At 34.3% G+C, this 72089-nt stretch overlaps 1 protein-coding gene across 9 annotated transcripts; it reads right to left on the bottom strand.

Annotated features, from left to right (window-relative positions):
* Positions 1-44365: 44365 nt before the first annotated feature.
* LOC110657492 (polyadenylate-binding protein-interacting protein 11) lies at positions 44366-53072 on the bottom strand. Of its 9 annotated transcripts, XR_009151388.1 has the most exons (12): positions 52794-52951; positions 51989-52567; positions 51409-51516; positions 51243-51287; positions 51092-51164; positions 50861-50973; positions 50685-50744; positions 50547-50594; positions 50372-50440; positions 47391-47468; positions 44856-44917; positions 44680-44762 (listed from the first exon to the last, which is right to left on the bottom strand). XR_009151388.1 is itself a non-coding variant. In XM_021814719.2 (11 exons), exons 2-11 carry the CDS (start codon positions 52526-52528, stop codon positions 44705-44707), a joined length of 1176 nt encoding a protein of 391 aa, XP_021670411.2. In that variant the 5' UTR covers positions 52529-52567; positions 52958-53072; the 3' UTR covers positions 44366-44704. The 9 variants fall into 9 exon arrangements, 5 of the variants coding, with proteins under 5 accessions (XP_021670411.2, XP_021670409.2, XP_021670410.2 ...); XM_021814719.2 differs by lacking the exons at positions 47391-47468; positions 52794-52951 and adding an exon at positions 52958-53072 and having other exon boundaries at positions 44366-44762; XM_021814717.2 differs by lacking the exon at positions 47391-47468 and having other exon boundaries at positions 44366-44762; positions 52711-52951.
* Positions 53073-72089: the final 19017 nt, after the last annotated feature.

Genomic DNA, 72089 nt, shown 5'->3' with positions numbered 1-72089 from the left:
TTTCTTGTATTTTCTTTCCTTGTATTTCATTATTTTATGTCTTCTCACTCATATCTAAGTGTAGTTCTAGGCATCCTAGCTGTCCGGACAACACAGTCACCGAACGAGAACGCACTCACCGAACATAGGGTGTTACAGACCGTAAAGCAAAATCGAAGGAACTAGGTCATCCGGCTAGGTCAAATTAGCATACCGAAATCTGGTAAATTACAATAAAATGCAATACACTTGAAAATGAATTTGGTAACATATATCAATACTAAAGGACTATAAAATGTGACATATTGGGAACATTAAACCTAATTCACCTAAAGTGCATCAAAGGTCAACATTATAGGTTGACTAATGAAATGAATTGAAGGGAATAGTATTAAGAAAATTTAGATATTGGATTTTATTAGAAGCAATTTAACTGAGTACTTAAACACTTTAAATTGTGTGTTTCAGTTGAAAAGGATATTGAAAAGCATAAGGAACATTGAGTCAAGGCCTAGAGGCGACTCAAACCAGGTCTGTGCACAATACTTTTTATATTCACTGCTTTATTAGAAACATTATTTTTAGAAATGAGTTATGAATAATTTTTTATTGTTTTGGTTTTGGGAATTTTATTTGAGAATTATTGTGTTGCCTACTTTGTAAATGGGAAATTTGAGATAAAATGTATTTAGTGGTATCGAAGCAAAGTAGGGACAGCGATATGTAATGCCTACGATTCCTGGGAACTCTCACGCATGAACCCAGGAGCTTGTAGGGATGGCGATATGTAATGCCTGCAAGTGCTTTGATAAGTACACTATATTCCTCCTCCATTTATGGGGTGAGTATGACTATATTCCTCCCTCTTTGACTTGCCAGTCTGAGGTACGTATGGATGAGTTCTCATTAGCTAGCTAGCCACCTCCCTCATTGATTTCGATTGTGATGAGCATAAAAATTATTGGATATTGGAATTGACTTTGAATCAAATTGTATTGTAATTTATGCTCACTAAAAGGATTGTGATATTGTTTTATATCTCACTATAGATGCTTGACTAGGTTATTACCCATCTCTCTCATTTGTTGAGAAGACAATGGAGTTAGTTGTGTTTTAATTACCATGGTACGTGCACAGGCTTAGATTCTCCTCTTATTAGAGGTTAGATCTAAGTTTTATGTTATGGCCTTTTCTGAAGATTCATTATTGTGATGTGTACTGTGCACGATGATTCGACCTCCCCGACCATAGGGAGTTAGAATCTGATTCGACCTCCCCGACCATAGGGAGTTAGAATCACCCCGAAGATGGCCCTTTCAAATTAGTCTTGCATAGTTAGTGAGATAAAGAATGGTTTTTGAGATAAATAATGGCTTTTGAGATAAAGAATGGTTTTTGAGATACAGAATGGGTTTTGAGATACAGAATGTTTTTGAATAGTAAAGAATTGTGATTTCAATTATGATTTATGTATAATTGATTTTGTTGGAATTACCTTAAATGGTTAGTTATCATTTGATAAATTGAATTTTGTGATCAAAATCATTTTATACAAATGATTTATATTATTGGCAATGAATATTTTGAGTTTTGGAATTTGATGAGTATCCAGATTTCCAAATTATTTGCTGTAATTTTTGTTAAGGTATATTGTACTATGTTTTAAATTATAGTTGTGCACCAATGAGTTCACCACTCAGCGATAGCTTTATATGCTGTCGTAGGTGAAAAGAGTATAGAGCAATTGAATAAGCTTCTTTGAAGAGACATTCAGATCAGCTCCAACTATACCCATGTACATAGGTTTTGATGTATGCACATAATAATATGTATGTATATTATTTGAGCAGTTGTATAAAAACTCTTGTAAAATATTTTGGTATGTAATTAAAGGTAAATTATTGTAAATGTAAATTTGAGATTTCATTTACTTGAATAGTTTTGTAATATAAATTTTGAGTCTTTTAATAAATAAAATGTTTCTTTATGATGAGATTGGTTTGAAAATGAATTGATTGTTTATTGAGATTTGAATTGTGAGTTGAAATGAAGTTATTGGAGTTGTATTTAAGAAAAAATATTGGGAGTATTTTCTTTTGCAAGATTGAAGAACTGTTTTCTCAAAATACAGCCAGCATGTTACCGAAATTTTGAAAAAAATTTTATAACACCAGATTTTAATTGATGATTTAAATTTCACGAAAATTATTTTAAAATCCCTTGTATATCTAATGAGTTATCGGTAGGCGAAGTACAGTAATTCATTAAGTGTGCTATGGGATCATGTTACATCTTACAGGGGAGTAGGTATGGGGGTGGGGGGCGTGAAGCAAAATATCATCCATTAAAATTATATAAAATGCACAAGGTAATGCCCAGGAAAGATGGTGGAGTCACAATGGTCTCACTTAAGTACCACCTCCTTAGACAGCATTTCCTAGACATGTATTTCATACAATCCTAATAGAATCAAACCACTGGTAAGTACTGTCTTCCCATAACACTACCATGGTACTAAGGATTTATGCCACGAAGGCATAGATAGACAGGAGTCACCACCCGGGTAATAACCGGGACATATTCAGTGTTTCTTCCGAGGGTCATGGATGGCAACTTACTCCTTGCAGAGTTTCCACAACCGTCATTACCATAGCCCAATGTCTAGGTTCGGGATAGTGGGTACGTAAGGGGAAGGTGTTAGGCACCCCTTACGCCTGGTCTAACCTCGTCAATTCGAGTGCCAGTCCTCTACTAAAGTTTCTAGAAGTCTTGTTTATTATTCCTTTATTAAACTTTATCCTAAAAATGCAATTCTAATCCTACACACGCAAGTAATTCACAAAAGGATTGTTGTTTACACACAATTTTCATGCATAAGTAATTCCTATCTATGGGGTTGCTAATTATTTAAATGATATTTACCAGATGACTAAAATTAATTTATTATTGAGAATTTAATTTACAAACAAATTCAATTTCAAATAATCCTACATTTCTATTTAACCTAATTAATTAATTTTCACCAAGTTATCCTAAGGATAATTGAACTAAGTTAATTATGTACATGTGTAATTTATTCTAACATCACATAAGGCCCAAACAATTACAACCTAATAAAGATTTCTAACATGCAAATTTATTTTACAATTACTAAGTATTAAATTAAATTTATTTACATGCCAATGTTAGTTTAATTTACAAACAAGATTAATTTTAATTTACAAAGTATTTATTTAAATTAATTACATGCAAAAGTCAGCTAAATTAAAAATAAAGTTAATTTTAATTTACCAAATAAAAGTTCTATTATTACTACAATTTCATGCCAACGGTTATTCGAGAAGTTTAGAGCTACTTACCTGTTGGTAAATACAGTTGCCATTGGGACAAGCTACCCTTAAAAAAGGGTCTTCTCTTCTAGTATGGCAATGATATCCCTGGCTTACTCCCGTTTAGCTCCATATAAGCTCCACGCAAATGCCCTCTTTGGTACTTACCTTAGGGCTACTTACCAATTTTTGTTTGTAATAAAAAATAAAGAAAACAAAGAAAAATAATAAAAGTACGAGAGACAGAAACTAAACATGTGCAGAGTTGTGTATCCCCTCAAATTAAACATGATTACATGATCTATATGAACATATAAAATAAATTGAAGACAAAGAGCATAGAATTAAAATATTGTGTAGCATTGATCTTGAAAAGAAAACAATAAAAACTGACCTTCCAGAAATCTTGTATGAAAATCTTCTTGAAGAAAAGAAAAAATAAGGAAGAACTCAAAGAGTCTTGAATATCTCTAAATTTTTTATAATTCTGAACTTTCTCTTCCTCTTTCCTCCCATCATCCCCTTCTTCCCTTCTCTAGTAGGGTATTTATAGGGTTTTGGGAGAGAGGTGTGATAGGGTTTAGAGTCTTAGGATGATAAAGTTTAGATGACTTAGACAACTACAATTGCAGAATTCGAATAAGACTGGGATATGGGTAAGGTATTTCAACTAATAGGAAGACAGGAAAAAATGGAAGGCATCAATAGGGAGTGAGGAAGAGGTGTGGTAGGGTTTGGAGTCTTAGGGTGAAGTTTAGGTGACTTAAATAACTACAATTGCAGAATTCGAATAAAACTGGGATATGGGTGAGGTGTTTCAACCAATAGGAAGACAGGAAAAAATGGAAGGCACCAATAGGGAGTGAGGAAGAGAGTGGGGCCAAGGAGGAGAGAGATATTTTGTTATTTTAATTTTTAGAAAATAATTAAATGGGTCCCATTTAAAATTTCTAACTAGGCTTTCTTAGGCCCATGGAGCCCAATTAAACTTAGTTAGATTCATTTAAGAACTACCCATATTAAATTTAAATAAAATAAAATTTTATTTAAATTTAATTAAATTAATTTCCCAAAAACTTTGTTATTATTTTTATTTTTTTAAGATCATGCAACGTAATTAATAATTTAGCTCCATGCCTCCAATTACATCTTACAGTCATATAATTTTTCATCATCGGGTTTCCCATGGCCTCAATGCACATACTCATCACAAAATAAGGGTCTACAGTTTGCCTCCCACTTTGGCGAAAGTTGAAATCAATGCGAAAGCATTGCTCAAGTTTCGTCAAAGTGAAACTCAAATTTCTAATAACTATGAAACATTGGCTATGAGGATCAAATATATCTCGCTCGGTCGACATACTCTATGTTATGAGACTAGCTACGGTCTCATAACAGTAATAATTGTGTCATGTGAAAAAATGAATGTATCTTGCTCTGTCGATACACTCTGCGTCATGAGACTAGCTACGGTCTCGTAACAGTGATAACTATGTCATATGAAAATTGAGTGTATCTTGCTCTGTCGATACACTCTGTGTCATGAGACTAGCTACGGTCTCATGACAATGGCAACTATATGATTTGAAATGTTGTGGATTCGTATTTAGGACCGTAGTCCTAAACTACCTACGTATCCCCCTCATTATCCTAAGGAAGAATTAGACCCACTCGTAGTTCGACACTTGAAACTGTGGTGATGCATGTTCTTCTACGCCTTACACACCTACAGGTGACATGTTGATGCGTGTTCTTCTACGCCTTACACAATTATGCCATATGCCCTAAACAATGTCTAAGGACTTACCAAAAAACATTTGTCATGAAATGTTGTGGGTTCGTATTTAGGACCGTGGTCCTAAACTACCTACGTATCCCCCTCGCTATCCTGAGGAAGAATCAGACCCCCTAATAGTTCGACACTTGAAACTGTGGTGATGCATGTTATGCTACGCCTTACACACCTACAGGTGACATGTTGATGCATGTTCTTCTATGCCTTACACAACTATGTCATGCGCCCTAAACAACGTCTAAGGACTTACCAAAAAATATCTATTTCATGATTTGAAAAAAATTGAGATGACTGGATCTCAAAACTCTTTTGTGATTTTTGTGCTTCTTGTATGCTGCTTCCTATCATGGGCATGCTGATTTTGCTAGAGATTCTAAAAAAAACTTAGTCCTCTGAGGGACCTCTTTTTGCAAAAACTTTCTTTTAGCCTCAAAATTTTTGAGGAAAATTATTCACTGAAAAAGACTTCCTTAAGGTCACAATACAATTTCCCTCTGATTTTTCTTTTTCTTCTCTCCCCCATGCTTCATTATTCTACAGCTATTTCAAAACTTTTCTGCCTTGACTCCTTTATCTTCCATGAACTCAATTCTTTGTGCTCTAACTTTTGCCTGAAATGCTCTTTCGAGTTTTCATTTCAGCGAGCTTGCTCTAACTTTTGCCTAAGCAGCCCTTTCGGGTTTTCCACTTAGCGAGCTCTGTTTTTTCTTTTCTTTTTCTTGTTCTTTTTCTCTTTTTTTTTTTTTTTTTGAAATTAGATAATCACCAGGATATTCATATCAAGCACCTATTCTATCATGCTCATAAGGCAATAGGTTAAATCAAAACAATGCAGTTCAATTAAATAATCTTTTGATGTATCCCTCAAGACACAAACATTCACAATCATAATTAAATAAAACCTATTTCTGGTTAATGCAATAAAAACTTCTTTATTTATTCCGGTACACCATTACTCCCTCTTACATTTAGTTTTGCTAAATTTCTAACCTTTCAAAGTCAGAAATAAGCTTTATAACCTGCTGAATGGCCTTTTCATGTTTTCCATCCATATCTTCTCTCATCTCTCCTTTTGCCTAGACTGCCTTTTGCAGGTTTTCAATCTAGCATTTTTTCTTTTCTTTTCTTTTTTTTCTGTGACCCTTACTTTTGCCTAGACCGCCTTTTGCAGGTTTTCAGCCTAGCGGGCCTATCTCACATAAAATACCATTTGAGCCTATCTAAATTGACTAGTTCTTGAAATTCATTCCCATCCAGGTCTTATATTCTTACAGTGGTAAGATATTTTTGACTATGAATGGACCATCCTAGCTTGGGTTAAACTTTCCTCTTAAATCAAAAGGGACGGGCCAAGCTTGTTTCAAAACTATGTCTCACTCTTTGATCTTTCTTGGCTTCATCTTCTTATTAAAGGCTCTAGCTATCTTCCTCTGATAAGCCTGCATATGATACAAGGCTCACATTCTCTTTTCATCAATCAAAGCTAGTTCTTCATATCTCTTCTAAGCCCACTTATTTTCTAGGATCTTAGCTTTTAACATCACTCTTAAGGATTTGACCTCTTACTTAATGGATAGCACTACTTTAGTCCCATACACTAAAGAGAATGGGGTTGCCCTCGTGGATGTCCTTGTAGTACTAAGATAACCTTAAAGAACATAAAGGAGTTTTTCAGACCAATCCTTATATGTTTCGAACATTTTTTTTTCCAACTAGAACATTTCTATTCATATGGGGACCACACATTTCTGCATGTACTTCTTTCATTATTTGCTCAGCCTATTTTTTTATCACACATAAGAGTTTGTAGAATTGTCCCCCAGCTAAAGTAAGTTGAGTGGCTAATCTATGAATTGTTGCTCTATCTCTTTTGTAGGCTTATTGCAAGTATTCTCTCACTTCTAGAGACCTCCTTATGTCTTCATATCATTTTCCTTCTCCCTCTAGGTCCACATGTGCTACTACTAATCCTTCATAGCATAAAATTTTGCTCCTCATTAGGATAACTAGCTAAGTTAACTTTTGATCACTCTTTTCCTATAGGGACACCAGCGTGGCTTGGGAATCAATCATCTGATTTTAAGCTCGAGGCATGTGCTTCTTGGTACATTGTTAACAAGGCTATAAATTTATCTCTTTCTTCTTGGGTTAAATCTTTAGCTAACTTAATGTCTTTAGGATTATTTGGTGTACCCAAATTAATAGAGATCGATTTTGATGCATTAACAAAAATAGATTCTAAATGATTATGAATGCCATGCATATGCCCATTAGAATAAACATCAAATAAGTAAGCAGAAGGACTGGGAATGTTATTGATCTTTGCCTCAAAACCTTTATCAAGTACATCAGAAATGGAAACATCTGTATCACTACTGTGAGCATTACAAAAGACAAACTCAAACTTAGGAGTGTAACTTTAGGTTCCTGGCTTCCACGCAGTTTTTAGATCAATGGTGCTGATTTTCTGCTCTAATTCTTTCACATGTGATAACCCCTAATCATATGTCAAGGTAATTGCCCACTCTTTCAAGAACTTAGGAGGCTTTGGCTTTTCTTCCTCTTCTGTTGGCTCATAGCCCAAACCATAACTCGTGATCTGTCCCATCATCTCAAGAAAAGTCACCAGACCATTTATACTTTCTCCTAGGCCTGTGCTAAGAAAAAACTCCATCCCTTTCTTCATAGTAGCCACTTTTAGATCCATCAAGTTTTTATAGATCTCAACAACTTGAAAATCAGACACTAGTGGAACTAAACCATCTAGTTGTCATGCAACTACCTCCCCATCAAAATTGGGCCAAACATCTAAAGGACCCTCATCATAGCTAGAATTATCACAAATGTCAACAACCATTATAGACTGAGGTTCATTGAGCTTTTGGATGGGTTGGATAGGTTCACTGGGCTTTTGGATGGGTTGGATAAGTTCATTGGGCTTTTGGATGGGTTGTATAAGTTCATTGGGCTTTTGGATGGGTTGGATAAAGTCAATAATTCTGTTAGGGTTATTTGGGGTGATGGAGATCATGTAGAGACCTGGTGTAGGTGGAAATTTTGACTAGGCATGAGGCTTTTGGGTTGATTTTCTGGGTCAATTATCCTTTTGGCATCAATTTAGTCTTAGATATCACACTTAAATTGAAAGCATAAGTCGGTGTCATGACTGTGGGCTTGGTAGAACCGGCAACATTGGTTGATATCATAGCTAGATGGGAGTGGATTTGGGAATGGTCTGGGTGCTAAGAGCTATAGGAGGTCTTGAACTTTGAGACACTCCAAAACTTCAGATAAGGGTTGGCTGAATTAGAAAAAATCTTCTTGGGTTGTGAGACACTATTTGAACATCAATAACTTTAACGCCACTTAATTGGCCTACCTCGGGGCCTCTTTCTAAAGTTGACCACAATTGTCTCTTCTAGCTCAAACATCTTAGCGTTCAATATTTCATCAAGCACGGCCATAGTTTCTTCCATCTTAAGTAGTGCAGGTGAAATCCTTACTAGTCTCTTCCCTTCCCTAACCCAAGTGACCTGATTGGAAGTCTCTTTGATGTTTTTTGAGGCTATGTTTGCTCAAAAAAAAAAAAAGGATTTAAGGGTTAACCTAAGTGTGCTATGTACATGAATGCAATGCATGAATGGACCATTTTCTTCTTTTTTTTTTTTTTTTTTTCCTTTACTTTTACAAAATGAAAACTGAACCATACCAATAGAACCAAAACTGAACAAAACCAGACCATATAAACCAAACTAAAATCGGACCAAAGACTAAATGATAAACCGAAAAGAATGTCTCCAGAATTAAATCTTTGCCCCCTTATACCTTCAACTCTCACGTGTAGGATAAGGGAAAAAATTCTATCCTAGGCTACGGTACACTAGACGCACCAACAGGAGGTGGTCCAGGACGACCTTTCCTCTATAAACAAATGATTTGTATCCTTAAAGTTTAACCATAAGTAAGCATCCTCTTGCTTAACATGGGTTTTAAAATGGACTTGGGCCTATACACACATTGGGTTTATGCATAGGCCTAGGTTCATCTCAACTACCACTAAAACTTATGGTTTGAACAGCAAGGATACGAATCTAGCACAACAAAAATCTACGGGGTACCTAGGGTTGAAATCTATGGCTCATGGGCTTTATTGGGTAGGAAAAGGGTCACCCATGTGAGAGCTTGTCCATTAAGCACAACGGCCAGAGCTGTGGCTCTTTTATATACTCAAAGGTACGGGCATGGGGTCCTAGCATTCACCAATTCGTCATAACTCGAGTAGAACCATGGTCTCCTTGGCTAGTACTAACGAGGCTAAAAGGGTAAGGGTGATCCGTGTGATAGTGTAGTGCAATGCAATGCAAAAAGTTTAACAAAGGAATAATATTAGACTAATAGAAACATGTTGGAGTAACTATCCATTTAATCCCCAGTGGAGTCGCCAAACTGTAGGGGGTGGGGGCGTGAGGCGAAATATCATCCATTAAAATTATATAAAATGCACCAGGTAATGCCCAGGAAAGATGGTAGAGTCACAATGGTCTCACTTAAGTACCACCTCCTTAGACAGCATTTCCTAGACATGCACTTCATACAATCCTAATAGAATCAAACCACTAGTAAGTACCGTCTTCCCATAACACTACCACGGTACTAAGGATTTATGCCACGAAGGCATAGATGGACAGGAGTCGCCACCCGAGTAATAACCGGGACATATTCAGTGTTTCTTCCGAGGGTCATGGATGGCAACTTACTCCTTGCAGAGTTTCCACAACCGTCATTACCATAGCCCAATGTCTAGGTTCGGGATAGTGGGTACGTAAGGGGAAGGTGTTAGGCACCCCTTACGCCTGGTCTAACCTCGTTAATTCGAGTGCCAGTCCTCTACTAATGTTTCTAGAAGTCTTGTTTATTATTCCTTTATTAAACTTTATCCTAAAAATGCAATTCTAATCCTACGCACGCAAGTAATTCACAAAAGGATTTTTGTTTACACACAATTTTCATGCACAAGTAATTCCTATCTATGGGGTTGCTAATTATTTAAATGATATTTACCAGATGACTAAAATTAATTTATTATTGATAATTTAATTTACAAATAAATTTCAAATAACCCTACATTTCTATTTAACATAATTAATTAATTTTCACCAAGTTACCCTAAGGATAATTAAACTAAGTTAATTATGTACATGTGTAATTTATTCTAATATCACATAAAGCCCAAACAATCACAACCTAATAAAGATTTCTAACATGCAAATTTATTTTACAATTACCAAGTATTAAATTAAATTTATTTACATTCCAATGTTAGTTTAATTTATAAACAAGATTAATTTTAATTTAGAAAGTATTTATTTAAATTAATTACATGCAAAAATCAGTTAAATTAAAAATAAAGTTAATTTTAATTTACCAAATAAAAGTTCTATTATTACTACAAATTCATGCCAATGGTTATTCGATAAGTTTAGAGTTACTTACCTGTTGGTAAATGCAGTTGCCATTGGGGCAAGCTACCCTTAAAAAAGGGTCTTCTCTTCTAGTATGGCAATGATATCCCTGGCTTACTCCCGTTTAGCTCCATATAAGCTCCGCGCAAATGCCCTCTTTGGTACTTACCTTAGGGCTACTTACCAATTTTTGTTTGTAATAAAAAATAAAGAAAACAAAGAAAAATAATAAAAGTACGAGAGACAGAAACTAAACATGTGCAGAGTTGAGTATCCCCTCAAATTAAACATGATTACATGATCTATATGAACATATAAAATAAATTGAAGACAAAGAGCATAGAATTAAAATATTGTGTGGCATGGATCTTGAAAAGAAAACAATAAAAACTGACCTTCCAGAAATCTTGTATGAAAATCTTCTTGAAGAAAAGAAAAAAATAAGGAAGAACTCAAAGAGTCTTGAATATCTCTAAATTTCTTATAACTCTGAACTTTCTCTTCCTCTTTCCTCCCATCATCCCCTTCTTCCCTTCTCTAATAGGGTATTTATAGGGTTTTGGGAGAGAGGTGTGATAGGCTTTAGAGTCTTAGGATGATAAAGTTTAGATGACTTAAACAACTACAATTGCAGAATTCGAATAAGACTGGGATATGGGTGAGGTATTTCAACTAATAGGAAGACAGGAAAAAATGGAAGGCATCAATAGGGAGTGAGGAAGAGGTGTGGTAGGGTTTGGAGTCTTAGGGTGATAAAGTTTAGATGACTTAAATAACTACAATTGCAGAATTCGAATAAAACTGGGATATGGGTGAGGTGTTTCAACCAATAGGAAGACAGGAAAAAATGGAAGGCACCAATAGGGAGTGAGGAAGAGAGTGGGGCCAAGGAGGAGAGAGATATTTTGTTATTTTAATTTTTAGAAAATAATTAAATGGGTCCCATTTAAAATTTCTAACTAGGCTTTCTTAGGCCCATGGAGCCCAATTAAACTTAGTTAGATTCATTTAAGAACTACCCATATTAAATTTAAATAAAATAAAATTTTATTTAAATTTAATTAAATTAATTTCCCAAAAACTTTGTTATTATTTTTATTTTTTTAAGATCATGCAACGTAATTAATAATTCAGCTCCATGCCTCCAATTACATCGTACAGTCATATAATTTTTCATCATCGGGTTTCCCACGGCCTCAATGCACATACTCATCACAAAATAAGGGTCTACAGTAGGGTGTGACAGCCTAATTGAGAAAGAATTCTCCAAAACCCTGTAACACCTTCACCGTAGATAGTCCGTACGTTCTACTGTTTCAATAACTAATGTATGTCCGGATAGCTAAAGTGTCTGGAACTATACTTAAATGATTGTGAGGAGATATAAAATGATGAAATAAATAATAAGAAAATGCAAGAAAAATTAAGGAAAAATAAAAGAGATGAAATGTAACTAGGTTAAATGAGCTTAAACCATAGTGATTGGTGACCATACCGGGAAGTCACTGTGTAGAGAGTTAATGACCCCAGACCCCGAGGAACCCTAGGAAATAATTTTCAGGACCTAATTAAAGGTCTATTGAGGTATAATGACATTGAAAATATCAAAGAAAATTTAGTTAATTGGTGAGGAAAGTGAAATTTAAAGGAATCGTTGGATCAGGGATTAAATTGGTATTACCGAAAAAGTTGGACTATAACCAGAAGAGGGGTATTTTGGTCATTTAATACCTAGAGTTGACTTTTGATCTAAATGTCCATTAAAAATGAGTAGTATTGAATTTTAAAAATCCCATAAAAAATAAAATTACATGTGTAATGTAATTAAAGGAAATATGGGGGGATAATTTGAAAAATCAAAACTTTAATTATTATAATTAGTAAATTAATTTGTTAGTGGACTCTATAAAGCCATTAGAAGACAAATTTACATCCACTAACTTCACTTATCTTCATCATCCTCTCAAATGGCCAAAATTCATTCCCATTTTCCTCCATAGAAGTTCTTACATGCAATCTTTAAAATCCCTTCATTTTCAACCTAAAACCATAAGTTCACTTCACAAAACTTTGTCCTCTCACCATTGTAAGACTATAAGCAGCAAAAGGAAGGAGAAATTTCAAGGTTTTAACAAGCTCAAGAAAGGGAACAAAAAGGTCAGTGCATAATTTTTCTTCCTTGCTTTATTAAAAGTTGAATTGAGGTTTATTTGAGTTGATATGCTAAGAAATTTGAAGAATTTGATGAGTATTTGGGAGCCTTGAATTTGGTAGCCATGGAAACCATGAGAGTGTGATTGTTTCTTACATGAAAATGATGATTAGGGATGTTGATTAAGGTAATTACATGTACTAGAACTTAATTGTATGTGTATGTTCGATGTTGACAAATTTGAGTTAGGGTTTGAGCAATTAATGAAGACCTAGTGTAATTGTCCCAATCCGGTAGCCTAGAGAACATGGAAGATTGATTATTTCATGAATTTAAATGGTGATTTGTGATGTTGATAAATAAGAAAATGAGGGTTATATGTTGATTGATGAAAATACTTGTGCTAGAATTTGATTGAATGCGAATTGTTGACTTTGACTGTAACACCCTCCCTGTACCAACTCCGTACAATATACTGTTCCGGTGACCGGTGTCGATCCGGACAGCTAGAACGTCCGGAAAAATATTTAAACTAAAGTCGGGAATCATAATTAACTCAAATATTAATAAGAAAAATTTAGTAAAAATTTTAGAAATAAAATACAAACAAGTTAAACGAACCGGTGCCCTAGCGATGAGTAACCAGAGGGAAGTTGCGTTTCTCGCAACGAGGAGCCCTAGACCAGGGGAAAAATTCATAAAATAATTTTTGGGACTCCAGAGAATGGTTATTGAGGTTCCCATGGCATTAGAATGCCAAGAAAATACCTAGAAAAATTTTTCAATCAGTACAGACAATTTTGACCCGTTAAGCCAAACGGAGGGCATATTGGTCATTTCGCCTTCAGAGGTGATTTTTGGCCGACTTGTCCAATCGAGTAAATAATTAATATGACATAAAATATGAATAAACATTACTAAAAATTGAATTGAAATCAAGTAGAAAAGAAAAGAAAAGAAAAATGAAAAAAATGGGACTTTTGACATCACATGATGTCATTAAACTTTCTCTCCACCAATGACAATCAAGCAATTTCATTAAAAAGGGAAAATGAGGCAAAATTGAAACAAAAATTCTGTTCTTCTTCCTTCATCAAACGGCAGCCTCTCTCTCCCTCTCTCAACCTCCATTAAACCTCACTTCTCAAGCTTGATTTCTACTTTGTTTCACCACAAAACCCTAACCTCTCTTCATTAAAATTTTACCCCACACCTTAAACAACCTTTTGGCAGCCTAGAAAGTGAAGGAAAGTGAAGTTTAGAGTTGGGAAAAATCTGCCCTATTCAAGGTTAGTGCACTATATACCTAAAACTCTTTAATTTCATGAATAGGAACTTGAATTTAGTAAGAAAATGTAATTTAAATGAACAAAATTCATGTGTATGTGTACATGAATTTCGGCTGCCCTAGTGAAGGAATAGGAAGGAGTGTTTTTGATGAGCTTGAAGTGAACTAGAATCATGTTGGAAGTTTATAAACATAAGAATAATAAGTTGGTATGCTAACTAAGGCATTTTGTAGAAAACATAATGTGAAGCTAGGGTTTTGGGGAGTGAAAATTGATTTGGCTTATGAAATTGTTAGAGAACATTTTAATGGTCAATTAGTGACCATTTGAGGAGATTTGACCATAATATGGACTGAAAAATAGCATGGTAAAGGGAATGACTATGCTGCCTAGGGACAGCAGCAATGGACTGAGATTTCAGTCCAATTACACAGCCATAACTTTGGCTGTGTTAGTCCAATTGGTGTTTGGCCAATTGGACATGAAACTAGGCTTATAATGGCACATTTTTGCTGAAGAAACCATGCCCAAAAGACCAAAGCAAGAGGACCAAAACTTGGCCCCAATCCGGATACCCTGCAACTGATTCTGCAGAATTGACCAAATGAACAGTAACTGTTCATTTGGCCATAACTCACTGTAGATATGGTCAATTGACCTGAAATTTTTACAGCAACAATTTAAGACATAGACAAACAACTTTCATGAAGGAACCTACCCCAAATTATGGCCAGAACCTAACCCAAATGGCAGTGGCAGTCACTGTTCATGTTACTGTAGATATGGTAATTTCTGCAGAATGGTAATCCGGCCAGCTGTGGTTTTTGGACCATATCTGGAGCTACAAAACTCCAAATGGAGTGATTCAAAAAAAGAAATTCAACTAGACAAAATAAGGAACAACTTTCATGTTTGCTATTTCTTCAAATTCTCACTGAAACAGGGCCCAATGGAACAGTAAATTTGGGTCTCAAAAACTGAAATTTTTGCCCTCCTAGATTTAAGTTGAGAAATGGAAATGGCAATCAATTCCAACAAGTTTTAAATACAAAATGTGGTATGTTTGGGGTGTTAAAACTAATACACCTATTTTCTATCCAAAAGTCAACATTTTTGTTGACCAATGAGGTGAATAGTGACACCAAAACTTGAAATTTACAAATTGAAGAATTTAAAAGTTTCAAATGCCCTAGTATACCTAACAAGATTGGTTTGGATAGTTTGGCATGCCAATAGGGTTCAGTTAGCAGTACTGCACATGGCAATATGCCATTCTGTGACTTTATGGCTTTTAGCCATTCTGACCTTGTATTGAGCTTTGGCCTTGTGCCTGATGTTATCACAGCTTGTTAGCTGTTCTGTTGCACACCTGGAGATGCATATGTGACCGATGGTGTGACGGCCCGAGGTACTTGATACCCAAAGTGCGGTTACGCTTATCCGATCCAGTCATCTAGTGTAGGTTACTTGGGCAACTACATGAATGAAAGTGGACAAAGTTAACGAAATGAATGGATATACAAATACAAAACAAACAAAACATGCACATGCTATACATATTTATTTTCTATTATTTCTTGTTATTTTATTATTGCACCACTAAGCATCATTGCTTAGCGCGTTGCTTTTGCCACGCGTAGGTTCTGGAGATACAGATCGTGAGCCCAGTAGATCGCAGACTGGGTGAGTCCATCCTGCAGTTCTGCACAGTGTCCGTGTCACCTCGTCACCTGCAGTGCATTGGTAGGACACTAGATGTCATTTTGTCATTTTGTAATTAAATTTTTATTTTCTCATATGTATTTGGGATTTATGTAATATATTTTGAGATTCATGTAAATAATAAAGGTTTATGGTTATGTATGGAAGTAATTTGAGTATTTAATTGTTGTTTATATATGAGAACCCTGAGAAAGGGATGTTTGAGAAATGAAAAGGTTGTTGAGACCTGAAATTGAAAAATTGTTGAGATCTTGATATTGAGTTTTGTGATGATATTGGAGTTAAGAATGAATGAATTTGTTTATTGGAAGTGTTTTTAACAGGTTCCGAAGAACTGTTTTCTCCATTTTTAGCCGGTACTCTGCCGGATTTTCTATAAAATTTTCGGAACCTCAAATAAATAAAAATTTTGCTAAATGGCTTAAATAAAATATATTTCATAAATTATATGCAAAAGCATGATATAAATTAATTAAGGTATATTAGAGTGTGCCGATACACCGTGTGGCATTACTTACTCAGGTATACTGTACACGGGTAAGGGGTGTCACATTTAGTAGTATCAGAGCACGGTTTAGGCGTTTCTGGTCCTAGATTGAGTCCATACCATGCATTGCATTTGTAAGAGTCGAGGTGACACTAATGCAGATCTGTTTGTTTTTCTTATTTGAATAGGATATGGACCCTTCATCTCAGAGGGCAGTTGAGGAGGAAATGGAGAGTATGCTCCACCTGTAGCAGTTGAGACTGAGGGTAGGGGAGAACCTACTCTGCCAGCTCAAGCAGAGCCTGCTCAGCCTCCACAGGCCATGTTCCAGCAAATGGCCGATTTCTTTAGACAAATGGCCGGGGTAATGCCAGCACCACCACCACCACCACTAGCTCCATAGCAGAAATCACACCTGGAAAGACTAAGAAAGTTTGGGGCAGTGGATTTCTATGGCAAGAGAGAAGATGACTCTGTTGCAGCCGAGAATTGGTTGAACAGAATAGGCAGAGTCCTAAAACAACTCCACTGCACTCCAGAGCAAAACCTGGAAGCTGCCATATCTTTGCTGCAAGACGATGCATATGAGTGGTGGGACACTGTGTCCAGTGAAGTGCAGTAAGTCAGAACTTGGGACTTCTTCCTCTCTGAATTCAAGAAGAAATATGTGGGTACTGTATACCTGGAAGAGAGAAGAAGAGAGTTTATTAACCTGAGGCAGAGACAGCTGTCAGTGGCCGAATATGAGAAGGAATTTTTTCGACTAAGCCGCTATGGAAGGAAGATAGTCCCAAATGAAGCCGAAAGATGTAAGAGATTTGAAGAGGGACTAAATGACAACATCAAGATCCAGCTCACTGCCTTGGAAATCACAGAATTTAGCAAGTTAGTGGAAGCTGCAATAAAGGTTGAAAAAGTAAGAATCAGTGAGCAGACTAGAAGGGAAAGACAGCAGAAGAGGGGCCCAGGTCAGTCTAGTTCAGCTCCTGCATTTGGGAAGAAGTTCAAGGGTCCTCCTGCACAGAGTTCAGCTCACCACGTGGTCGTGGTCGGGGCCCAGCCACGATTCACCCCTAGGAGAGGTCAGTCCACACCATCAGTGGGCAGCTCTCCAGGGATGGGGTTCAGGGGACCAGCCCCAACATCTTCTGCATGTCCACACTGCCTGAAATGGCATAAGGGGGAGTGTTGGAGAGTGACTGGTGCCTGCTTGAGATGTGGGTCGACAGAGCATCAGCTGAGAAACTGTCCACGCAGAACTACTACAACTGCTCCAACACAAGCAGACAGACCTGCTCCTGCACCACAGAGGGGTAGAAAATCTGGCAAGTCAGAGGCTGTAGGACCATCACAGAGGCCAGCATCTGAGCCAGCAGAGAGGCCTGACAGCAGACCACCTGCAAGAGCTTATGCCCTTAGAGCTCAGGAGGAGCAAGATGCCCCGGACGTCATCAGGGGTACGTTCTCCCTCTACACTACACCTGTGCATGCATTGGTGGATCCAGGATCCACTCATTCATATATCTGCATCAATCTACCCGTAGAAAGGGGGATACTAGTAGGGGAGAGTGACCAAGACATTCTGGTCACTAATCCATTGGGCCACAGTGTAGTGGTGAATAAGGTATACAAGGGTTGCCCATTAAGGATTCAAGGGTATGAATTCTTGGCAGACTTGATTGAGTTGCCCTTCCATGAGTTTGACGTGATTTTGGGAATGGACTAGTTGTCACGTCATCAGGCAATAGTTGATTGCAAATTGATGAGAATTTCTTTGAAAACTCCTGAGGGTAATGAAATTACAGTTGTGGGGGAAAGGACAGATTTCTTGTCCAATGTCATCTCAGCCACAGTTGCAAGAAGAATGATGAGAAAAGGCTGTGAAACCTACCTAGCACATGTGGTGGATACTAGGCAGGCTAAGCCAAACTTGAATGATATACCCACAGTAAGAGACTTCCCAGAGGTATTTCCTGAAGAGTTGCCTGGTTTACCACCAGAAAGGGAAGTCGAATTTGCTATTGAGACAACTGCACAAAGACCCATTTCCATTGCTCCTTATGGGATGGCACCCACTGAATTGAGGGAGTTGAAAACTCAGTTGCAAGAGTTGCTTGATAAGGGGTTCATACGCCCCAGTGTGTCACCATGGGGAGCTCTAGTGCTGTTTGTGAAAAAGAAGGATAGGACTTTGAGGCTTTGTATTGATTACCGGCAGTTGAATAAAGTGACTGTGAAGAACAAATATCCGTTGCCTAGAATTGATGATCTGTTTGATCAGCTGAAGGGAGCAGGAGTATTTTCTAAGATTGATCTCAGATCAGGGTATCATCAGTTGAGGGTGAAGGATGTAGCTGTGCCCAAGACTGCATTCAGGACCCGATACGGGCATTATGAGTTTCTGGTGATGCCCTTTGGCCTAACAAATGCACCAGCGGCATTTATGGACCTTATGAACCGTATCTTCCATCCATACTTAGATCGGTTCGTAGTGGTCTTTATTGATGATATTTTGGTGTATTCTAAGACCAGGGAAGAACATGATGAGCATTTGAGGATTGTTCTGCAAACCCTGAGAGAAAAGAAGCTGTATGCTAAGTTGTCCAAGTGTGACTTTTGGCTGAATGAGATAGCATTCCTTGGACACATAGTCTCAGCTGATGGGATTAGGGTGGATCCTAAGAAAATAGAAGCAGTGATGGAATGGAAGCCTCCCAGGAATACAACTGAAGTCAGAAGCTTCTTGGGGCTAGCTGGGTATTACAGAAGATTTGTGAAGGGATTTTCCTTAATAGCTGCTCCAATGACCAAGTTGTTACACAAGAATGTCAAATTTGACTGGAATGACAAGTGTCAGACCAGTTTTGAGAAGTTGAAGGCTATGTCGACAGAGGCACCAGTGTTAACACAGCCAGTGTCAGGAAAGGACTTCGTGGTCTACAGTGATGCTTCTCATAATGGGTTAGGGTGTGTATTGATGCAAGAGGGGAAAGTGGCCGCTTATGCTTCCAAGCAGTTAAGGCCACATGAACAAAATTACCCTACCCATGATCTAGAGCTTGCAGCAATTATCTTCGCACTGAAGATATGGAGGCATTACTTGTATGGTGAAAGGTGCTACATTTACACAGACCACAAAAGTCTGAAATATTTGCCAACTCAGAAGGAGCTCAACCTTAGACAGAGGCAATGGATTGAGTTCCTGAAGGACTATGATTGTGTAATTGACTACCATCCTGGGAAGGCAAATGTAGTTGCTGATGCTTTGAGCAGAAAGTCCATCACAGCTTTGGGATCATTGAATGCCCGTCTAACTTTAATTCGAGATGGAGCTATTTTGGCTGAGTTGCAAGTGAGGCCAAACCTGCTACAGCAGATTTTGGATGGGCAAATGGAATATGGAAAATTAATGGCCATTATGAGCAAAATCCCAGAAGGAAAAGCAACTGATTATGAGGTGAAGGTAAATGGGTGTCTGTATTACAAAGGAAGACTGTGTGTACCAGATGATGGGGAATTGAAGGCAAGTATTCTAAAAGAGGCACACACTAGTGTATATGCTATGCACCCAGGAAGTACAAAGATGTATCATGATCTGAAGCTTCAGTATTGGTGGCCTGGTATGAAGAAAGACATAGCTGACTATGTGACTAAATGCTTGACATGTCAGCAAGTCAAGGCAGAACATCAAGTTCCATCGGGTTTGCTACAGCCTATACGCATACCTGAATGGAAATGGGATCGGGTCACCATGGATTTTGTAAGTGGGCTACCTCTCACCCGGAAGAAACATGATGCAGCATGGGTGATAGTTGATAGATTGACAAAGTCAACACACTTTCTGCCAGTTAGGACTGACTACTCACTGGAGAAGTTAGCAGAATTGTATATCAGTGAGATAGTTAGACTACATGGAATTCCACTTTCCATCATATCTGATCGAGACCCAAGGTTTACATCGAGATTTTGGAAGAAGTTTCATGAGTCCTTGGGTACACAACTCAACTTCAGCACAGCTTTCCATCCTCAGACGGATGGGCAATCAGAAAGAGTAATCCAGGTAAACAATTGAAACCAGTGGAATTTATACAAATATTGAATTGAAATGATAATAATAACATGAAATATATGTCAGGTCCTTGAGGATATGCTGAGGAGTTGTGTCATTGAGTTTGAGGGAAGTTGGGATAGATATTTTCCACTGGCAGAATTTGCATACAACAATAGCTACCAAGCTAGCATACAAATGGCCCCATATGAAGCACTGTATGGGAGAAAATGTAGAACTCCAGTGTGCTGGACTGAATTGGGTGAAGACAAACTGGTGGGGCCAGACTTGGTGAAACAGACTGAGGAAAAGGTAAAACTAATCAAAGCCAATCTCAAGGTTGCCTCAGACAGACCGAAATCCTATGCCGACTTGAAGAGAAAAGAAATAGAATATGTGGTTGGCGACAAAGTGTTCCTCAAGGTGTCACCATGGAAGAAAGTGTTGAGGTTTGGAAGAAAAGGTAAGTTGAGCCCTAGGTTCATTGGCCCATATGAAGTCATTGAACGTGTGGGTCCAGTGGCCTATAGGCTAGCTTTACCACCAGAGTTGGACAAGATCCACAATGTGTTCCACGTATCTATGCTCAGAAGATACCGCTCAGATCCTTCACATGTCATCTCCAGGAAAGAAATTGAAATACGACCGGATTTGACATACGAAGAAGAACCTCTACGGATCTTGGCTCGGGAAGTGAAAGAGTTGAGAAACAAGCAAATTCCATTGGTGAAAGTGCTTTGGAGGCACCACAACACCGAGGAGGCAACTTGGGAAAGTGAAGAGACAATGAGGCAACAGTTCCCTCAACTGTTTGCATCAGGTAAATTTCGAGGACGAAATTTAAATTAGAGGGGAAGAGTTGTAACACCCTCCCTGTACCAACTCCGTACATTCTCTTATTCGGTGACTGTGTCGGTCATCCATACCTAGAACATCCGGAAAAATATTTAAACTAAAATCGGGAATCATAATTAACTCAAATATTAATAAGAAAAATTTAGTAAAAATTTTAAAAATAAAATACAAACAAGTTAAACGAGCCGGTGCCCTAGCGATGGGTAACCAGAGGGAAGTTGCGGTTCTCGCAACGAGGAGCCCTAGACCCGAGGAAAAATTCATAAAATAATTTTTGGGACTCCAGAGAAGGGTTATTGAGGTTCCCATGGCATTAGAATGCCAAGAAAATACCTAGAAAAATTTTTCAATTGGTACAGACAATTTTGACCCGTTAAGCCAAACGGAGGGCATATTGGTCATTTCGCCTTCAGAGGTGATTTTTGGCCGACTTGTCCAGTCGAGTAAATAATTAATATGACATAAAATATGAATAAACATTACTAAAAATTGAATTGAAATCAAGTAGAAAAGAAAAGAAAAGAAAAATGAAAAAAATGGGACTTTTGACATCACATGATGTCATTAAACTTTCTCTCCACCAATGACAATCAAGCAATTTCATTAAAAAGGGAAAATGAGGCAAAATTGAAACAAAAATTCTGTTCTTCTTCCTTCATCAAACGGCAGCCTCTCTCTCCCTCTCTCAACCTCCATTAAACCTCACTTCTCAAGCTTGATTTCTACTTTGTTTCACCACAAAACCCTAACCTCTCTTCATTAAAATTTTACCCCACACCTTAAACAACCTTTTGGCAGCCTAGAAAGTGAAGGAAAGTGAAGTTTAGAGTTGGGAAAAATCTGCCCTATTCAAGGTTAGTGCACTATATACCTAAAACTCTTTAATTTCATGAATAGGAACTTGAATTTAGTAAGAAAATGTAATTTAAATGAACAAAATTCATGTGTATGTGTACATGAATTTCGGCTGCCCTAGTGAAGGAATAGAAAGGAGTGTTTTTGATGAGCTTGAAGTGAACTAGAATCATGTTGGAAGTTTATAAACATAAGAATAATAAGTTGGTATGCTAACTAAGGCATTTTGTAGAAAACATAATGTGAAGCTAGGGTTTTGGGGAGTGAAAATTGATTTGGCTTATGAAATTGTTAGAAAACATTTTAATGGTCAATTAGTGACCATTTGAGGAGATTTGACCATAATATGGACTGAAAAATAGCATGGTAAAGGGAATGACTATGCTGCCTAGGGACAGCAGCAATGGACTGAGATTTCAGTCCAATTACATAGCCATAACTTTGGCTGTGTTAGTCCAATTGGTTTTTGGCCAATTGGACATGAAACTAGGCTTATAATGGCACATTTTTGCTGAAGAAACCATGCCCAAAAGACCAAAGCAAGAGGACCAAAACTTGGCCCCAATCCGGATACCCTGCAACTGATTCTGCAGAATTGACCAAATGAACAGTAACTGTTCATTTGGCCATAACTCACTGTAGATATGGTCAATTGACCTGAAATTTTTACAGCAACAATTTAAGACATAGACAAACAACTTTCATGAAGGAACCTACCCCAAATTATGGCCAAAACCTAACCCAAATGGCAGTGGCAGTCACTGTTCATGTTACTGTAGATATGGTAATTTCTGCAGAATGGTAATCTGGCCAGCTGTGGTTTTTGGACCATATCTGGAGCTACAAAACTCCAAATGGAGTGATTCAAAAAAAAAAATTCAACTAGACAAAATAAGGAACAACTTTCAAGTTTGTTATTTCTTCAAATTCTCACTGCAACAGGGCCCAATGGAACAGTAAATTTGGGTCTCAAAAACTGAAATTTCTGCCCTCCTAGATTTAAGTTGAGAAATGGAAATGGCAATCAATTCCAACAAGTTTTAAATACAAAATGTGGTATGTTTGGGGTGTTAAAACTAATACACCTATTTTCTATCCAAAAGTCAACATTTTTGTTGACCAATGAGGTGAATAGTGACACCAAAACTTGAAATTTACAAATTGAAGAATTTAAAAGTTTCAAATGCCCTAGTATACCTAACAAGATTGGTTTGGATAGTTTGGCATGCCAATAGGGTTCAGTTAGCAGTACTGCACATGGCAATATGCCATTCTGTGACTTTATGGCTTTTAGCCATTCTGACCTTGTATTGAGCTTTGGCCTTGTGCCTGATGTTATCACAGCTTGTTAGTCGCTCATTGCACACCTGGAGATGCATATGTGACCGATGGTGTGACGGCCCGAGGTACTTGATACCCAGTGCCAGTTTACCCGTTTATCCAGTCCAGTCATCTAGTGTAGGTTACTTGGGCAACTACATGAATGAAAGTGGACAAAGTTAACGAAATGAATGGATATACAAATACAAAACAAACAAAACATGCACATGCTATACATATTTATTTTCTATTATTTCTTGTTATTTTATTATTGCACCACTAAGCATCATTGCTTAGCGCGTTGCTTTTGCCACGCGTAGGTTCTGGAGATACAAATCGTGAGCCCAGTAGATCGCAGACTGGGTGAGTCCATCCTGCAGTTCTGCACAGTGTCCGTGTCACCTCGTCACCTGCAGTGCATTGGTAGGACACTAGATGTCATTTTGTCATTTTGTAATTAAATTTTTATTTTCTCATATGTATTTGGGATTTATGTAATGTATTTTGAGATTCATGTAAATAATAAAGATTTATGGTTATGTATGGAAGTAATTTGAGTATTTAATTGTTGTTTATATATGAGAACCCTGAGAAAGGGATGTTTGAGAAATGAAAAGGTTGTTGAGACCTGAAATTGAAAAATTGTTGAGATCTTAATATTGAGTTTTGTGATGATATTGGAGTTTAGAATGAATGAATTTGTTTATTGGAAGTGTTTTTAACAGGTTCCAAAGAACTGTTTTCTCCATTTTTAGCCGGTACTCCGCCGGATTTTCTATAAAATTTTCGGAACCTCAAATAAATAAAAATTTTGCTAAATGGCTTAAATAAAGTATATTTCATAAATTATATGCAAAAGCATGATATAAATTAATTAAGGTATATTAGAGTGTGCCGATACACCGTGTGGCATTACTTACTCAGGTATACTGTACACGGGTAAGGGGTGTCACATTGACCATTTGAATTAGGGTTTGGAATTGATTATTGGAGACTCGTATAATTGCTGGAAATTTAACTCAATTGAGGAATGAATAAATGATATTAGAAGTGCCATGAATGTAAATGTGCAGTTTGGGAGTTGGAGAATGAAAATTAGAAGTGTAATTTTTATGCAGGTTGAGTATTTTTGTAACACCCCCATTTGTATAGCCTGGTATATTTCACTATTCTGGTAACCGGTGTCAGTCTGGATAATTAAGGAGATTAGAACCACATCTAAGACAACTAGATAACCTATAAACACAAATAATTAATAATTGCCAATTAGTTAAGTATAAATAAGAGAAACAGAACATAAGAAGTTAAACGAGCCAAGAGTCACAGCGATGGGTGACCTTCTCGGGAATGACTGCAAAGTTGATTTAAACTTAAATTTCTAACCGTAAAATGTGACGCCGCGGTCCTTAGGACCATTACGAACACAGTGGAAAAGAGAAAATCACGAAAAAGAACAGTTAAGCTAGTCAAATAATTAGGTCAGGGAGCCGGAAGAAATACTAAATTATTTACAAACTGGGATGAATCGGCGAGGGGCAATTTGGTCAATTGACCCCCAGAGCTGACTCCTGACCTAACTATCAAATAAAATTAGAGAAAAGAAAATTTCAGAATCGAGAATTAAATTAAAGAACTAATTAAAAAAAAAGAAAATAGAAAAGTCAAAAGGTGATGACATCATGCATGACCTCATGCATGATGCCATAAAAAAATAATACTTAATATATTTACTTAATTAGATTTTTGGGTCTTCCATAAGGATAAAAACAAAACAAAAGAAAAGAAAAAAAAAATCAACTAAAAGTCATCTTGCTCCCAAACTTGTTGCCTCCCATCTCTCTCTCTCCCTCACCATAGTTAAACCTCCATTAAAGCTTGCTTCAAGCTTTGAAATCACCATTAAACCTCAAATCCTTCCATACTTGCTTCACAAAAACTTGATTTAGTCACTTAAGAAAAAGGTTGGTCATCAAGAAAGAAGAAAAGAAGAGGGAAATTAGAGAATTCAAATTCAAGTGAGGTAAGCACATCAATTTGAAAGTTTGAGATTTAATTGTTGTGTTTTTAGCTTGAATTAGCTTGTAATATGCTTAAAATGAAAAGAAAAAAATTGTGAGGGACCATTACTAAATTTTGGCCAGCATGAGGGGGAGGGTGATTTGCATGATTTGAATGGGTTGAATGGGTATATAAACCTTAGTTAGTTGAATGACTATGGTTAAAGTCATGGAATCAAGTAAATGCAACAAATGACATGAATTAGGGTTTTGGACATTAGGGTTTAAAGACCAAAAATGTGAAAAACTTATAAATGGTGTCTTTGACCTAATGTGAAGTGAGAAATGGTCATTTGTGACCTAATTAAGTGTGTTAGAAGTGTTGGAATTAAAGTCAAATTCGGAGGGAGTGTGGTCATGCTGCTGCAGCATGACCAAGTCAACTTTGAGGGACCAAAAATGAGATTTTACAAGTCCAATTGGTATGAGACCAATTGGGAATGAAAATAGGCACTAAATGACACAATTTTCATTCAGGAAGCATGCCCAAAAAGTGACTAAAACCTAGTGAACAAATTAACCAAAGTTGGAAAATTGCAGGCTGCCCTGCACAAACTGACCAAATGTACAGTGTTTGTTCATTTGGTCATAACTCAAGCTAGGCAGGTCAAAATGACCTGAAATTTTACCAGTGATTAGATGAGATATAGATCTAAAACTTTCATGAGGAACACAAACCCAAATTATGTCATTAACCCAATTAAATTACTGAGAAAATTTGAATCACTGAATCTGCAGAACTGCAGATTTACCATATGAACAGTAAAGTTTTAATGACTATAACTCTCTCTAGAAAACTCCAATTTAGGTGATTCTTGAACCGATAGAAACCTAAGGCATATTAGAACATTTCATATGAAGAAAATTAAACCAAATTATGGACTTAACTTGATCAAATTGCTGAACGAAGTTGGATCAATAATCTACCAAAACTAAAATCTGTAGCATGAATAGTAATCGTAATTTGGATATAACTTGAGCTAAAAAACTCCAATTGGAGTGATTCAAAAAGGATAATAAACTTAAGACAATAGGGAACATTTTCTATGAAGGAAGTTTTGCCAAATTCCAACAGAAAAGTGACCAATGGAACAGTGCAACCTTAGACACCAAAACTGAAAATTTGGCAATTTTGCCTAAAAGACCTAAGTTTTGAGAAAATGACCAAAACAAACAAGTTTGGCGACCAAAATGTGGTATGTGGGTGAAGTTGGAATTCCCATACCAATTAAACCTTAGAAAGTCAACAATTTGACTTGAATAGTGTAGTGAAAAGTAACCCAAAACACAAAAATTTCAAGAATGTCGAGTTTAGCACATTAGAGCTAGGTAAAAGTGAAGTTAAATTTATTTTTGGATTTATGCTAAGTTATGGTACTAAAACACTGTGAAACTATGTGTTTCAGGTGAAAAAGACTTGGAAGGTCTGAGAGACTGAGTCAAGGCCTAGAGGCGACTCACGTTAGGTTTGTGCACAATAAACCTTATTTGAACCTTTTGTCATTGAAAAATTGATTTAGTGTGATTTATGAAAATTTGAAGGTAATTATGAATTGTGTTGCCATCTTGTGAATGAAATTATGACTTTGGAAATTTATTGGATTTCTCACGAATCATTTGAATAAAATGTTTGAAATTGATTTTTGATTCACACTTAGCATGACAGTATCTTATTATTCCTCCTCCATTTAAGGGGTGAGATTGGTTATCTTTCCTCCCTCTCTGGTTTACCAGTTGAGGTTGTAGATCAGATGAGTACTCATTAGCTAGCTAGCCACCTCCCTCATTGATTTCGATTAGTGGGGTTGTAGATTGCTTTGTCGTGGTGTACAACGCGGCATTGATCGGAAATTTTGTGTCATGGCTTAAGTTGTATATGAATTGGCAACACTGTGTTCTTAAATTATTTGACTAAATTGTGTTATTATGAGCTTTGAAAATTTGTGAAATGTGATTGAGAAATATTTAAATTGTGTTTTGGCAATGAATGATTTATGTATTGTATTTCAAATTTTTATTGTGCACCACTAAGTATTTTTATACTCAGCGATAGCTTATTTTGCTGTCGCAGATAAGAGCAAGGAGAAAGCAGCAGAGTGAGCTGCTATCGATATTGAAGACTTCATTGAACTTTTCTGTACGGGTATTGTTTTATACCCTTGTAGTTATTTTGATGTAAATACTGTAATGTCATAAGTATCAATGCAAAGTGAGTAGTTGTATAATAAATTGTAATAATATTATTTTTGGAACTTCTTTTTGTAAATTAAGATTTGTAGTTTGTGAATTTCATACTTTATGCACTGTGAATGAAGTTATTAAATATTTTGAGATGATAAACTTTGATTGGATTGTGGAATTATTTTTGAAGTGGATTGAATTGAGTTGACTTGAAATTATTTGGTGGTTGGGAGTTGTGAAAATTTTTTGGAAGTGTTTTTCTTAGGTATTTGAAGAACTGTTTTCTCCAAATACAAATAAAACTCTATCAAAATTTTTATAAAATTTGCGGTAAAATTAAAATGGACAAAAATTTTCACTAGTTTATAAGCTTTGAATAAATAATTTTAATTCCTGCCAAAATGCTCACCACTTCCAAAATATAAGAAAATTATTTTAAAATCCCTTGTAGGGTCTTAATGAGTTATTGGTAGGTGAAGTTCGATAGTTCATTAGGCAGTCTACGGGATCATGTTATGCCTTACAGAGGGGTAAGGTGTGACAATTTGTTGAGGACTGTGTATGTTTTGAGCCATAAATGAACTTGTGTGATCTTAATTGGTATGAGACTAATTAGAGCTAAAACTAGACCTAAAATGGTCCAATTTTTGTGTAGAAACCATGTCCAAATTCTACCTAAAAGATGACCTAAATTCTGCCCTAATCCGAATTACCAAATTGTGAACCCAGAATTTTGACCAAATGAATAGTGTTCATTCATTTAGCTATAACTCACTCTAGACAGGTCCAAATGACCTAAAATTTATACCATTGAAAAGATTAGACATAGTGCTACAACTTTTGTGAAGACACTAGAGCCCAGAAATGCCATTAACCAAGTCAAATTGCTTGCCCAATTTGGGTTATCAAAACTATCCAGAATCAAAACTGCCCAGAATTGCCTTTGTCTAGGCAACTTGACCAGTTTTGGCAAAGAGGCCATAACTTGGTCCATAGAACTTCAAATGCCCTGAAACTAGTGCCAAATTTTCAATAAGACATAGACCTACAATATTGGTATTTTGAGCAGAACCTAGAAATTAAGAGAATAGGTCAATTGGCTAGGCTAAGTTAGTGCATAAATTCTGAAAATGTGCATAGGTAACCATTGACTCCAGCATAGTCTTTTAAGCATATCTCCCACTAGAAATCTTCAATTGAAATGACTCATACCATTCTGGAAACCTAAGAAATAGATCTTCAACTTTGTTTTAGACATCTTCCTCAACTTATGAATGTAAGAAGCTTAAATATTGGGTCAAAGCTACTGACCTAATTGAAATCCTATTGCAACAAGATACTTGAGTCCAGTCCAATTATATGGCTATAATTAATTCTACAAGACTTGAAAAATTGCAACCAGAAATTCTAAGTAATTATAAGACATAGGGCAATAAATCCTATGAAGAACACTAGGCCTAAATGTTGATACAATCTATCCAAATAATTTGACAAATTATGATACCAAAACTGCCTAGCTAAAGGAACCAGAATTTGCAATTGAATCAGCTATGGTTATTTGATCATAACTTGAGTTATACAAATCTAAAGGACATGATTAAAAAAGAAAAATAAAGACAAGACATAGAAGAATAACTTCCATGAAGGAAGTGGGGCTAAACAGTAGCCACAAATTGCTCAATTTGATATGTAAAGTCAAAACAGTAAAACTGAAACTAAAGAAAGGTTCTTGAATTAAATTATTTTTAGTAAGGACTTATCCCTAATAAGTCACTACATGCAAAATTATATGAAATAAGTATGTGGGACCCACTTTCCCACTATAAGGTGACATGAAATCAGTTGATACATAAAATGTAAATTACTTAAATGGTTTTCTAAACACATAAGTCATAAGAAAACACACTTGGAACCTATGTTTCCATCATATATGAAATAACAATACTATGAATATGTATAGTACATGACATAAAATAATGAGAGTGATAAATACATAAGTTATATGAATATGTACTTGGGACCTATGCTCCCATTATAATGACATGAAAATGGTATAAAGCATAGATAGTACATGAAGTGAAATAACAATATGTTATGAACCCTTAATAATACATAGCATAAAGTAATAAAACTATAAGTGCTTAATAGTACTAATTTTCCCAAAGTATACCTAGACTTATATATATAGTTGGATCAATTAGTATACCAACTAGAGATTTCAAATAACAGTAATGCCTATATGGAAAGTCATGGACTGACAATATATGTTTGATATGATTGTTTTACAAGCTATATGCCTTCCCGCTGGCCTTGTGCTTGACATGACAGATGCCATTGTGCATAATTGTATTTCTGGCTTTAACAGCGTGCCCGCTGGCCTTGTGCCTGACATGACAGATGCCATTGTGCATAATTGTATTTTTGGATTTATGCCTGCCTGCTGGCTTGTGCCTGATAGATAGTTATATACATGATATTATATGCCTGCTCACTGGTCTAGTGCCTGACATGACAGTTGTATACAGGATAGACACCCCCGTGTATCCAACATTATAGTCTGTTATAAGTTACTTGGACACAAATATGAGTAATGAGTCTTTAATTTAATTAAGTACCAAAAAGATCACAGATATGAGTAATAGGCTATAAAAATCAATTGATTATATGAAGAAATCCTAGTAAATTAATATGCTCCTATGGAGCAGCTAAAGTTATGAAACGACTCATAAGTAATAAGCTTTTAAAATTAAATAATTACATGAAGAGACCACTGATATGAAATTAAGAAGACTGAAAAATGGAATAAATTATTAGAAAGGATCCCGACAAGTTTAATTGCTTCTAAAGTTTCGTAAACATGTAATTGACTCAGAGTTCATTAAATATGAATCTCTATATGAAATTATACATGAAATAATTATCCTTGATTATTCAGTTATTTTTATTTTAAATTATGCACCACTAAGCAATATGCTTAGCGCGATGGATTATTTCCTCGCGTAGGTATTGGAGAGATTGACCAGTAGAGTCCAGACAGAGATTTTGAGCAGATCTGCACTAGTATGGGAGTCACTTCAGCAGAGTATTTTTTGTAGGGCCTATGTGCATTTAGATTTTGTATTTTTGATTTTTGTACATAAGTCAAAAATATAATTCATTTTGAGACTGTAATATAAATTGTAAATTATTGTATATGAATTCTATTAATAGAAGTAAATGTGTTTTATTTGAATTGATTATATGACATATGATGTGAATTGATGATATGATGTGATACATGGAAGTTAATGAGATGGATATGACAAGAGGTAAATTGATATAGGTTGAACTTATGATATGAAAATTTTAACAGGTAAACAGTGGAACCCGCCATGCACTAATAAAACAGAGTAGACTCTGTCTGAGTCTTCATGAGAATGAAATGTGATAAAATAAAAAAAAAATTATACGTATGATAATAAAAATAAATGGACATTAAATTAATAATGTACATGACCAGATAAGATAGGATGCTCCAGCACCAAATGTGGCACATCTTGCTCGGCTACACTCTAAACAGGTGAGGAGTGTTACAAACCCTAACTTAATGAATTTTGAGACTTTGTTTCCTAATGGCCAATTAGGTATGTTAGCAATTGAATGGGACCAAAACAAGTGTTTTTGCAATATTATAAAAGGTTTATATATTGCATGAAACTTTTGGTTGAAAAATTTTAAAATTGCTAACCATGCTTCCTAAGGTGCATTTTGATGCATTTTTCTTTCAAAGAGACCATATGCACTAGTATGATTACATTGATAAGAGCAAATTTCATGTATATATTATATATGCGTTACTGATTTGGCCTACTTATCTATATTATATATAAATATATGGAGGGGAAAACATTAACTTTGCTCAAATTGCCCTTCATTCTTAAAATTAATTACAATTATATTTTTATTATTTAAATTAATTTTAAGCTTTGTATAAAATTAAAATTCTTAGTCCTATTTATACTTCACTTCAATTAAATATAAAATTTTACAAGTAATTAACTAAAATAAAAGTTAATAAATAAAAGATAAAAATATAATTTGATTGTATTATAATATTAAGTAAAATACTTTTAGTGTCTAATTTTTCAAATTTATACTTACAATTAATCATTTATTATATATATTTAAAAATATTTTATTAGTTGCATATTATTTTTGTAAGTTAATTTCCATCTAAATTTTTTTTACTTTAATGAAACAATATATTAATATTTATAAAATTATGAATATTAATTAAAATTAAATATTTTAATGACTATAATTTATAAAAATGAAAATAAAAATAATATAAATCATCCAAAGTTTATTAATAATTTTAAAATTTGTTAAATGAAGAATTTTATTTAATTTTAATTAAAGATCAATACTAAAAAAAATCATTAAAGACAATTAAATTTAAACCTGATTAATTTATTTCTATATATATTTATATTATTACAAGTATGATTTCTTAAAAATTATTATTATAAAGCTAGCATTATATACACTACTTATAAAATATTATATCTTGTATTAATAATAAATAAAGGAGTAATATTAATAATATACTAATTAATTAGATTTATATTTATATTATTACGTTATTAATATTTTTCTATTTTTATTCTTTTTAGCATTGAAAATAATAGTGTTCATAGTTCTCATTCTTTTGAATGAAACAATAAAAAATAAGAATTAAAATAAAAAAGATATTATAAGAACAAAATCGTATTGGACTAAATTTATTTTATTGTGTTAATATTGTTCTAATTTTCTATTAATAACTGAATCAAGAATCATATTATACCCAATCATACTAAATATCAAATAAAAAATAATTAAAGTAGAAATTAATTTTATAAAAATATTTTTTTATATTTTTTAGAAGCATAATATAATTTTAATATAATTAAAATTTAAACACGTAATACATATAATGCATTTATAATAATAAATTATATACACTACAATATATATATAAATATGAATGTGGGACCAAATATTTAAACTAATAAAAATACTTATAAATATTAGTAATATAAATTTATAATTTTTTTTCTTTTATAAATTTTTAATTATATATATATATATAGACACTTATAAAATTAATTTTAATTAGAACATCCATGATTAAATTTATATTTATATTTTAATTAATAATGTATTTATAATATATATAATATAATCTATAATTTAAAAAAAATAAAAAAATATTCAATAAATATATTAAATAATTAATATATTAAACAAGTTTTAAAATTTTTTGTATTAAATAATATGATAATATAAAATTTCAAGATACCAATATAATAAAAATAAAAATTTTATAATGATAATACACTAAACTAACAAAAATTCATTTCAAAAATTATTTTATTTTCTAATTTTATAAATAATTTTCTTTCACATTAATCTAGATATTTAATTTCATTATGTAAGTTAATATTATTTTAAATTGAGAAAAATTAAAGTAAAATGCATACAAATCAGAGTTAAAAAGAAAAAAATAAAATAATAGAGTTTTAATGAATTAAATTGAATTAATTAATTTATATTTATTATTAATTTTCTATTTATATTTTTAAACTTATTATTATATTTTTTTATTATATTAAATTTAAATTTATAATTAAGTTAATATTATATGCTAATAATATAACACATAATTTTCATAAAAAAATATCGAATAAAACAATAATTTTAAAATAAATAAATATTTGTATTTATATAATTAATTAAAATAACATTAAAATTAATATTTTAATTTAAATAATTAAATATAATGTTTATAATACTACAAGAATATTATATAATATATATATATATATATAATTAATAGAAAATTATATAAAAAAATTAAATCACGAGTTTTTATAACGAATATAATAGCGTGTAACGCACATTTTGTAAAAAAACTAGTCTTATAAAAATCCATTGTATTTGTGATGATATTCTAATATCAGATAGCATGAGACTCACCATTTCACTTTTATTAACATCTTATACTAATCTAATTTGTAAAAACAAATAGAAGCAACCGAATAGAACATATCCAATATAGTATTCATGACTATGAACCAATATTTACAACACTTATACAAGACAGTTCAGTTGTAACATCCTCACTGTAGCAATTCCGTATATTCTACTGTTTCAATGACCGGTGTCTATCCGGACAGCTAAAATGTCTGGAAAAACATTTAAACTAAAGTGAGGAGCCATAATTAACTAAAAAATTAATAAGAAAAATTTGAAAAAAATTTTAAAAATAAAATACAACCAAGTTAAATGAGCCGGTGCCCTAGTGATGGGTAACCCAGTGGGAAGTTACGGTTCACGCAACTAGGAGCCCTAGACCCAAGGAAAAATTAATAAAATATTTTTTGGGACTCTAGAAAAGGGTCATTGAGGTTCCTATGGCATTAGAATGCCAAGAAAATGCCTAGAAAAATTTTTCAATCGATACAGACAATTTTGGCTCAATAAGCCAAATGGATGGCATTTTGGTCATTTTGTCTTCAGAGATGATTTTTGACCGACTTGTCCAGTTAAGTAAATAATTATTATGACATAAAATGTGAATAAATATTACTAAAAATTGAATTGAAAATGAATAGAAAAGAAAAGAAAAAAAAATGAATTAAATGGGAATTTATGACATCACATGATGTCATTAGTGTGCCTCCACCCAATCACATGGTGACACATGGCTATAACTCATTTAAAATGAATAAATGGGGCAAAAATGAAAGAAAACAATCAGATTCTCTTCCACTTTCTCTTTGGCCGAACCACTCTTCATCCTTTCCTCCATTTTTCTTTTCCTTCCCAAGCTTTAAATCCTTGCAAAATCTCCATAAATTAGTTAGTCCCCAAAACAAAAAGTTCATATTTGCTTATGGTAAGAAGATTAAAAGTGAAAGATTGAAGAAAATTTGAAGTTTGCAAGAAGAAGAAAGAGCCAAGTCAAGGTTAGTGCCATAATTACCTCATTTCTCTTCTTTAAGTGTTATATGCATGTTGAAACAAGCTAGTATGACATGAAAATTGAAGAAAATATGAAGTATGGGAGAAGTTAAATTTTCAGCAGCCATAGGAATAAGATGAAAATTAATGGTTTTGATAGAATTAGTTATGTTTATTAGTGATATTGATGAGTAATTGTGATGAACAAATTGATTGGCATATGTTTACATGATTTGAGAAATGTTGGAGTTAGGGTTTGGGGCACAAAACTTGGACTTTGTTCATGTATTAGTGAATGAAAGTTTAAATGGTCAATTAGTGACCATTTGGCAGTGTATGATCAGGAATTGAAGTGAGTTGTAGCTTGGGATTTGAGTTTGGGTGAGCTGTCTTGGGTGACCTGCAGGTTTGGAAGTGAGTCCAGCCTGCTTGGGCAGCTATAAATGGAGTTTCAGAGGTTCAATTGGTGCAAGGCTAATTGGACATGAAACTAGACACATAATGGCACAACTTTGGTGAAGAAACCCTACCCAGAAAACCAAACCAAGTTAGCTTAAAAATTGCCCTAATCTGGGTGACTTGCATTCTGCCTGGGCAAAATGACTAAATAAACAGTGTTTATTCATTTGGTCATAACTCAGTGTAGAAAGGTCCAATTGACCTGAAATATTACCAGCAGAACGTTGAGACATAGACCTATAACTTTCATGAAGAACACAAATCCAAATTCTAACTATAACCTAGTCAAATTGCCAACCAAACTTAGGTTACCAAATCTTGCAGAACCAGTTTTGCCCAAAATTTTGAATTCTATCCAATCCGGCCAGTTATAGTGTTTAAACCATAACTTGGGCTACAAAACTCCAAATAGAGTGATTGAAGAAAGGAAATGTAACTAGACAAAATAAGGAACAACTTTCATGAAGACAATTTCGCCAAATTCCTACTGTACAAATGACCAATGGAATAGTAAATATGAGGCTTAAAATCTAAAAATTTTGAATAACTAACACTAAGCTTAGAAATGGTATTGACAACCAATACCAACAATTTTAGAATGCAAATGTGGTATGTTGGGAGTATTAGAACTAATGTACCTATTGACTATGCAAAAGTCAATATTTTAGTTGACTAATGAAATAAATAGTAACACCTAAACTTAAATTTCAAGAATTGTACAATTTAAAAGTGTAACATACCCTAGTATACCTAGCAAGATTGGTTTAGATAGGTTGGCATGCCAATAGGGTTCAATTAGCAGTACTGCACATGGTATTATGCCATTCTGTGATTTTATGGCCTTTAGCCATTCTGACATTGTGTTGAGACTTGGCCTTGTGCCTAATGTTATTACAGCTGATTAGTTGTTCTATTACACACCGGGAGATACATATGTAACCGATGGTGTGACGACCTGAGGTACTTGATACCCAGTGCCAGTTTACCCGTTTATCCAGTCCAGTCATCCAGTATAGGTTACTTGGGCAACCAAAAATGAAAGTGAACAAATTTAATGAAATAATGAATAGAACAAGTACATAATAAATAAGATTAACAATAATGATCGAAAAATTGTCTGCATAAGACATCAAAACATGCATTGCATATTTACTTTCTGTTATTTTTTTTACTTTATTATTGGCACCACTAATCATTATTGCTTAGCGCGTTACTTTTTGCCATGCGTAGGTTCTGGAGAGACCGACCGAGAGCCCAGTGACCACAGACTGGGTGAGACCTTCTGCAGATCTGCATAGTATCCGTGTCACCTCACCGACATCAGTGCATTAGTTGGATACTAGGTTTCATTTTGGATATTTTGTAATTAACTTTTATTTTCTCATATGAAAATGAGACTCATGTAATGTATTTTGTTATCAATGTAAATAGTGAAAATTATGTTTATGAATGAAAAAGTGAATATTTATTTATAACTTGTACATGAATATCCTATGAAATGAAATGATGAGAAATGGGAGTATATTTGAGAAATATTGAGATTTTATTGATAAAATGGAGTTTGGGATTGATTAAAAATTTTGGAAGTGTTTTTCATAGGTTCTGAAGAACTATTTTATCCATTTTTAGTCGGCACTCTGCCGGATTTTCTATAAAATTTGCGGAACCTCAAATAAAATTATGATTTCAATAAATGACTTCAATGAATGATATTTCACGAAATTATACTTCATAACTATGAAAGAAATAAATTAGGAAGGATAAAAATGATTGAAATAAAATAGGGTGTTTCGGTACACTGTGTGACATATCTTACTCGGCTATACTGATGCCCATTGGCCTAACAAATGCACTAGTGGCATTCATGGACCTTATGAACCGTATCTTTCATCCATACCTAGATCGGTTTGTAGTGGTCTTTATTGATGATATTTTGGTGTATTCCAAGACCAGGGAAGAAAATGATAAGCATTTGAGGATTGTTCTGCAAACCTTGAGAGAAAAGAAGCTGTATGCTAAGTTGTCCAAGTGTGACTTTTGGTTGAATGAGATTACATTCCTTGGGCACATAGGATATAGCTGATGGGATTAGGGTGGATCACAAGAAAATAGAAGCAGTGATGGAATGGAAGCCTCCCAGAAATACAACTGAGGTCAGAAGTTTCTTGGGGCTAGCTGGGTATTACAAAAGATTTGTGAAGGGATTTTCCTTAATAGCTGCTCCAATGACCAAGTTGTTACACAAGAATGTCATATTTGACTGGAATGACAAGTGTCAGACCAGTTTTGAGAAGTTGAAGGCTATGTTGATAGAGGCACCAGTGTTAACACAGCCAGTATCAGAAAAGGACTTTGTGGTCTACAGTGATGCCTCGCATAATGGGTTAGGGTGTGTATTGATGCAAGAGAGGAAGGTGGTCGCCTATACTTTCAAGCACTTAAGGCCACATGAACAGAATTACCCTACCCATGATCTAGAACTTACAGTAATTATCTTCGCACTGAAGATATGGAGGCACTACTTGTATAGTGAAAAGTGCTACATTTACACAGACCACAAAAGTCTAAAATACTTGCCAAATCAGAAGGAGCTTAACCTCAGACAAAGGCGATGGATTGAGTTCCTGAAGGATTATGATTGTGTAATTGATTACCATCCTGGGAAGGCAAATGTAGTTGCTGATGCTTTGAACAGAAAATCCATCACCGCCCTGAGATCATTGAATGCCCACCTATCTTTGGCTCGAGATGGAGCTATTTTGGCTGAGATACAAGTGAGGCCAAACCTATTATAGCAGATTTTAGATGGGCAGAAGGTAGATGAAAAGTTAATGACTATTGAGTAAAGTCTCAGAAAGGAAAGTAACTGACTATGAGGTGAAAGCAGATGGGTGTCTGTACTACAAAGGAAGAGTATGTGTACCAGATAATGGGGAATTGAAAGCCAATATTCTGAAAGAGGCACACACCAGTGTTTATGCTATGCACCCAGGAAGTACAAAAATGTATCATGATCTGAAGCTTCATTATTGGTGGCCTGGTATGAAGAAGGACATAGCTGACTATGTGACTAAATGCTTGACATGTCAGCAAGTCAAGGCAGAACATCAAGTTCCATTGGGTTTGCTACAGCCTATACGCATACCTGAATGGAAATGTGATTGGTTCACCATGGATTTTGTAAGTGGTCTACCTCTCACCCAGAAGAAGCATGATGCAGTATGGGTGATAGTAGATAGATTGACGAAGTCAGCACACTTTCTACCAGTAAGGACTGACTACTCATTGGAGAAGTTAGTAGAATTGTATATTAGTGAGATAGTTAGACTGCATGGAATTCCACTTTCCATTATATCTGATCGAGACCCAAGATTTATATCGAGATTTTGGAAGAAATTGCATGAATCCTTAGGTACACAACTCCAGTTTAGCACAGCTTTCCAACCTCAGACGGATGGGCAATCAAAAAGAGTAATCCAAGTAAACAATTGAAACCAATTGAACTAATACAAATATTGAACTAAAATGATAATAATAACATGAAATATATGGCAAGTCCTTGAGGATATGCTGAGAAGTTGTGTCATTGAGTTTGAGGGAAGTTGGGATAGATACCTCCCACTGGCAGAATTTGCATACAACAATAGCTACCAAGCTAGTATCCAAATGGACCCGTATGAAGCATTGTATGAGATGAAATGTAGAACTCTAGTGTGCTGGACTGAATTGGGTGAAGATAACTGGTAGGGCCAGACCTAGTGAAACAGACTGAGGAGAAGGTAAAGCTAATCAAAGTCAATCTAAAGTCTGTCTCAGACAGACAAAAATCCTATGCCGACCTGAAGAAAAAAGAAATGGAATATGCGGTTGGTGACAAAGTGCTCCTCAAGGTGTCACCGTGGAAGAAGGTACTGAGGTTTAGAAGAAAAGGTAAGTTAAGCCTTAGGTTCATTAGCCCATATGAAGTCATTGAACGTGTGGGTCCAGTGGCCTACAGGCTAGCTTTACTACCAGAGCTGGACAAGATACACAATGTGTTCCACGTATCTATGCTAAGAAGATACCGCTCAGATCCTTCACATGTCATCTCCATGGAAGAAATTGAAGTACAACCAGATTTGATATATGAACAAGAACCCATACGGATCCTGGCTCGGGAAGTGAAATAGTTGAGGAATAATCAGATTCCACTGATGAAAGTGCTTTGAAGGCACCACAACATCGAGGAGGCAACTTGGGAAAGTGAAGAAACGATGAGGCAACAGTTCCCACAACTGTTTGCATCAAGTAAATTTCGACGACGAAATTTAAATTAGAGGGGAAGAGTTGTAACATCCTCACTGTAGTAATTCTGTACATTTTACTGTTCCAGTGACCGGTGTTGGTCCAAACAGCTATAATGTCTGAAAAAACATTTAAACTAAAGTGAGGAGCCATAATTAACTCAAATATTAATAAGAAAAATTTAGGAAAAATTTTAGAAATAAAATACAACCAAGTTAAATGAGCCAGTGCCCTAGTGATGGGTAACCCAGTGGGAAGTTGCGGTTCTCGCAACTAGGAGCCCTAGACCCGAGGGGAAATTCATAAAATATTTTTTGGGACACCAGAGAAGGGTCATTGAGGTTCTTATGGCATTAGAATGCCAAGAAAATGCTTAGGAAAATTTTTCAATCGGTACAGACAATTTTGGCTCAATAAGCCAAACGGATAACATTTTAATCATTTCGTCTTCAGAGATGATTTTTGACCGACTTGTCCAGTTAAGTAAATAATTATTATGACATAAAATGTGAATAAATATTACTAAAAATTGAATTGAAAATGAATAGACAAGAAAAGAAAAAAAATGAATTAAATGGGAATTTATGACATCACATGATGTCATTAGTGTGCCTCCACCCAATCACATGGTGACACATGGCTATAACTCATTTAAAATGAATAAATAGGGCAGAAAATGAAAGAAAACAATCAGATTCTCTTCCACTTTCTCTTTGGCCGAACCACTCTTCATCCTTTCCTCCATTTTTCTTTTCCTTCCCAAGCTTTAAATCCTTGCAAAATCTCCATAAATTAGTTAGTCCCCAAAACAAAAACTTCATATTTGCTTATGGTAAGAAGATTAAAAGTGAAAGATTGAAGAAAACTTGAAGTTTGCAAGAAGAAGAAAGAGTCAAATCAAGGTTAGTGCCATAATTACCTCATTTCTCTTCTTTAAGTGTTATATGCATGTTGAAACAAGCTAGTATGACATGAAAATTGAAGAAAATATGAAGTATGGGAGAAGTTAAATTTTCGGCAGCCATAGGAATAAGATGAAAATTAATGGTTTTGATGGAATTAGTTATGTTTATTAGTGATATTGATGAGTAATTGTGATGAACAAATTGATTGCCATATGTTTACATGATTTGAGAAATGTTGGAGTTAGGGTTTGGGGCACAAAACTTGGACTTTGTTCATGTGTTAGTGAATGAAAGTTTAAATGGTCAATTAGTGACCATTTGGCTGTGTATGATCAGGAATTGAAGTGAGTTGTAGCTTGGGATTTGAGTTTGGGTGAGCTGTCTTGGGTGAGCTACAGGTCTGGAAGTGAGTCCAGCCTGTTTGGGCAGCTATAAATGGAGTTTTAGAGGTTCAATTGGTGCAAGACCAGTTGGACATGAAACTAGACACATAATGGCACAACTTTGGTGAAGAAACCCTGCCCAGAAAACCAAATCAAGTTAGCTTAAAAATTGCCCTAATCCGGGTAACTTGCATTCTGCCTGGGCAAAATGACCAAATGAATAGTATTTATTCATTTGGTCATAACTCAGTGTAGAAAGGTCCAATTGACCTGAAATTTTATCAGCAGAAAGCTGAGACATAGACCTACAACTTTCATGGAGAACACAAATTCAAATTCTGACCATAACCTAGTCAAATTGCCAACCAAACTTAGGTTACCAAATCTTGTAGAACCAGTTTTGCCCAGAATTTTGGATTCTGTCCAATCTGGCTAGTTATGGTGTTTAGGCCATAACTTGAGCTGCAAAATTCCAAATGGAGTGATTCAAAAAAGACAATGTAACTAGACAAAATAAGGAATAACTTTCATGAAGACAATTTTGCCAAATTCCTACTGTACAAATGACCAATAGAACAGTAAATATGAGGCTTGAAATCTAAAAATTTTGAATAACTAACACTAAGCTTAGAAATGGTATTGGCAACCAATACCAACAATTTTAAAATGTAAAATGTGGTATGTTGGGAGTATTAGAACCAATGTACCTATTTTCTATGCAAAAGTCAACATTTTAGTTGACTAATGAAATGAATAATAATACCTAAACTTAAATTTCAAGAATTGTACAATTTAAAAGTGTAACATGCCCTAGTACACCTAGCAAGATTGGTTTGGATAGGTTGGCATGCCAATATGGTTCAATTAGCAGTACTGCACATGGCATTATGTCATTCTGAAATTTTATGGCCTTTAGCTATTCTGACATTGTGTTGAGACTTGGCCTTGTGCCTAATGTTATTACAGCTCATTAGCTGTTCTGTTGCACAACAAGAGATACATATGTGACCGATGGTATGACGGCCCGAGGTACTTGATACCTAGTACCAGTTTACCCGTTTATCCAGTCCAGTCATCTAGTATAGGTTACTTGAGCAACCAAAAATGAAAGTGAACAAATTTAATGAAATAATGAATAGAACAGGTACATAATAAATAAGATTACCAATAATGATAAAAAAATTATCTGCATAAGACATCAAAACATGCACTGCATATTTACTTTCTGCTATTTCTTTTTATTTTATTATTGGCACCACTAAGCATTATTGCTTAGCGCATTGCTTTTTGCCACGCGTAGGTTCTGGAGAGACCGACTGAGAGCCCAGTAGACCACAGACTGTGTGAGACCTTCTGCAGATCTGCATAGTATCCATGTTACCTCACCGACATCAGTGCATTGGTAGGACACTAGGTTTCATTTTGGGTATTTTGTAATTAACTTTTATTTTCTTATATGAAATTGAGACTCATGTAATGTATTTTGTTATCAATGTAAGTAGTGAAAATTATGTTTATGAATGAAAAAGTGAATATTTATTTATGACTTGTACATGAATATCCTATGAAATGAAATGATGAGAAATGGGAGTATATTTGAGAAATATTGAGATTTTGTTGATGAAATGGAGTTTGGGATTGATTGAAAATTTTGGAAGTGTTTTTCATAGGTTCCGAAAAACTGTTTTATCTATTTTTAGCCGGCACTCTGCCGGATTTTCTATAAAATTTGCGGAATCTCAAATAAAATTATGATCTCAAATAAAATTATGATTTCAATAAATGACTTCAATGAATGATATTTCACGAATTATACTTCATAACTATGAAAAAAAGAAATTAGGAAGGATAAAAATGATTGAAATAAAATAGGGTGTTCCAGTACACTGTGTGACATATCTTACTCGGTTATACTATAAACGGGTAAGGGGTGTCACATCAGTTATTCATATTCTCAATTCTTTGAGAGTGGAGCTTCCAACTAGAAGTTAAAGTGTTGTTCGATTAACCTTAAACATTTTAAGTTAAAAAGAAATATAAAAATTATTTGCTGGGAATTATATATAGATTATACACAACATTAAGTTATTGCCTAGGATATATTACTGACATTATTAATAGTCCTATGATCAAGAGTAATTTAGATTAAAGAATTAACAAGAAGTTAAAGTGTTGTTCGATTAACCTTAAACATTTTAAGTTAAAAAGAAATATAAAAATTATTTGTTGGGAATTATATATAGATTATACACAACATTAAGATATTGCCTAGGATATATTACTGACATTATTAATAGTCCTATAATCAAGAGTAATTTAGATTAAACAATTAACAACTTTTTTTTAACTTAACAACTTGACTATCATTATCATAATCCCAATCATGATGTCAAGTCTCTAAATTTAATCAAAAGACTTTATCATAATAATTAATGAAATAAATATTATAAAGAAAATAATGTATGCGATATAAAATCTCATTGATTTTAACTTGTTCAAAATCATTACATTATATGAGAGTGATTTTTTAGCATACCAAAACTGTATTTTTCCATCATATACAATTTCGATTAATGATTTGCTTAAAGTGCAGGTATGTATATATATACACTTTTGTTTTGTTGTCTGCATACATTCCAGCGTGTGGAATTTCTAGAGGCTTGCAGACAGGCGCAGAATGGACGGGTGGTCTTTTGAGGAATTACACACACGTTTTATTTTGCCCCTTGGATCGATGCACAGTGGGTCACTAACGCCAAAAGATATCACGTGATTCCAATTTCAATGGAAATTGTGGTGATAGATGAAAGGGACGACTAATCTGTGTGAAAAATTCAGTATAAACCCTTTGAAGAGCGTAATGGCAAATGATGGCAAGTGTAGGTTTTCGAGCAAGGATGGGGAATCCATATATAATAAGAGTACTCGGTGCTTGACTCAGCTTGTTTTGTGAAGATTAATCAGAATTCGTCCCTGAAGAAGATGAGCTTGTTATGATGTGGTGTGCCTACAGGGCATATGGTTCTTCACTGGCCTTTGCTAGTAACCAAGACCAGTTAGTTGAAAGTCTCATTGTGTGAATTTTTGGACATGCGTGTGAAAACGACGAAGGTTTGGAAGCTGCGTGGAAGGATGCTAATGTATAGTCTGTCTAGGTTTTTTTTTTTTTTTTGGTATATTTTTTATAAATTTCACTATAGATGTTTAAAGGGAAAAGTTTGACTTTAAATTGGTGGCCCAATTTCCATTTGGGTAAATAGATGAGAAGCGGGAAAAGATCGTGTCCTCAGGGCTTTTTTATTTTTTATTTTTTTAATTTTATTTCAGCTGAATTCTCTTAGAATTCATTTGTAAATCCAATTCGGACACAAACTCTCCCTACTATACTAAATTATCTTTACTCTGTTTTACCAATGATAATGTATTTATTTTGAGTTGTAATCACAATAATGATTACATTTAAGCACGAAAATATAATCTTGGATTAACTTAACGATTTAAAACATTATTCAATGAAACTGAGCCCTCATATAGTAAAATTATTGGCAAAGAGTACCCTTTCCTACAACCCAAACAAAAGAAACCATACCTGGGGAAGCTGGATTCCCCTGCCATCTGCATCCACATTATTCGAAAGTGACAGCTTCAATTTTGTTAGCTAAAGATGCGTAATAAGGCACTTGGTTAGACAGGAACGAAATACCATCAAACAAAAATAGAGACGACAAAAAATAAAGCAGCAAATAATGCACTCATCAACTGATTGATAACCAGCTATCTCAACAAGGTGAAAAAGAAGCTCCATTAATTATCCAACCCTACGAAATAACCAATCACTTGATTATATAAAGGATCTTTTGGGTCAAAATATCAGAAACTGCTCAAAGAGCTTCATCTTTGGGACTGAGTCCAATCCACGTTAACAAGTGAATACATACAGAGCCTCAACGTTCCATCCAACTTTATATATTTGCTACAATAACCAAAAAATGACTCCTACCATAATAAAGATCCCATGCAAAGGAACAAAGGATGAAGGTATATATAAAACAAAGAGAGGAGACGTTCAAAAACATCTTTACATGGGTGTGTATATATATATTTAGATATATAGAAACTGGTGGTAAAAGCAGCGTGGACCCAAGCCACCAGGATGCCTCAATGCATGGGAAGACGAGGAGCACGAGACCTAACTGGTGTCTTTGATGGGCTTATCCTGAATATTTAAGCCAGCAAAGGTTAGACAAAGCATTCATCATTGATCTTAGAATATAAGAATCAAAATTCTCAGGTCAGCTAGCTATCTAACCTTATTGGCAATGATCCAAGAACAACACCACTACAGTTGAGAGCAGCTATTGCACTTTCAGCCTGATGGAGAGTCCATGCAATACAGATTAATTCTTATACAGAACAATAATATATATATATATATATATATATATATATATATATATATATATATAGAGGACTAGGGGTGTACAAGGAAACCAAAAAACCGACAAACCCGAACAAATCGAATGAACCCAAACCGAAATTTGTGGTTTTGTACATTTAAATATTGGTTATGATTTGTAAATAAAGGAAAACCGAGTTTTCGGTTCGGGTTTCGGTTTGATATAATAAAAAAATCATACTAAACCGACCCAACCGAAGTTATATCCTAACTTTGTGTAATATACATTTGAAGTTTTTATACATATTACTAAAACATGACTACTTTGTGTAAATGAGTAGCTATTATTTAATGTGGACTAAGGTTTCAAAGTTTATTGTATTTTCTAAACTACTGCTGCATATTTAAGTTTCCTAGTATTAATTTTTCTTTTTCAAACTTCCAGGTGGATGGAAAGAAGAGAATGGGTTTTCGTATTTTGATATTTTGATGTTTATATCTCTTTATGGTTAGGTTGATCTTAGGAGAATCTTTGGTATGTATGCTTGGAAAATACTATTTTGCTACTCCTTATATTCCTCTTGCATATTGAAGTTGTGGGAGAGAGTTGTGGAGCATCGACTACGTCATGATACTTCTATCTCTCTCAATCAATTTGGTTTCATGCCTGGTCGTTCAACTATGGAAGCGATCTTTCTCATTAGAAGCTTGATGGAGAAATATAGAGATGGGAAGAAAGATCTACACATGGTTTTTATTGATTTGGAGAAGGCTTATGATAGTGTTCCAAGAGAGGTCTTATGGAATGCGTTAGAACAAAAGAGGGTATCTATTAGGTATATACAAGTATTGAAAGATATGTATGAAGGAGCAACTACTATTGTGCGCACAGTGGGAGGGGACACAAGAGATTTTCCGATCTCAATTGGATTACACCAAGGATCAGCCATAAGCCCTTACCTTTTTACATTAGTTTTAGATGAACTGACGAAACATATACAAGAGAATATTCCTTGGTGCATGATGTTTGCGGATGATATTGTTCTGATAGATGAGACACGAGAAGGAGTCAATAGGAAGCTAGAACTTTGGAGAAGTACTCTAGAGTCAAAGGGTTTTAAGTTAAGTAGAGCAAGACAGAATACATGCATTGCAAGTTCAGTGAAGGCCAAACTGGTGATAGGGAAGGAGTTAGTTTGAATGGAGTGGCACTATCCCAAAGTAATCACTTTAAATATCTAGGCTCAGTCCTTCAAGTAGATGGGGGATGTGAGGAGGATGTTAGTCATAGGATTAAAGCCGGATGGTTGAAGTGGAGACGTGCCACGGGAGTTTTATGTGATCGTAAGATTCCCAATAAATTAAAAGGAAAATTTTACCGTACAGCCATACGACCGGCTATGCTATATGGTAGTGAGTGTTGGGCACTGAAAGAGTCCTACGCATCTAAGATAAGAGTTGCAGAGATGAGAATGTTAAGGTGGATGAGTGGCCATACTAGACTAGATAAAGTCCGTAATGAAAGTATTAGAGAAAATGTAGGAGTGGTGCCAATTGAAGATAAGTTGAGAGAAGGGAGATTGAGGTGGTTTGGTCATGTGAAGCGTAGACATACGGAGGCCCCAGTTAGACAAGTAGAGCACATTAGGCTAGAGGATAGAAAGAAAAAAAGGGGTAGACCTAAATTGACTTGGAAGAGAGTAGTACAGCATGACTTAGAAGCATTACACATTTCTGAGGATTTAACCCAAAATCGTTCAGAGTGGAAAAAGCGAATCCATATAGCCGACCCCAAATTTTTGGGATAAAGGCTTAGTTGAGTTGAGTTATATTCCTCTTGCTTTAGAAATTTCCATGGAGAATAGGAATGCTATGGTATATCATGGAACTTAACTATTTATTTTGTTTTTGTCTCTAGTAAATATTTTATATGGTGTGTGAATGAATTTGTAAACACTTATTATCAAGAAATTTAATTTGAAATTGAATATTTCAAAATATGTGTGTGTTAAAACCGAACCCAACCCGATTTATTGTAAAAACCGACAATATTGGTTTTATAATTTGATTTGTTGGTTTCAGTTTTAACACTTTCAAAACTGACTTGGTCGGTTTGGTTTGGATAAATATATTAAACCCGACCAAACCAACGCATGTACACCCCTATATTGGACAAAACATCAAATGGAGAAGCACAAACTGAGCATACGAGTCATTATTATTCTTTTATTTTTTACTTTTTAGAGCATAAAGCACTTGATTAAGCAGATAACTAGATCTGTCATCTATGCTAGACCAACAAGTCAATAAAGAAACAAAGCCAACTTATTGAACAGCAATCAACATAAATGTCTATGCACACTAGTACATAAAACGACAAATCATAGCAACAAAATTTTTCTTCACACAATGTAAGCTGAGCCAAGGTAAATTAGGGCTTTTCATTACCACAGTCATCCAAAAAATTCCAGGGCAAATACTACATCAACTAATAACAACTTCAAATCCTCTGCATAAATCCAGTTACTGCCAAATAACCATTATATTAAAATTAAACATAGAGAATCAATGGAGCATAAACATTAGCAATATTTGTCAAGCATAAAGTTCAGACACCTGCTATGATGATCCTGCTATTTGGATAGTAACACTGAAATTCAAAGTTAAAAGTTGCTAATCTACAAATACTATTAAAGAAGTCAACCTCAAAACTCTAAATTGCTTCCTGCATATGACAAGGATAACAGTATATATGAAGTCTTGTGAGTGGCCAATAATGCTCAAATGTTGAAAATTAAAAAGAGTCCCCAAATTTCTACCTTCTAGAGCCCCAGTTTGGTTAGGCTTGAATCATATTCCTAGCAATAGCAAATCATTTCAGTAGAGTTGAAAAAAGGATAGCAGAAGTTGGTTCTTTCTTTCATTATTGTCTTGGATAACAGATTACCACATACAGAGGGTAATAGTCTTCTCAAAGAAGCTGTAGATTGTGGATTACCATCCATTGCAATTCCCATCAACATAGCGAGGGGCTAACCCAAACAAACGAGTTGCAGTGGAATTCTCCAACTTATAAAACTAGTTTGTACACTATCTTTCCCCATTACCATAAAGCAGTTAAACCAAAGCATTACGTCTCTAAACCTCAAGAAGGTTGTGAGGCCCAGGAAACATTAAAAAGGGAAATAAGTTGCAGTACATAAAAGAATACAAGGTAATAGTGACAAAGAACTAGTAGCTCAGCAGAACGGCGCTGCATTAACAGAAAAGTTCTTAATGAAGTCAACCAATTATATAATGTAAGGTCTAGGATATAAGCAGCCTAGATTACCATGTCTAGATCCAAATGCAAACAGCATTTGCCTTATAATTATATAGTTTATTGGAAAGAGAGGTAGATATATAATGATTTTGTTAAGGGTCAATCAAATGGTAAGATTCCAAAATGTCACACAATAGAATCACACCCCAATGAGATCTAAGCTAATCAGAAAATGTTGGCTCTTGATGCCTTGCATATTAATTTTGGTTAAGATTTTGGATCACAGAGAGACCTATAGAAGGGGTTTAGAAGCTAAATTTATTGTAAGAAGTAAATAAGAACAGAAAAGGAATGAGATAAAAGAGAACAGAGAATCCCCAGCAAGTTCACATATCAGCTGCCTATGCAAATAGGGGATATCATGACAGTTGCATAAGAGTGAAGAATCAACCATACAGCAATACTTACTCTGGAAAGAAGCAGAGTTTAGCAGGGATACAATAGTACAAACTAATTAATTAGGACAAACACTATTAAGCAGTTCTATCTGTGAAGTAGATTCCAAATGAGACCATCAATAGATTGGGTTTGCATAAGGATTGTCTTCATCAGTTATAATTCATACTAAATAAAAAGAGGATTAGAAACGACATTTCTGAAATAATAGCAAGTTCAGAGTGACAAGAATATAAAATACTTGACAGAATGCATTCCAAAACACATTACACAAGAGTAAAATTGTGTATCATGCAATGCAAAAATGTTTCATTGTGAAACAAGATTAAACTTAATTATAACAATTTCATCCCAGGTAATCCTTGACAAATTCAATCAAGGGCACTTCCAGAGACCATTCCTGGTATCCTGTTATGCACTTATTTCTCATACAAAGATAGACAGTATAGAAATGATATTTAGGCATAGATATTCCTAGCATGCTGCAGATGACTTCACTCATAATAAGTTAGAGATCCAGTTGATAATAAAATAAGTTTATGGATATTTGCTGAATACCAAGCTGATTTGATCAATAAGGTAATGTGTTCTTGGAAGCACCAGCAAAGAAACTGAAAATCCCTTTAAACGTTATTTCCTTTCTTCACTATCCCATTGTAAGGGCTACTTGACAAGTTTGTGATTTCTCTTTTAAACTACGAGAAATAGCTCATTGTTAACTCATTGTAGAATCTATTCAACCTGAAGAATGATTTTTCTAATGCATATTAACCATCTAAACATGGTTGAGGAGTCATTCTAAAGATCCTTACATCCTACAACTCATGATTGCCATAATCAAGCAATATGATAACATATACATAAGAATCAACCATAAGAATTCAGAAGTATGAAGAAAAGGATAACAGAGAAGAAAAGATAATGCCAATCCTTGTGAAAAATTGGTTAAGCAAATGTCACAAAGGCACTAATGAATGATAATATTCCATCAGAACATCAAGATAAATCAGAACTCTGCTAACTTTCAAATCTTTTTCTACTCAAAGCTGTTGATCTTTCATGGGGAAAATTACTACTATTAATAATGCATTGGCCTCCAGTTGCCACACTAGATAAGTGAGTCAAAATGTAAAGGACCCACAAGATTCGACAGGTCCTCTTCCAAAGCCAATTCTAAGAATAAGCCTTCATAAGCCCCTCTAGATAAGTATTTCAAAAGGTAAAGGGAAAGCCTCAGGATTCAATAAACTCTAACGTTTCTTGTAGGTCCTCTTCCAAGGCATATGCACCACAAAAATTTTTGCTGCAAAAAACACTTATAAAGTTTCTAGTGTTTGACATATAAAAAGTGTGACTGACAAGTGCATCAGATATTTTTCTTTTTTATGTTTTTTTGAATGCATTTAATTCTCTAGCACATCTTAGACTCATTTTTGGCATGTTCACATGTCTAACAAGCGTTGTCACTGCATACCCTTCATTAAAGGAGTGTCAATGCTTCAGAGTGCTTCGAGCCACCTTGAAAATTCATTACCTCACCTAATCCTTTTGCTGAACTTCCCTAGGTTTGATATTCAAGACCATTCATTACCTCACCTACGTTTGAAAACAATTCATTACCTCACCTAATCCTTTTGCTGAACTTCCCTAGATTTGATATTCAAGACCACAGAACATTCAGTACACATGAATAAAAGGAACAAGTAATTACCATCACAAACTCCACAAAAGCAATACGAGTAGAATGATGATAGTCCCCTAGCAGCCTCAGGCGATAAACCTGCATCAGACAAGATGTCTCTACTGATAAAATTTCTCTTAAATCTTAATGATGTACCATCCAAAAGAAAGTCACTTCCATGTTTACAACGATTATAATCACAAACCTCTCCACAGACTGATTCAAAAAAGAGTTTAACATCTAATTGAGTAACCTGCAGAAAACAAAAAAAATGTTGCATGTAAATTGTACTAAAGTCTCCAAACAGGAATCCTATTTGTCAATGAAGGATCAAGATAGACACCTTCTTATCAATGTTTGTACAGTAGATAGTCCTTGTGCACATTTCACGTTCATCATCATTCTGAAATTCAGGGTACAAAATGGTTAGCAAGATAAATAGAATCAGAATATAATGACAAAGCCTATTTTACCTAACTTTGGTATCATTTCAATGGTCATATGGCAAGAATTTCTCACCCTAGGCAAAAAGGTTGGATTAACCGGTGCAATAGCTGTTTTTGAGGGCAGCACCCTCATGGGATAGTATCCGAGCATTGTCCCGGCAAGATTTAAAGCAGCCCTTGCACCATCTGCATATCCAAACCATAAAGGACCATAAATGAACATTGGTTTATCACGTTGACACATGCACGCACAACAAAATGAAGAAAAATGCATCCAATAACCAGAGTAAGAAATTAGCATTACCTTCATCAGTGAACTCGATAAAGGCAAAACGAAGTACAGAATTGGGATCACCACATATACGGCAGTCCACCACCTTTGCACAAGAAAGGAACCTGTTCAAACATATAGCTATGATGAAAGCCCCTCAGATAAGCAGGTAGAACACTATTACCTGCCCACAGCCAACAAAAAGAGCAGCAAGCTGTTCTTCAGTGACCTAATTACCAAAAAAAAAAAAAGGGCAGATACATCAGCATATACAAATTTTATAGACTACCTTGCCCATAGAAATCAGAATAATAAATAATAGTAAATAATGACAATACTTAATTTTATACCTGTTGATCAATGTCAGACACATACACAGTCCTGCGAATTACCTCCTCTCTCTGGGCTATGCCTGTCCTGCTGTTCATTCTCCTTTTCACTTGATTATAGTTTTTCTTCTGTGAGCAACAAACATACTCACCAATAAATATTGTGTATCATGTTTCAATGTTCCGATCAATTCTCAAGCCAATGAATACAAAGAGCCCATTAAAATTCCACACTTTAAAATTTCACCATTTGAGACATAAGTGAACAACAAAACCTGATTCTGTTGGCTTTTCATGCTTTGAAAAATCCAAACAACACAAAATACAAGATTCAAATTCCACGTTCTCTCCTTCTTCATTCCTTGATCTTCCCAGCAACCAAAAAGTCATCTAAACAAAGATAAACCATGCACTATAAAGTTTTGAACCTAAATTTTCATAATTTTGAAACTTAGCCTAACACACAACTTAGTCTTAGTCAAGTTCCAGAAACCCAAACAACACTAACCGAAAGTTCAAAAATACTATGCTTTTTCTCTCCTATAAAGTTTGCAATTTGAAACTACGTGTTTAAGCGAAAAAATGAAAGAGAAATTTATACCCTTCGACCAGCATTTCCATTGAGTTGTCCATTTCTAGTGCCGTTGCTATACCCCAAAGAGTCGTTGTTGTTATTAGTATAAAACCCCAAATTGAGTCCATTAAGTCCACGATGATTGCCATTGCTGTTAGCAAGCGAAGGAGGCACAAACTCCTCAGCCATGGGGTTCAGCTTAGAGAATAAGTCCTGCAGCGCTCTCATATCCCTCTCGTAGCTCTCTTTCACATCCCCATTCCTCCGTAAATCACCTCCGCCGCCGTTAGGTCGCTGATGATGAGAAGGATAATGATGGGCCACCTGCAGATTCTGCGACGGCGGCTGCTGGGGATTGCCGTTGGGCGACGGTTGACTCTGGACCTTCATGAAGAGAGGCTGAATCGAGACACCATTGTCGATACGCAACAGTGAGTGGTGGTTGTGATTGGGGTTGAGCTGGTCCTGATCGCTGGCTGACGATGACACACCCGAATCTAGATTAGATGATGAGCTCAAACCCACAGTCATCCCCAAATCCGCGCCCGCATTCTCTACAACGGCCATGATCTTGGTTTCTCAATTCTCAAAAAACAGCTCTGTTATCTGTTAATCAACTCAAGAGGAAAAAAAAATTAAAAATAAAAATCAGACGGCCAGAAACGTTTCTCGTCTGCAATATCAAAATCGATTATCTAAAAAGCAATAGTTAAGCTAAAATTGTCTCCATCGATAAGAACCAAAATCACCTCGAGATCACTCCGGAGAAAACGAAAACATGGAGAACTAAAATGAAAAATAAAATAAAATAAAATAGAAATTCATTTCTTACAGTGGCGTGTTTGTTTTCCTTTTGTTTGTTGTTGTTGCGTGTGTTTTACTTGTTTTAAAATAACCCAAAAAAAATTATTTCGATAATGGAATCGTAAGAACCAAACAGGACAGATCCCAGCTTCACATCCTATCTTAAAAATGGCGTAAAGGAACGAAGTCTACCTCAACTCAGAGTCTTGTTTCTTTCACAGCCTAATTCCCCTATGTAGGTACGTGCACAATACAAAATGACTACGTGGCGTTTAATAATTGACGATCGCATGGCATGGAATGTGTGATGATGCGCGGCTTTTACTTTTTACTGCTTGCTCTTTTTTTTTTTTTTTAACTTTTTAACGCTTACCGCGGTTGCTGGCTGCTGCGACTCCGTACAGGGTCCGGATGGTGGTTTGCAATAGGTATGAGGGCGTTATGGTCATTTAATATGCATTTTCTAGGTGCACAACCTGGTCTGGAATAAAAGCTGCTGAATGTTGATGGGGAGCATTGACAATTTGTTTTCACGCTAGCAGAGCGCGCCCTTTTATGTTTTTCTATAGTTTAAAGTTTAATTTCACCCTTTTTATATTCATTAGATATTTTAATTTAATTTTTATTTAATTTAATTCAAGTTTAATTTAGCTCAAAAAGTAAAAAAAATTAAGAAATTAAACTTTTTAATTTTTGAATTTAAATCAAAAAATTTAATCTAAAATTAAAAAATTGAACTATTAATTTTTTTATTTAAATCAAGTTTTATTCAATAATTTTAGTTTTTAGGTTAAATTGAGTTTAAATTAAAACTTTTAACTTAATTTAGATAAAAAGTTAAAAATGACTAAATTGAGCTTCCTCAATAAATACAAGAACTAAATTAAACATTATTGTTTCTTTATATTTGCTAATTTTTTTTATAAGACTGCCAAGTGAAAAGGACGGTTCGTATAAGCGTTATCCTATCTCTCTGCATAATTATTCTAATCTGTACAGCTAAGTGCTAATCTTGTATATTGTATAAAGACGATACCTATCTCAATCAATGATAACCCAATTCAACTATACTTTTACATGGTATTTGAGCCTAAAATGGTTTTTTCGTCTTCTTCTCAAAGTCTTGTGTGTGCCTCTACACCCAATATCAACCAGTTACTTTCTATTAAATTGACTTCATCTAACTACCACCTTTGGAAAGCCCAAATTCTTCCATTGTTGCATGGCTACAATGTGGCTAATCATATCGATTCTACTGCAATTGTTCCTACAATGGTGCTTGAAAATAACACACCAAATCCTGGCTATCAACACTGGTTTCGTCAGGATCAACTGGTTCTTAGTTGATTGTTTTTCTACGTTTCAGAGCCTTTCCTACCTCAAATCGTTGGCTCCACTATCGCCAAAGTAGCCTTGGCAAAGCTTGAGGCTATATTCTCTTCAAGCACGCACACTCAAGTGATGCAGTCGTGTAAGCAACTCAAACGGCTAAGCAAGGGCACTAATTCAATAGACAGTTACATGTGACGTGCCAAACTTATCTTTGATTAGTTATTGGCCCTTCAATTTGAAGGAGCGGAAGCATGGTGATTGATTCATAGGAGCATTAAATTTCAAAAATTTTCTTCTAAGGTTTCATACATCATGCCACATCTCTTATGTGCCTAATTAATTTTAATGCTCAATTACATATTAAAACACTTTTAATATGTATTAGGATCTATATTTGTCATTCAAGATTGTGAATTAACAAATTAATTCATTTAAACCCTAGTTTAAAAGATGAGTTTGAGCACTAACCTCTTTGATGCACTATGGATGCAATTGGCACCTTTATGAAGCACCTATGTAACACCCTCACTGTAGCAATTCCGTACATTCTACTGTTCCGATGATCGATGCCGGTCCAAACAGCTAGAACGTTTGGAAAAAAATATTTAGACTAGAGTGAGGAATCATAAATAACTCAAATATTAATAAGAAAAATTAAGAAAAAATTTTAGAAATAAAATACAACCAAGTTAAATGAGCCGGTGCCCTAGCAATGGGTAACCCAGTGGGAAGTTGCGGTTTTCGCAGCTAGAAGCCCTAAATTAAGGGGAAAATTCATGAAATAATTTTTGGGACTCTAGAGAAGAGTCAATGAGGTTTCTATGATATTAGAATGTCAAGAGATGGCTTAGAAAAATTTTTCAATCGGTACAGACAATTTTAGTCTATTAAGCCAAACTGAGGGCATTTTGGTCATTTCGTCTTCAGAGATGATTTTTGACCAACTTGTCCAGTTAATAAAATAATTATTATGATATAAAATATGAATAAATATTACTAAAAATTAAATTAAAAATGAGTAGGAAAGAAAAGAAAAGAAAATAAAGTTTAATTTGATTTATGACTTAAGCATGATGTCATAAATGAATAAAAATTAAATTTGTAGCCAATGGAAATTCAACAAACAAACAAGAGGAAATAATTATGTATTTAAAAAGACTTAAAATGAAATAAAAATAACACTTCTTCTTCTCCAACACTCCATAGAGGTAGCTCCCTTAACCAAACCCATTTTTCTTTTCTTTTAAGCTTAGTTTCTTAAGCTTTTCTCAACTTAAAACCCTAATTGGCCTTCACTAAAATTTCTCCCCACCTCATAAGGAAGCCATTAATAGTAAAAAGAAGAAGTAGAAGTGAAGTTGTTAAGTCACCGAGTGAGGTTAGTGCCTATACTTACTTCCCTCTCTTTTTAATCTTTGTTAGGAAAACAAATTAGATGAGAATTTATTGTAAAATTGAACAAAACATTATATTGAAGTATGTATGAAAATCCGCAGCCATGAGAGAAGGATGAGATTTGTTGATTTGTATGAATTGAATTGTTTAGAAGTGGTTTGTGATGAGAAAACTTGAGTTAGATGTTGAATTATGTGTGTTGGATGTGTTAGATGGCATGGATAACATGAAATGGACACTTTGAAAATTAGGGTTTATGAAAAATTAGAGTTTTACTTATGTAATGGTATATTAACATTGTAATGGTCAATTAGTAACCATTTGAATGTGTGTGAGGAGGAATTGAAGTGAGTAAGGATAATGGAGTTGAGCTTAGGCATGCTGCCCTTAGTGACTTGCAAGACTAGGTGTGAGTCCAATAGGTTTGGACAGCTATAACTGGAGTTGTATAGGTTCAATTGGTGCAAGGCCAATTGGACATGAAACTAGACATATAATGGCATAACTTTGGTGAAGAAACCCTGCCTAGAAAACTAAACCAAGTTGACCTAAAAATTACCCTAATCCATGTGATCAACATGCTGTCCCTGGAAAATGACCAAATAAACAGTATTTGTTCAAATGGTCATAACTCAGTGTAGAAAAGTTCAATTGATCTAAAATTTTACCAACAGAAAGCTGAGACATAGCCCTACAACTTTCATGAGGAATGCAAATCCAAATTCTAACCATAACCTAGTCAAATTGCTAACCAAACTTAGGTCACCAAATCTGGCAGAACCAAATTGCCCAAAAATTCTGGGTATAGGTCAATCCTGCCAATTATGGTAAAATGACCATAACTTGAGCTAAAAAACTCCAATTGGAGTGATTTAAAAAGGAAATTAAAGAAGACACATAAAGGAACAACTTTGATGAAGAAAATTTTTCCAAATTTCCACTGTAACAATAACCAATGGAACAGTAAACTTAGGGTATAAAATCTAAAAATTTTAAATAACATAAAATAAGCTTTGTAATGGTATTGGAAATCAACACCAACAAAAATAGAATGCAAAATGTGGTATCTTGGTGAATTTAGGTTCAATAAATTTATTATGTATTAAAAAGTCAACAATTTGAGTGAATAGTAATACAATGACACAAAGTGTAAGAACTAAATTGGTAGAGGAAATTAAGGCATAAAATTTGGAATCCATTAAATGTTCATGGATTACTTGGAATAGAAATAGTAGTTCACCTAAATGACTTAATGAACATTTAAGTTATGTGAGTATAGTTAAGATTTGTATTCCCATCACTAGTAGGTCTAATAAAACATAAGTGATACCACTTGAATATGAAATGAAATTAACTTAGATAGATTGTTGAGTATAAATGAGATGAGGTTTACATTAGGACTTATGTTTCCATTACAAATAAGTTAATAACACTTTGTATGAGTTATGAATTCATATAAATATTGTAATGAATAAATGAATTACATGAAAATATGAATGGAACATTAGTTTTCTTTATGAGTAAAGGAGGAATGTCTTGAGTACAACAGTACATGAACACCATTGTTGTGAATTGTGATCAATACGAATGATGTAAGTAATGTATGAATATTATGATGAATGTATAAATTATAGAATTTGTTATGAAATAATGAAGTCATAAAACACAATATATTAATATTTAATGATATTATGTGCCATTGTATTGCCTAGACATGTGTGTCAGATTGGATAGATTGGCATGCCAATAGGGTATTATTTTAGCATTACTGCGAAAGGCTTTATGTCTGTATTCATGGCTTTATGCCCACACTTATGGCTTTATGCCCGCATTCATGGCTTTATGCCAACATTTATGGCTTTTATGCCCGATTATGTGTTATCATGGCTTTTTAGCCATACTGACTGCATACGTGGTTGACGTTCTGTGTCCCATGGTATGACTGCCCGAGGCACGGCGGTGTCCAGTGCCAACGACCTGTTATCTAGTTTAGTCAGCCTGTCATAGGTTATCTGAGCAAAGAAAAAAATTTATTGAAATAAGTTAAAAATATTAGAAACTAAATAAATAAGTGAAAAAAATCCGAAAGGTATTAAACTAGTATTAAGAATTTAATTATTATGAAATGATCAACAACACATAGAAAATATTAAGAGAGTAAATGAAAGACTAGCAAAATAAGCATAAAGTAAGTAATTATTAAAATGCATCCTCCATAATAAAATAAACATAAACTAAATATTTAGATTTATTTGTACATTATATAAATGATTATTGTAAACTTATGACAAAAGAGATTCTAGAGAGCAACATAAATAACGAAAAATGTATTGTATAGCAAATTTCATATGAACCCAGTAAAATTTTTGAATATAGAAAATATGCTCCAATTATTTTTATTTATATACATTATTTCTTGTCATATTATTGCACCACTAAGCAGCAATGCTTAACGCGATAGATTTGTTTCCTTCGCGTAGGTACTGAAGCTAAAACTCAGTGGACAGTTAACTGGGATTTTTGGAGTCCAGATCTGCAGAAGTGTCAGAAGTGCTTAAGGTAGTCACCTCCTCAGCAATGTGAAGGAGCGAAAGTATGAAAAACACAAGTTTATACCATTGAATTCAAAAATTTTGACCTAGGGTCACATGCATCATGCAAGATTTATTTTTATCTATTTGATTTCAATGATAAACAACATATTAAAACTCTTCTAATATGTTTTTGGATCTGTATTTGCCATTTAAGATTTTAAAATTAATCAGATTAATTTTAGAACCCTAGATTAGATCAAGAATAAATACACTAACCTCTTGATGCACTGCAGTGTATTTGTGCCTTTCGGATGCGTCTTCAGGACACCAGATATTGTCCCTCTAGCTTGTCCACACCAAATTCACCTATGGAAGCCCTTAAACAGCTTCTAAAGCTTTTTCTATTAATTGGAAAATCAAGTTTTACCTTTTAAGAGATTAAAGATGTAAACAGGACACTAGAAACAATTTCTAGTATTTTTAATTCAAGAGATTATTTGCTAATCTCTTGGAATTGGTGAAAGATGAAGAAGAAGAGAGGGAGAAAAGCCATTGGGTGGCAGCACAAAGAGGAGCAACTGCTGGTTGTGTTGTTTTCTTTTCATAACAACACTTATATAGCTAGGTCAACACATTAAACCCATGCCACATATCACCCTTTGATTGGTTCTAGGTTTAATTGACCCAATCACATTGTGCCAAGTGTCAAACCTATATTTAATTTTAATTTTAATCATCTTACATGATTAAAAGACATTTGGCAAGCTTATATGTAGTGCCATGTGTCACCATCTCATGGTGCCACATGTCACCCTGTGAAATGACCAAAACACCCCTGTGTCTTAATTTTGAGTTCTCAACCCAAAATAATTATTTTTCTTCTTCTAATCAATTTATATCAAATATAAATCAATTAATTAATCTTTATTAATTAATTTCTCATTAATTAAATTCATATTTAAACACTTTAAATATAAATTTAACTTATACTGTACATTCAATAATCTAAATTTGGTTTTAAGTAATGTTAGGGACTCTGCAATCTAATTACAAACTAAACCTATTTAATTAATCAATTAAACTCTTTAATTAATTAATTAAATCATATTTAATTAGGTGATAACTTGTGTATATGTGTGACTTACTAGGCTCATCACTAATTGGCAATGAGATATGATATCAACTCTTAATATCATCAGAACTCTTTCTTACTATAAATGATTTCTCTAAATCATTTTATGCACCTCATAGACCATGGTTAACACCTAGCATAGCATGCCATGGCCACCTAATCAGTAATAAGGTTTACCTTAAATGAACCTATAATTATATGTTACCATGCACTAGAATCTCTCTGTTACAAAATCCCAACTCAAGCTGGAGTCATAGTTTATGTCGAACTCCATTTGTTATGAATATTATGTTCTCTTTTAATTCCAGTTATTGATTAAAAAGATTTTCTCATCAGAAACTCTTTCTGAATAAATCTATCTGTCTTGGCCAGGAACTTGAAACATCAAGAACAATTAAATGAATATAGGATAGAGGAACAAATTCCATTTTGATCAACACCTACCTCCATATATAACTAGTAGGAGCCAACACATGCCCATATACCCATATACAGTACAAGTATAAAAGCAATATCAAACTCAAACCACCTATATACAAGATAACTGTGTTATCTCAGGTATAAAGATTATATACACTGATATGATTTATGACAATGCATTGACAAGAGTAAACTCCATGTGCTTGTCATAAGTGTCACTGGTTCGGCCTACTTATCATGTATAAGTGCCTATCATGTTTGTTATATGGCATGAGACTCACCATTCCATCTTATTTATATCTCATATAAATAACTTGGGAACAAACATGAATACAATCTTTCTGGATAAGTCATGTCCTTATTATGAAGTATCCTCGATTGTGAACCTATTTATGATACTTTGTACTAGAAATACTGTCACTCATATTCTTAACAACTTAAGAATAGAATTTCTAACAAAATATCAATGGACCTTTTCTACTACACATAAATATATTATGTAAATGGAAAAGTGAAAATGCATTTTATTAATAAAATATGTACAAGATACATACTTAATGATATGCTCTAGGGCATACTACTAACACAATGCATGTAGATAGGGCTCACATTAGTCATTTTATGTATTTTGTATATTATAAATATTTCATATGTTGTAATGTAAACTAAGAATTTATAAGTAATATTTATGTGATGTAAATTAGCAAATTGTAATTAATTTGTATATCATGTAAATTAAGGATTTATGTAATTAGTTGCAAATTATGTAAATTAATGCAAATTTGAGAATTTTGCTATAAGAATGGAGCATGAATGAATTTGTACAAATGAGTATGTGAATTACAAGAACTGAATGTGAGATGGATATGATGAACATGAATGATATTTTTATTATAAAATATTATTGAAAATTTCAAGCAGGTGAATAGTAAAATACGTCAACTGATAATAAAATAGGGGAAACTCCGCTGGTTTCTCCATAGAAAAATAATTGATATTAAATTAAACGAATTCAAAATTACTAAAATAATAAAGTAAGAGAAGATAGGGTGCTCTGGCACCAAATGTAGCACGCCTTGCTCTACTACACTGTAGTGAGGGATGTTACATTTGGTGGCATCAGTGCATGGTTTAGGCATTCCTAGGCATAGATAGATAGAATGAGATAGTGTGCATAACATGCATTGCATTCATATGAGTCGAGGTGACACTAATGCAGATCTGTTTTCTTGGTTATTTTAGGTTAAGGTATGGACTCAAAATCGCAGAGGGTAATAGAAGAAGAAGTAGTAAGTCGTATCCCAACTGGGAGTAATATTGGAAATCGGGGAGATCCTGCTCCACCAGTGTAAGAGGTGCCTGTACAACCCCAACAGGCCTTGCTTGAGCAGATGACTGAATTCTTTCGACAGATGACTGGGGTTATTCCACCACCGCCTCAGCGAAAATCACCTCTAGGAAAAATTAGGAAGTATGGGGCTGTAGATTTCAATGGTAGAAAGGAAGACAATTCTTCAACGGCTGAGTATTGGTTAGAAAGGACTGAAAGAGTCCTGCAGCAGCTCCATTGCACACCAGAACAGAGTTTGGAGTGTGTAGTTTCATTGTTACAAAAAGCTGCGTATCGATGGTGGGATGTTGTAACCAAGGTAGTGCCACCAGTTGACGTAACTTAGAAATTCTTTCTGATAGAGTTCAGAAAGAAATATATTAGCTGTGTTCATGAAAAGGAACAGAAGAGGAGTGGTGATTAGCAAAAGAGGAAATTTAGACAGTCTAGTAATAAGAGGCTAAGAGAACAGTTAAGTTAGACATCTGATCAAAGTAGGAGATCTAGACCCAGGCCTATACCCAGAAGAGATCAACCAGAAACACTAGTAGTGAGTGCATCAGGACTAGTAAAAAAATGTGGCCATTGTAACAAGTGGCATAAAGGTGAATGTAAGGGATTGACTGGAGCCTATTATAGATGTGGGGCCATAGGCTATCGTCTGAAAGATTGTCCTAAGAGGAATTCACCACGGACCCAGACAGAGGTCGTGGAAGGACCAAGTACAACAGTAACACCACTTCCAAATATCACCCAAGCCGGAGAGGAGCAAGAAGCCCCAAATGTGAAATTGAGGTAAAGTATCCTTCCTTTATGATATGCCTAAGTGTATAATGATAGATTCGAAAAGACTAATTAATACCATATATATAAAAGGAGTAGACAGAGAGAGCAATAGAAAGGTAAATGAATTATCTCAGATACCTACACCCGGTAAATTTCAAGGACGAAATTTTTGTTAGAGGGGAAGAGTTGTAACACCCTCACTGCAGTAATTCCGTACATTCTACTGTTCCGGTGATCGGTGTCGGTCCGAACAGCTAGAACGTTTGGAAAAAAATATTTAGATTAGAGTGAGGAATCATAAATAACTCAAATATTAATAAGAAAAATTAAGGAAAAATTTTAGAAATAAAATACAACCAAGTTAAATGAGTCAGTGCCCTAGCGATGGGTAACCCAGTGGGAAGTTGTGGTTTTTGTAGCTAGAAGCCCTAAACCCAGGGGAAAATTCATGAAATAATTTTTGGGACTCTAGAGAAGAGTCATTGAGGTTTCTATGGCATTAGAATGCCAAGAAAAGGCTTAGAAAATTTTTTCAATCAGTACAAACAATTTTAGTCAGTTAAGCCAAACGCAAAGCATTTTGGTCATTTCGTCTTCAGAGATGATTTTTGGCCGACTTGTCTAGTTAAGTAAATAATTATTATAACATGAAATGTGAATAAATATTACTAAAAATTAAATTAAAAATGATAGGAAAGAAAAGAAAAGAAAATGAAGTTTAATTTGATTTATGACATAAGCATGATGTCATAAATGAATAAAAATTAAATTTGTAGCCGATGGAAATTCAACAAACAAACAAGAGGAGATAATTATGTTTAAAATGAAATAAAAATAACACTTCTTCTTCTCCACCACTCCATAGCCGTAGCTCCCTTAACCAAACCCATTTTTCTTTTATTTTAAGCTTATTTTCTTAAGCTTTTCTCAACTTAAAGCCCTAATTGGCCTTCACTAAAATTTCTCCTCAATTCATAAGAAAGCCATTGATAGTAAAAATAAGGAGTAGAAGTGAAGTTGTTAAGTCACCAAGTGAGGTTAGTGCCTATACTTACTTCCCTCTCTTTTTAATCTTTGTTAGGAAAACAAATTAGATTAGAATTTATTGTAAAATTGAATAAAACATTATATTAAAGTATATATGAAAATCGGTAGCCATGGGAGAAGGATGAGATTTGTTGATTTGTATGAGTTGAATTGTTTAGAAGTGGTTTGTGATGAGAAAACTTGAGTTAGATGTTGAATTATGTGTGTTGGATGTGTTAGATGGCATGGATAGCATGAAATGGACACTTTGGAAATTAGGGTTTGTGAAAAATTAGAGTTTTGCTTATGTAATATACCATTAACATTGTAATGGTCAATTAGTGACCATTTGAATGTGTGTGAGGAGGAATTGAAGTGAGTAAGAATAATGGAGTTGAGCTTAGGCATGCCGCCCTTGGTGACATGCAGGACTGGGTGTGAGTCCAGCAGGTTTGGGCATCTATAACTGGAGTTGTATAGGTTCAATTGGTACAAAGCCAATTGGACATGAAACTAGACACATAATGACACAACTTTGGTGAAGAAACTCTGCCCAGAAAACCAAATCAAGTTGAGCTAAAAATTACCCTAATCCGGGTGATCAACATGTTGTCCCTGGAAAATGACCAAATGAACAGTGTTTGTTCAAATGGTCATAACTCAGTGTAGAAAAGTTTAATTGATTTGAAATTTTACTAGCAGAAATCTGAGACATAGCTCTACAACTTTCATGAGGAACACAAATCCAAATTCTGACCATAACCTAGTCAAATTTCCAACCAAACTTAAGTCACCAAATCTGGCAGAACCAAATTGCCTAGAAATTCTGGGTACAGGTCAATCCAGCCAGTTATAGTAAAATGACCATAACTTGAGCTAAAAAACTCCAATTGGAGTGATTTAAAAAGGAAATTAAAGAAGACACGTAAAGGAACAACTTTGATGAAGAAAATTTTACCAAATTTCCACTGTAACAATGACCAATGGAACAGTAAACTTAAGATATGAAATCTGAAAATTTTGAATAACATAAAGTAAGCTTTGTAATGGTATTGGAAATCAATAGCAACAAAAATAGAATGCATGATGTAGTATCTTGATGAACTTAGGTTCAATAAATTTATTATGTATTAAAAAGTCAATAATTTGAGTGAATAGTAATGTGAATGGTAATACAAAGACACAAAGTATAAGAACTAAATTGGTAGAGGAAATTAAGGCATGAAATTTGGAATCCATGAAATGTTCATGGATTATTTGGAATAGAAATAGTAGTTTACCTAAATGACTTAATGAACATTTAAGTTATGTGAGTATATAGTTAAGATTTGTATTCCCATCACTAGTAGGTCTAATAAAATATAAGTGATACCACTTGAATATGAAATGAAATTAACCTAAATAGATTATTGAATATAAATGGGATGAGGTTTATATTAGGACTTATGTTTCCATTACAAATAAGATAATAACACCTTGTATGAGTTATGAATTCATATAAATATTGTAATGAATATGTAACATCCTCCCTGTAAGTATTCTGTATATTCTGTTGCTTCAGTGACCTAATGTTAGTCCAGGCAAGTCAGGATGTCTGGAACTACACTTCGGTGATAGTGTCCAGACATATAATGATGAAATAAATAAAAATAAAATACAAGAAAAATTAAAGAAAAATAAAAGAGAGGAAATGAAACTAAGTTAAACGAGCCAGTACCGCAGCGATGGGTGACCGCACCGAGAAGGTCGTTGCCAACCCTAGGACTGCGGGGAACCCTTGGAATTATATTTCAGGATATAATTAAAGGTTTATTGAAATTTAATTGACACTAGAAATATCAAAGAAAAATTAATAAATTAGTATAAAGAAAAATGAAAAATCGAGAAACAGACAAAAATCGGTGTTACCGAAAAATCGGGAATATAACCCAAAGTGGGGCATTTTGGTCATTTGACACTTAGAGTTGCCTTTTGACCTAAATGTCCATTAAAAATAAGTGGTGTTAAATTTTAAAAATCACATGAAAAATGAAATTATATATATATAATGTAATTAAGGGAAATAAAGGGGGTATAATTAGAAATACTAAAACTTGATTATTATAATAATATTACCATTATTAGTGGGGGTATAAATACACATATTAAGACAGATTTCTCCACTAACTAACTCATTTCCTTCAAGCTTTCAACAATGGCCGATTGATCACTCCCAATTCTCCATGAAAATTTTTCCATGCAAAGCTTAATTCTCTCCCATTTTGAACATAAAACCATAAATTTTCTTCATTAAACTTGGTCCACACATCTTGGGAAGGAGATAGGTAGCAAAAAGGAGGAGATTTGGTGAGGTTTTATAAAGCTCAAAAAAAGGTTAGTGTCCAATTTTCCTTCCTTGCTTAGTTAAACTTTGAATTAAGGTTACGGTGAGTTGAATTGTTGAGAAATTGGGAGAATTGGAGGAGTATTTGATGGGCTCAAATTCGGCAGCCATGGAAGACTATGAGAGTTTACTTAATTCTACATATAAATGATGATTAGGCATGTTGATTTAAGTAAATAAATGTATTAGAGTTTATTGGCATGTGTGTGTTTGAAATGACAATTGAATTAAGGGTTTGAAAATGGGACTTTGATACTTTGGTAAACTGCCATGTTTGGTAGCCTATAATGTTATGAAATTGTATGTGAGTTTATGTAATTTATTGATGAGATGTGATGGTATTAAATTGTGGGCAGCATGTGTAGTTGCCATGAAAGTGTATGTGTAATATTGGTGTTGAGGTATGTTGAATTTCGGTGGAAGTAAATATTGAACTTTAATGGTGTATTGTGTGCATTAAGCACTTGAGTGTTTTACCCAAAATGGTTGCTAGAATTGTGTACAATATACATAGAAGTTCCATGATTGAATATTGAAGTATTGGGAGGAGGAGGATTGTCAAAATTGAAAGTGAAATTTTCAAATGCAGGTTGTGTGTGTTGGAAGTACCTAAATTAGGTTATAAGTGCAAAACTGTAAATCCAATTGGTATGAGGCCAATGGGGGGGGGGGGGGGGTGAAACTAGACACCAAATAGGCCAACTTTTATATAGAAATGTTGCCAAAATTCTACCTAGAAACTGACCTTAAAAATGACCAAATCCGGAATTGGTAAGTGCAGGCCTAGATTTTTGACCATATGAACAGTAGTCATTAAGATGACCATAACTCACTCAAAACAGGTCCAAATGACCTGAAATTTTTACCATGGATAGATTAGACATAGAGCTACAATTCTTATGAAGACACAAAAGCCCATAAATGACCAGAACCAAGTCAAATAGCTTGCACAAGTTCGGGTACCAAAACTGCCAGAACTAAATGTGACCTAAAATTGACCAAATTTTGCACTAAAGGTGCAATCTGTCCAACTTTAGTAAATTGACCATATCTTGGTCTATACAACTCAGAATGACCTAAAATTTGAGTCAAAAGTCAATAAGACATAGAGCTACAATTTTTCTTCTTTAACTAGAAGCTAAAAACTAAGAGAGATAGGACATTAAGTTAGACCAATCTAGCACACTAAAACTGAAAATTTGACATTTACATACAATGATGCTTAAAGTAGTTTGGCAATGAATGCCAACTTGTAAAAATGGTAAATTGCACTATATTGACAGCATATTGAATTACAAATTGTGACATGTTGATGATAGAATCAACTTATCCATATTACCTAAAAAGGTCTACATTTACATTGACTTGTGAATTACATGATAACTAGCAAACTCAAAAAAATGAGGAATTAAACAATTAATTTGTAATGTGCCCTAGTTTTCCTAGTTGACTAGTTTGGATAGTTTGGCATGCCAATAGAATTCTGATAGCTGTTCTGTAAATGGCTTTACGCCATACTGTGTTTTTATGACATATTATGCCGCACTGTGACTTTAATAGCCTACGGCTATACGTATTGTGTTATTATACTTGGCTTATTGCCAGATTGATTATATGGCTTTTTAGCCACACTGTTTGCACACCGGGATACACTTTGTGACCAATGGTGTGATAGCCCAAGGTACTAGGTACCTAGTGCCAGTATATCCATTTATCCAGTCTGGTCAGTATATAGGCTACACGGGCAGTTAATTTAAGCATTATTAAATTCAAATAGCTAAATTCAGTTTAATGACATACAGCACCACCAAAATTAGCAAAAATGAAAGGTTAGCAAATAAAAGTAGAATCAACAACTATAAAGAATATCAATGTCATAAATTCATAAACAATTCATTTACTTTATTTTAGTGTATATTTCTTTATATTTGGCACCACTAAGTAAAATTGCTTAGTGTGTTGCTTTTGCAACGCGTAGGTATTGGAAACATAGCTGGAGAGCCCAGCAGACCTACGACCGGGTGAGACATCAGATCTGCACAGGAGTCTAGAGTCATCTGCACTACACTGCATACATAGTAGGACTTAGGATCTTGTGTAATGATTATTAGTTGTATTTTTTCATTTTGTTATGTAATTTTGTATATTCTAAAACTTTAAGGTTTGTAATAATTTGTGCATATTAAACTCTTATGGAGAGTGTTTGGATAAATGTAAATTATGATGGATTGTATTTTGAAACTATGAAATTTTGAGACTGAAATAGAATTTGGAAGGTTGAGATTATTATATTGAATTGTTTTTAACAGGTTTAGAAGGACAGTTTGTCTGAAATATAGACGGCACCTTACCAGATTTTTATTACTATTTTTGAAACACTGATTTCATTAAAGTATGAAAATAGAACCAGCGTAATATGAATTTTATATAAAGGACTTCTTAAAATCAAATTGAGTTCAGGAAATGAGATAATAATAGACTAGGTTCTCTGGCATGCCGTGTAGCACGCCTTGCTCGGCTATACTGTAGACGGGTGAGGGGTGTTATAGAATAAATGAATCACATGAAAATATGAATGGAACATTAGTTTTCTTTATGAGTAAAGGAGGAATGTCTTGAGTACAACGGTACATGAACACCATTATTGTGAATTGTGATCAATACAAATGATGTAAGTAGTGTATGAATATTATGATGAATGTATAAATTATAGAATTTGTCATGAAATAAAGAAGTCATAAAACACAATATATTAATATTTAATGATATTATGTGCCCTTGTATTGCCTAGACATGTGTGTCAGATTAGATAGATTGGCATGCCAATGGGGTATTATTTTAGCAGTACTGCGAAAGGCTTTATGCCTATATTCATGGCTTTATGCCCACACTCATGGCTTTATGCCAACATTCGTGGCTTTATGCCAACATTCGTGGCTTTATGCCAACATTCGTGGCTTTTATGCTCGATTATGTGTTATCATGGCTTTTTAGCCATGCTGACTGCATACGTGGTTGACGTTCTGCGTCCCATGATATGATGGCCCGAGGCACCGTGATGTCCAGTGCCAATGACCCATTATCCAGTTTAGTCAGCCTGTCATAGGTTACCTGGGCAGAGAAAAAAATTTATTGAAATAAGTAAAAAATATTATAAACTAAATAAATAAGTGAGAAAAATCCGAAAGTTATTAAACTAGTATTAAAAATTTAATTATTACGAAATGATCCACAACACATAGAAAATATTAAGAGAGTAAATGAAAGACTAGCAAAATAAGCATAACGTAAGTAATTGTTAGAAATGCATCCTCCATAATAAAATAAACATAAACTAAATATTTAGATTTATTTGTACATTATATAAATGATTATTATAAACTTATGACAAAAGAGATTCTAGAGAGCAACATAAATGACGAAAAATGTACTGTATGACAAATTTCATATGAACTCAGTAAAATTCTTGAATATAGAAAATATGCTCTAATTATTTTTATTTTTATACATTATTTCTTGTCATATTATTGCACCACTAAGCAGCAATGCTTAACGCGATGAATTTGTTTCCTTCGTGCAGGTACTGAAGCAAAAACCCAGTGGACAGTTGATTGGGATTTTTAGAGTCCAGATCTGCAGAAAGTGTCAGAAGTGCTCAAGGCAGTCACCTCCTCAGTAATGCATGTAGATAGGGCTTACATTAGTCATTTTATGTATGTTGTATATTATAAATATTTCGTATGTTGTAATATAAACTAAGAATTTATAAGTAATATTTATGTGATGTAAATTAACAAATTGTAATTAATTTGTATATCATGTAAATTAAGGATTTATGTAACTAGTTGCAAATTATGTAAATTAATGCAAATTTGAGAATTTTGCTATAAGAATGGAGCATGAATGAATTTATACAAATGAGTATGTGAATTACAAGAATTGAATGTGAGATGGATATGATGAACACAAATGATATTTTTATTTTAAAATATTATTGAAAATTTCAAGTAGGTGAATAGTGAAATACGTCAACTGATAATAAAATAGGGGAAACTTCGCTGGTTTCTCCATAGAAAAATAATTGATATTAAATTAAATGAATTCAAAATTACTAAAATAATAAAGTAAGAGAAGATAGGGTGCTCCGACACCGAATGTAGCACGTCTTGCTCGGCTAAACTGTAGTCGGGTGAGGGGTGTTACAACCTAGGACCCTAAGTGTTGTCTCTCTATGTTCACCAATGGGCAGCCCCCAAATTAGCTTCTCAAGCCTTTGCCAACTAATTATAATTTGAGTTTTTGCCTTTAGAGAGGTTGTATGTGTGTATAGGACACTAGAAATAATTTCTAGCAATTTTAATTCAAAGGAATTTGGGTTATTCTATTTGAATTGAGTGAGAAAAGAAGAGAGAAGATGGTGAACCCTTTGTGCCGTCCACTTTTAGAGAAGAAGAAGAAGAATTTGTTTCTTCTTTCTTTTCCTTTTATACTTAGGTCATTAAGTCACTTAAACTCTATGCCACATGTCACCACCACATTGCATCTTATTTTTAATTCACATTAAGCTAAGCTTCAAAGCTAGACTTAATCTTGACTTTGATCACCTTGCATGATAGAAAGACAAATGGAAAACTTATATGATGCCATGTGTCACCATCTCATGATGCCACATGTCACCATATGAAATGACCAAATTACCCTTATGTTGTAATTTTAAGTTCTCAACCCAAAATCATTATTTCTCCTCTTCAAATCAATTTATATCAAATATAAATTAATTAATCTCCATTAATTAATTTCTCACAATTAAATTTATATTTAAACACTTTAAATATAAATTTAACTTATACTATACATTCAATAACCTAGATTTGATTTCAAGCCATGCTAGGAACTTTGCAATCTTATTGCAAACTAAACCTATTTAATTAATCAATTAAACTCTTTGATTAATTAATTAAATCACATTTAACTTGGTGATTAACTTGTGTATGTGTGTGACTCACTAGGCTCATCACTAATTGGCAATGAGATATGATATCGACTCTTAATATCATCAAAACTCTTTCTTACCATAAATGATTTCTCTAAATCATTTTAGGCATCTCATAGACCATGGTTCACACCTAGTGTAGCGTGCCATGGCCACTCAATTAGTAATAAGGAATACCTTAAATGAACCTATAATCATATATTACCATGCACTAGAATCTCTCTATTACAAAATCCCAATTCGAGATGGAGTCATGGTTAATGTCAAACCCCATTTGCTATGAACATTATGTTCTCTTTTAATTCTAGTTCTTGATTAATTAGATTTTCTTGTCAAAAACTCTTTTATGACTAAATCTGTCTGTCCTGGCCAGGAACTTGAAACATCAAGAATAATTAAATAAACATAGAATTTTATCCCTATTTACTCAGGGTAACAGATTCCATCTTGATCAACACCTATCTCCATATATAACTAGTAGGAGCTAACACATGCCCATATACCCATACGTAGTACAAGTATGAAAGCAGTATCTGAAGGAGTGGAAGTATGAAAGTTGGTTCATTAGAGCATTGAATTTCAAAAATTTCCTTCTAGAGTTACATGCATCATACCACATCTCTTTTGTGCCTAATTAATTTCAATGCTCAATTGCATATTAAAACACTTTTAATATATATTAGGATCTATGTTTGCTATTCAAGATTGTGAATTAACAAATTAATTCATTTAAACCCTAGTTTAAAAGAGAAGTTAGAGCTCTAATCTCTTTGATGCACTATGGATGTAATTGGCACCTTTAGGAAGCACCTAGGACCCCAAGTGTTGTCCCTCTAGCTTGTCCACACTAAGATCACCAATGGGCAGCCCCTAATTTGCTTCTCAAGCCTTTGCCAACCAATTATAAATTAGCTTCTTACCTTTTGAGATGTTATAAGTGTGTATAGGACACTAGAAATAATTTCTAACAATTTTAATTCAAAGGAATTTGGGTAATTCTCCTTGAATTAATGAGAAAAGAAGAAGAGGAGAGGGAGAGCTATGTGTGCTGCCACCTTTAGGAGAGAATAAGAGTGATTGTTTTTTCTTTTCTTTTCACTTTTATAATTAGGTCATCACTTAAACCCTTTGCCACATGTCATCACCACATTGCATCTTAATTTTAATTGACTTAATCACATTAAGCCAAGTGTCAAAGCTAGATTTAATTTTGACTTTGATCGCCTTGGATGATAGGAAGACAAATGGCAAACTTATATGATGCCATGTGTCACCATCTCATGGTGCCACATGTCACCCTGTGAAATGACCAAATTACCCTTATGTTGTAATTTTGAGTTCTCAATCCAAAATCATTATTTCTCCTCTTCTAATCAATTTATATCAAATATAAATAAATAAATTAATCTCTATTAATTAATTTCTCATTAATTAAATTCATATTTAAACACTTTAAATATAAATTTAACTTATACTATATATCTAATAACCTAGATTTGGTTTCAAGTCATGCTAGGGACTTTGCAATCTTATTGCAAACCAAACCTATTTAATTAATTAATTAAACTCTTTAATTAATAAATTAAATCACATTTTACTTGGTGATTATCTTGTGTATGTGTGTGACTTACTAGGCTCATTACTAATTGACAATGAAATATGATATTAACTCTTAATATCATCAGAACTCTTTCTTACCATAAATAATTTCTCTAAACCATTTTAGGCATCTCATAGACCATGGTTGACACCTAGCATAGCGTGCCATGGCCACCCAATCAGTAACAAGGAATACTGTAAATGAACCTATAATCATATGTTACCATGCTCTAGAATCTCTCTGTTACAAAATCCCAATTCAAGCTGGAGTCATGGTTTATGTCAAACCCCATTTGCTATGAATATTTTGTTCTCTTTTAATTCCAGTTATAGATTAATTAGATTTTCTCATCAGAAACTCTTTTCTGACTAAATCTGTCTGTCCTGGCTAGAA

The sequence above is a fragment of the Hevea brasiliensis genome, chromosome 9 (assembly GCF_030052815.1).
Source record: "Hevea brasiliensis isolate MT/VB/25A 57/8 chromosome 9, ASM3005281v1, whole genome shotgun sequence".
Lineage (NCBI taxonomy): Eukaryota > Viridiplantae > Streptophyta > Magnoliopsida > Malpighiales > Euphorbiaceae > Hevea > Hevea brasiliensis.
Note: the sequence above shows the minus strand (reverse complement) of the source record. Positions and strands in the feature narration are given on the sequence as shown.

What these genes read in the sequence shown, in the direction of transcription:
- LOC110657492 (XM_021814719.2), bottom strand. Translation starts at nt 52,528, where the DNA reads ATGGCCGTTGTAGAGAATGCGGGCGCGGATTTGGGGATGACTGTGGGT. An exon ending in ATGGAAATGCTGGTCGAAGG is followed by an intron (nt 51,517 to 51,988) that starts GTATAAATTTCT and finishes TGTTGCTCACAG; the next exon opens with AAGAAAAACTATAATCAAGT. An exon ending in CTTGGATCATTGCCAATAAG is followed by an intron (nt 44,763 to 44,855) that starts GTTAGATAGCTA and finishes TTAAATATTCAG; the next exon opens with GATAAGCCCATCAAAGACAC.